Consider the following 72,089-nt stretch of genomic DNA (forward strand, 5'->3'; position numbering starts at 1 on the left):
AGAGTAAACTTCCCACGAGACTCTGGTATTTCTCGATGGTGGCCTTAACTTTCTCCTCCTTTTGCTCTGTCGTGACGTAGCCAGGGTCCATCGGAAACGGAGATGGTTTGGCTTGCTCCATCCCGAACTTCGTTAATATCCTCTCGATGTAACTTTCTTGGCTCAACAGGAAACTTCCGTCTTTCTGCCGCTCAACACGGATGCCAAGATAATTGCTGAAATCGCCCAGACACGAAATGTTGAATTTCTTCTCCAAGCGCTTCCGTACTCGCTCGTACTCCTTGCTGCCGTTGGTGACGATCAGCATGTCATCTACGTAGAGTAGAATGCAGGGATTGAAAATTAGTCTCATTTGAGCGAGCTTCATAGCTCATTTTTTCCATAGCTCCGCTTACAAAGCAATCGACGAAGCTCCTATCGTTTTTGTCTCCGGAGCTTCGTATTGCTAAGCTCTTATTTGGAAGAAACCTTAGCTCTTTTTTTGTCTTGTGAGCCCGTTAGCTCATGCCTCCAGAGGAGCTTGAGCTTGTTGGCTCAACCGATTCAAATTCGTTGAGCTTGTTTTCACTGCTGCTGTTTGAGAAGTAACTAAAAAAGGGCTTGTCGCATTAATTTTTAAAATCAATGTTGGACGGTTTTAGTAACTAGTAAAGTTACCAGTACTAGAGGATAATTAAAATCAATGTTAGAGAGTTCTAGTAACTAGTAAAAGTCACCAGCACTAGTAACTATGAAATAGTAAAATTTACAATTTTTTCGGGAAAAACCCCAAATGAAATTGCTTTTTGGGAGGATTATTAAAATCGATGTTAGAGAGTTCTAGTTACTAGTTAAAGTTACCAGCACTAGTAACTATGAAATAGTAAAATTTACTATTTTTCGGGAAAAACCCCAAATGAAATTGCTTTTTGCGAGGATTATTAAAATCAATGTTAGAGAGTTCTAGTTACTAGTTAAAGTTACCAGCACTAGTAACTATGAAATAGTAAAATTAACTTTTTTTCGGGAAAAACGCCAAATGAAAGGGCTTTTTGGGAGGATTATTAAAATCAATGTTAGAGAGTTCAAGTTACTAGTTAAAGTTACCAGCACTAGTAACTATGAAATAGTAAAATTTACTATTTTTCGGGAAAAACCCCAAATGAAATTGCTTTTTGCGAGGATTATTAAAATCAATGTTAGAGAGTTCTAGTTACTAGTTAAAGTTACCAGCACTAGTAACTATGAAATAGTAAAATTTACTATTTTTCGGGAAAAACGCCAAATGAAAGGGCTTTTTGGGAGGATTATTAAAATCAATGTTAGAGAGTTCTAGTTACTAGTTAAAGTTACCAGCACTAGTAACTATGAAATAGTAAAATTTACTATTTTTCGGGAAAAACCCCAAATGAAATTGCTTTTTGCGAGGATTATTAAAATCAATGTTAGAGAGTTCTAGTTACTTGTTAAAGTTACCAGCACTAGTAACTATGAAATAGTAAAATTTACTATTTTTCGGGAAAAACCCCAAATGAAATTGCTTTTTGCGAGGATTATTAAAATCAATGTTAGAGAGTTCTAGTTACTAGTTAAAGTTACCAGCACTAGTAACTATGAAATAGTAAAATTTACTATTTTTCGGGAAAAACGCCAAATGAAAGGGCTTTTTGGGAGGATTATTAAAATCAATGTTAGAGAGTTCTAGTTACTAGTTAAAGTTACCAGCACTAGTAACTATGAAATAGTAAAATTTACAATTTTTCGGGAAAAACCCCAAATGAAATGGCTTTTTGCGAGGATTATTAAAATCAATGTTAGAGAGTTCTAGTTACAAGTTAAAGTTACCAGCACTAGTAACTATGAAATAGTAAAATTTACAATTTTTCGGGAAAACGCGAAATGAAAGGGCTTTTTGCGAGGATTATACAAATCAATGTTAATGTGTAAAAAAATTTTAAGTATTACTATTCCATAGTTACTTGTGCCGTTAACTTTAACTAGTTACTAAAACTCTCTGATATTGATTTTAATAATCCTCACAACAAGCCCTTTCATGTGGCGTTTTTCCCAAAAATTTGTAAATTTTACTTTTTTATAGTTACTTGTGCTGGTAACTTTTACTAGTAACTAGAACTCTCTAACATTGATTCTAATAATCCTCGCAACAAGCCCTTTCATTTGGCGTTTTTCCGAAAATTTCGAAATTTTACTATTTCATAGTTACTAGTGCTGGTAACTTTAACTAGTAACTAGAACTCTCTAACATTGATTTTAATAATCCTCCCAAAAAGCCCTTTCATTTGGCGTTTTTCCCGAAAAATAGTAAATTTTACTATTTCATAGTTACTAGTGCTGGTAACTTTAACTAGTAACTAGAACTCTCTAACATTGATTTTAATAATCCTCGCAAAAAGCAATTTCATTTGGGGTTTTTCCCGAAAAATAGTAAATTTTACTATTTCATAGTTACTAGTGCTGGTAACTTTAACTAGTAACTAGAACTCTCTAACATTGATTTTAATAATCCTCCCAAAAAGCCCTTTCATTTGGCATTTTTCCCGAAAAATAGTAAATTTTACTATTTCATAGTTACTAGTGCTGGTAACTTTTACTAGTAACTAGAACTCTCTTACATTGATTTTAACAATCCTCCCAAAAGCCCTTTCATTTGGCGTTTTTCCCGAAAAATAGTAAATTTTACTATTTCATAGTTACTAGTGCTGGTAACTTTTACTAGTAACTAGAACTCTCTTACATTGATTTTAACAATCCTCGCAACAAGCCCTTTCATTTGGCGTTTTTCCCGAAAAATAGTAAATTTTACTATTTCATAGTTACTAGTGCTGGTAACTTTAACTAGTAACTAGAACTCTCTAACATTGATTTTAATAATCCTCCCAAAAAGCCCTTTCATTTGGCGTTTTTCCCGAAAAATAGTAAATTTTACTATTTCATAGTTACTAGTGCTGGTAACTTTAACTAGTAACTAGAACTCTCTAACATTGATTTTAATAATCCTCGCAAAAAGCAATTTCATTTGGGGTTTTTCCCGAAAAATAGTAAATTTTACTATTTCATAGTTACTAGTGCTGGTAACTTTAACTAGTAACTAGAACTCTCTAACATTGATTTTAATAATCCTCGCAAAAAGCAATTTCATTTGGGGTTTTTTCCCGAAAAATAGTAAATTTTACTATTTCATAGTTACTAGTGCTGGTAACTTTTACTAGTAACTAGAACTCTCTAACATTGATTTTAATAATCCTCCCAAAAAGCAATTTCATTTGGCGTTTTTCCCGAAAAATAGTAAATTTTACTATTTCATAGTTACTAGTGCTGGTAACTTTAACTAGTAACTAGAACTCTCTAACATTGATTTTAATAATCCTCCCAAAAAGCAATTTCATTTGGCGTTTTTCCCGAAAAATAGTAAATTTTACTATTTCATAGTTACTAGTGCTGGTAACTTTAACTAGTAACTAGAACTCTCTAACATCGATTTTAATAATCCTCGCAACAAGCCCTTTCATTTGGCGTTTTTCCCGAAAAATAGTAAATTTTACTATTTCATAGTTACTAGTGCTGGAAACTTTAACTAGTAACTAGAACTCTCTAACATTGATTTTAATAATCCTCGCAAAAAGCAATTTCATTTGGGGTTTTTCCCGAAAAATAGTAAATTTTACTATTTCATAGTTACTAGTGCTGGTAACTTTTACTAGTAACTAGAACTCTCTAACATTGATTTTAATAATCCTCCCAAAAAGCAATTTCATTTGGCGTTTTTCCCGAAAAATAGTAAATTTTACTATTTCATAGTTACTAGTGCTGGTAACTTTAACTAGTAACTAGAACTCTCTAACATCGATTTTAATAATCCTCGCAACAAGCCCTTTCATTTGGCGTTTTTCCCGAAAAATAGTAAATTTTACTATTTCATAGTTACTAGTGCTGGAAACTTTAACTAGTAACTAGAACTCTCTAACATTGATTTTAATAATCCTCGCAAAAAGCAATTTCATTTGGGGTTTTTCCCGAAAAATAGTAAATTTTACTATTTCATAGTTACTAGTGCTGGTAACTTTTACTAGTAACTAGAACTCTCTAACATTGATTTTAATAATCCTCCCAAAAAGCAATTTCATTTGGCGTTTTTCCCGAAAAATAGTAAATTTTACTATTTCATAGTTACTAGTGCTGGTAACTTTAACTAGTAACTAGAACTCTCTAACATTGATTTTAATAATCCTCGCAACAAGCCCTTTCATTTGGCGGGTTTCCGAAAATTTCGAAATTTTACTATTTCATAGTTACTAGTGGTGGTAACTTTTACCAGTTACAAAAAATCTTTAACATGCAATTTATTAATCCCAACAAGCCCTTCCACAGTCTCTGGTGCATAAGAAAGCCGTTGGCTCACACAGCACCACAATAGCACACATCACTAAGCTCAAGTGTTACAATTTTGCTGAGCCAGCAAGCTCAAGAAATTTCGGCTCCTTGAGCTAACAAACTCAAAGCAAAATGCAAAACCTTGTCTCCTAGAGCCAGAAGAGGTATGAGCTTAATTTGAGCATTTATTGTTGGGCTAGAATTGGCTCCAGCTTTCTTCGCTCTCGAGCTTCAGGAGCCTTGATGCTCAGCCGCTTGAGCAAGAGCATTTCAATCCCTGGTAGAATGAATGATAACCTATCGTCTTTCTTCACAAAAAGGCAGCTGTCCGCTTCCGTAACTTCATATCCCAGCTGCTTCAAAACGTCGGTGATGGTCTGGTTCCATACCCTTCCTGCTTGCTTCAAGCCATATAAACTCCTCCTCAAATGGCACACTTCCGTGGGATTTCCGGAATCGTACCCAGGCGGTTGATGCATGTAGATGGTCTTCGAGATCTCTCCATACAAATATGTCGTCTTGATATCAACGTGCTTCACTTGCATCTTTCGACGTGCTGCTACCGACAGGAGTGCCCGAAACGTGGTGTGCTTCGCAACCGGGGCGTGAACCTCGTCGTAGTCAGTACCAAATTTCTGGCTGCATCCCTGGGCAACTAGCCGGGCTTTGTATCTTGCAACATTCACGCGCTCGTCCAGCTTCTTCTTGAAAATCCACCGGCAGTCAACCGGCTTCCGGTTTGAGGAGACTAACTATGTCCCAGGTGGAGTTTTCTTGGAGGGCAGCATACTCTTCATCCATAGCATTTTTCCAGTGATCCCGTTCGGGACTCGCTAGCGCTTCTGCTAGAGTCCTCGGTTCGAACGTTTGCTGGCTTACCAGGCTGCTGGCTTCGGGAAATCGGGGTGACGGTACCCCTTTGTTCGATCGGCTTGACACACGTATCGGCGTGCTCGTTGATGGTGGTCCACTCAGTGCGTTGAGGGGACATTCATCGGCATCGTGATCTTCGGTGAGTGTGGTGCCGTCGTCCGATTCAGTGAACGTATCTTGATCTTTGCTGTCTTCGGAATCTGACTCGAATCCTTCCTCGCGTCCGCTGGCTCACTGAGAACGTCCTCTGCAACGATAGGAAATGGATTAGTTTGAAAATTGTCGGTCGAAGAGAAGCGATATTCAACGATACTTCCATTGCCTTCTTCTTCTTCTTGGATACTGGCATGAAATGAGCATCTCTGCTGTTGATGACGTGCCCGGAGCTCCTGTCCAAGAATCTGTACGCTTTTGTTGGGTCAAACAACCAACGAAAGTCATCTTCTGCGCTGCTGCATCAAACTTCGTTCGATTCTGCTTCGGTATCCGCACGTACGCATCCGCACCAAAAACCTGTACGTGGCTCAGGTCTGGCTTTTCTCCCCACCACGCTTCATAGGGAGTGACATCCATCGACCTAGTCGGTAGTCGGTTCTGCAGATAGTTGGACGTGTTCACAGCCTCCGCCCAGTACTACGTCGGGAGCCCTGCGTCCATCAGCATGCGCCGCGCCATTTCGTCCAGGGAAGTATTTTTACGTTCTGCTGTTCCGTTCTGCTGTGGGGTGTGTGTCGTTGAGAACTGCAGTCTGATTCCTTCTTACTTGAAGAACCTTTCCAACGACCTGTTCTTGAACTCGCCACCGTTGTCGGAGGCCTGCCCTCAGCTTCTCCTCAGCATCGGATTTCTCCCGCAAAAATTACACGTTTGTGTAGCGGGAAAAGTCGTCGGTGACTGTCAGGTAGCACCGACATCCTCCTGGCGTAACATTTTACATGGGTCCACATACGTCCACGTGAATCAGGTCCAGCGACATTTTCGATCGCTTCTTCATTTTCTTCGGGAACGAAAGTCGTGCAAGTTTACCCTCTAGCCAGTACTCGCACACGGACCGTATGCCACAATCGGTTATCTTGATGCCGGTATCTAGCTTCTTCTTGAACAGCTCCTGGACGGCGTCGTTGTCTCGATGGCACATCTTTCTGTGCCACGCGTGCTGGCAATCCTGCGTGTGCGTTTTCTCTTCTACCTTCATGGCGTTGTGGGCGTTCTTGATGCAATACAACTCACCGGCCACAACCGCCACAGCTGCAACTTGCGTCCCTTTCATGATCCTGCAGTTCTTGGTGTCGAAAATCACCTCACCGCCATAAACAACCAGCTTGCGCACCGAGATCAGGTTGGTCTCCAGATTCGGAACGAACAAAGTATCCGAAAGCGTGATTGTGCGATTTTTGCTTTCCAGATCGCAGCAACCCACTTTGCACGTCCCTTTGCCCTTCGCAGCTGTCATCGTCCCGTCGGCCAGCGTGACGTTTTCGTTGATGTATTCAACCAGGTCTAGAAAGAAATCTCGTTCGGCGCACATGTGGGATGTCGCCCCGGAGTCGACGACCCAGCTTCCGGCGTGTTCAGTCCGCTTCGTCGTGAAAGCACAATTTCCATTCGTCGCTTCACGCACGGCTTTCGCTCTGGGTGGATTTTTCCGGTTTTTCTGGTCGCTTCTGGGATCCTTTTCTTGGCCGCTTGCCAGCCTTCAGAACGGATTCCGGATCGTAGCTTCCTTGCTTCGTCACCTCATCGATCAGCTTGGTTTTCACGAGCTCTAACGTAAGTTCGTTGTCCGCCCGGCTCTCCAACGCGGTCGCCAGGGCGTTGAACGATTTCGGAAGGCTACTCAGCTCCAGCGCAATCTGCAGTTTCTCGTCGAGCTTCAACCCGGCCACGGATAGGCGGTCGAAATCTTCTTCAATCTCGTTCACGTGCTTCTCTATGTCATCGCCTTTACAGAATCGCTTGGAGATCAAATTCTTCGAATACGAGACCTTGGATGTCAGCGTCGGCCACTCGAAGTGGTCCTTCAGCTTGTGACGTGCTTCACGAGCCGTGGTGGTCTGCTTGATGAGGCCATGCTGGTTGCTCTCCATCATCAGCCCGATCGTCGCTAGTGCTCGTTGGTCCCCGGACTTCCAGGCTTCGATTTCGGCTTCGTTTCCCGGGACACGTTCCGTCGCAGCCCGTGCTTTTGGTATCGTCCCGGTGACATACTTCCAGAGGTCCTCCAGGATTAGCAGCAGCTCGGTGCTGAACTTCCAGCTGCTGTAATTCGATTTATTCAGCTTCGGAACTTGAATTTTCTCCATTTCAACTAGCTTGAGAATTTTTTTTCTTACGTTGTTGACTGGTTACTAGGCAACATAAGCTCCTGAGCCCATAACCTCTTGGGGGTAGGAGAGGAAAGAAAGTAGAACTTGCTCGGTTGGTGGTCTAACAATAACTGATTATATATTTCAAACTAATTTTACATTATCATAAAATCATGGCATGCTACACATCGCACTTGCTATCTTCATGCTTCAAAACATTACTGATTTTATTGATAACGATGACAAGACACATCTGACTTAAACGATGAATACTATCAAGTTTTCAAAACTCGGATTTTCATTCTTTCAAAAATGTAGGTGCTCCGCCAAAATTTTTGGTTTTAAAAAGTGCTCCGCCGAGCAAATGAACTGAAAACCCCTGGTTTATAAATTCTAAACCCTTTCCTTCCCTGTTTTTGAATAATAATAATAATATTAATTAAAAACCTCTTAACTTCGGGAAGTCGTTCGGTTCTGACACCTATTTAAAATCTTAAAATAAAAGCTGTAGTTGCTTAAATTGGACTAGTCGACTGTACAGATTTTCTTCATTGAAATCACATCGCAAATTCTGTCTAAGGCTCGAACTTCGTATTGAAACATTTTCAACTGATTTGATCAAAATTTCATCACCTACTGAAGTAAATATCCTGAATTCAGCATATAATTTTCCAAATGGCCATTCTCAAGTTATCATAAAAAATCATTGAGTGATTCTCTTAACATGAATATTTGTATGTTTTTAATCTTATCCTTATCCAGATTCATTTTATTGAGATTTTCAAGTCTTGGGTTGTTTCTCCAGTTACGTTAAGTTCAGTTTCATAGTTTTAATGCATTTATATAACTCAGGATTTTTGTTTAAGGTACTAAACTCATTTGGATTCCTTATCCGACCTTTTTCAATGATAACTGATTCTGTGTTTAAAACATTTAATCTCTATTATGAATCTTTTTTCATCGATCATTTTTGCACTTGTATAGGTATCTTTGGCTTTGAGGGCATCTAATCAAACTTTTGTCATATTTAGAATAACAATTTGATAACAATTTTTTATCTGATGGGAATCATATTCATGAACATCTTATGAAAACGTTTTTTTTTTGTTTTTCAAAGATATAAAATTGAAGTTCACATTTGGTGCAATTTCTGTTTTGGCTCTGATCGTAACGTTGAATTTGTTTTTTTAATTTTATTTATATTTTGTTTCTCAAAACTTGATTTGAAACTATGACTTATATTTGAGACACTGAATTGTGGTTCTGAATATAACCTGATCTTGATTTTTGGAACTCTTGTATCTGTATTAAATTCCATAGAATTTAAATTATTTTGTTTATTTTTTGAATTTTGTATTCTTTGTTTCAAATCTTCATGATACTTCCCCATTGTCATTAGGTAAATATTTTTGCATGAAGCATAAACCAGACAATCAATGATGAAATGAAAATCATTTAAAATGTTTTTCCGGTCATTTTTCTAAATCAGAGAATTTTAGTTGGCACTGAGGGTATTTTAAAAATGAAAATTGAGTTTTGCATTTTGCAGCTCAAATCAGAGCTTTATTTTTTTAGAATTTTCTAAACACTTCAGCAATATTTGCACGTGATTTATTAACAATTACTATTTGAAGGTACCTGAAACTAGACTATATGGCTATTTGAAGACAGTATACTGAACTAATCTTCAGTTCTTTTACACGTTTAAAATGTTTAGGGCCCCCCGGGAAAATTGCTCGCGATGACTTAATCCGGCCCTTAGTTAAATATATCATTTTAGACTGCTTGAAATACAACATCCATAGAACGGAATCAACGGTACAACGTTAAAAACAGTGTTGAGAAACGATAAAGAAAGTAAAGAAAAAGTGTTCAAATTCATTAAAAAGTGTGGGATCAGTGAAATTTGACATGTATGATATTTGAAATAAATTTTTCAGAGGGTGAAAGCAGCTGGTTAATCCCTTAACAAATAAAGCGTACGAAAAAATTCAATTCAAATTCAAATTTAAGTTGAGGTTAAAGTTGCAATCAAAACAAATGCAGGAATTTCAAGTTTTATAATTAAAAATTTAAACGTTTATTTTTATGTGATGAAAAATTCAAAATGTAATGAAGATTTAAATTTTGAATTGGGAATATTATTGTCATCAGATCAAATAGAAAATCCGAAACTTTTGTTAAATAGTTCTCCTGAATGTGATAATATTTATATTTGAGGCCCTTGAAGCCAAAATGGTATAAATGCATAAAAGCTATAGCTTTGTAGTTTCACACACTTCATACATAACACACATCAAAGTTGTCGCGTGTGCCCATTTTTAATTTATTTTTCTAAAATATTATTTTACTTTTGATAGTAAAAGATATAAAAATTCTATCAATCTGGAGAAATCATCATATGTGGTTTGAAATGTGAAGAAACGTTTTGAAATATTTACTCAAATCTCAATATTTAACCGATAATATTGGCAGTTATACCCTTTTGACTTTGAGGGACTCATTTGAAAACTTATAATCAGAATTCAAAATTTTAGCTCAAGATAAGTTAACCATCGTTTAATGGATTTGAATGAATTATAAAAAAAAAAATTATTTAAAAAAAAATTGGTAATTGTTCAAAAAATATATTTACACCAACTGTGTTGATAAAGGAAAGTAAAAGCAATTTCAAGTTTGTAAGTGGTATCATTGAGAAAATCCGTCATACTGGTAAGAGTTTTTACGGCATCGATAAAGGTAAAAATGTGTACATCGATTGTTCGATTTTTAAATTTTCTATGAGAATCAAAAACTTTAAATTACTATCTCAAGATGTGAGAAACTATGTTTTAATCATTTTTTTACCATTAAATGATAACTATGTATATTACACTTTATTATAATAAAAATCGAATATTTAAGTGTTGTGGTATACAAATGTTGCATCTAACCCTGCTAGCGCATGTTGCCCCGTTTGACGGTAGTTCACAGGTTTAACTCCACTGACATACTATTGGCAAGTGATCGGTGAACGCTTTGAACGTACTCCTTCGTTCAGTTCTAAAACGTCAAGCTGAAAACAGGAAATGATAGCACTATAATTGCTATCACACTCAGAGGTTGTTTACTAAACGGCCTTCTCTTTTTGTATCCTCAAGTAGTAAACCATCATGATTTTTGCTTCTTTTCTAGCTCATTGCTCAGATCCATCGTCGAGCATCTCTCCACAGCTCCGTGATAAGTGACCGATAAAAATTAACCCACAACCAAGTAGTGTGACCCAAAAGGACGCCTCCAAGCTGCGGGTGGCTTTGTGTCCATAAAAATTAGCCCAAAACTCTTTTCGATCCGAGTGATCTTCGAGCTAATTACATTGACGGTTGCAGCAAACTGAAGGCTTTTGTGGCTGGAGTTGATTTTAATTTTTAGTGAAGTGAACCAAATCTTGCATGCGTGGAACATTAAAATTAACTCTGGCGGTGACACACGAGTCTTGATCGTCGGTTTGCGATTGGTCTAGTTTTGCAACAAAAATTGTGAGTGTGTCTTCTGTATGTGCCGTACCGAATCTACTTTCGGTTGAAACATTCATAAATCCAACGATCGTGTTGGAAACCTTGGTAGAGTGAAGAGATTGTCAAGAAGAGGAAGAACTCCAGCACACGGAGTTTTCTAGAACGTGATCGTCATCCACTAGAACTCGGTAAGTTTTCCTCGGTGTGTGTAATTTGTCCATTTTCTTATTATTGCATTTGAAAGAAGTGCATATTTCAACCTTCTAGTAGTTGTAGAACGATCGAAACCTACACAACTTCATGATGTCCTCAAACGATCAGCAGATCTGAATGCACTTTCCACAACTCAAAAGCTACGAGTTTGTTTTGCCGAAGTTCGTCGACCTCTTCGCATAGGTCAACGAACTCGGCCGAGTTGTTTTGGATGTGCTAAAAATATCGCGCCGTTTTTTTTCGCCCGCACGGTTCGTCGACCTCATCGTCTACAGATACCCAGAGCTTCTGATGAAGATCTTGGCGCCCAGAGTTTTGGTCGACTCAAGGCTTTATAGCAAGCAATTCTGTCCCTTTCGGATTACCGCACAGGAAGAAGTGCTTCAGTATTAGCTGGACAGTGCTTGCGAATTGTGCATGAATAGTTACTAGAAGATTAGAAGTTTGCTCTCTTGACCAGACTTGAAAAAAAGTTGGTTGAAAAGTAACAATAAGAAAACTCTTTCGTTTTCTAGTTGAAGAAAATATTTGTTCTTGGAAGTGATATAGATTTCCAAAAGTGAAACCGAAAAGGATACATCTAAAAATATTCTGAAATTTTAAAAGGTTCGTACAAACGTACAGCATCAGAAATGATTGTGTGGTTTTACTTGTGGTCAGTCCTTTGCAGCAAAAAAAGCTCCGAGGAATGTAGGGAAGAATTCAGCGTTCTATTGGTTTGAAGGATCAACTTCCGCCTCACCATATAATCTAAAAACAGATAATTGAAAAGAACATATGAGATAGAAATTAAAATTTCCAAACTTTAACATATCAAATACGGTGCATGATTTTTGATAACCTGGATTAAAAAGTGAATCTCGGAAAAAAACTTTGAAGGACGTAAGGTTCCTAGTTAATGATTTCATATATTAAAAGATATTTTACCAGGTTTGTGGCGTCGGTATCTTACCTAGTTTACTATGCAATCATGAATAAACACGTGTTTTTGAAGCTTTCTTTGATGTAAAACAAAGGAAAATTACATGATTTTTGGGTCACTGTTCGTGAATTTACGAATAAAAAAGTTTGTTTGCTTCAAATCAACTCTTTATTGAACTGTAATATTTAACCTATCCTGAAGGCTGTGTGAAAGTTATTAAAATAAAGTTTAATTTTTTAGATCAAAGCATACCATTTTTGCATAGCATGGTTCTTGTTCATTTTTATAAATTAAAATTTTAATATTAATGATTTTCTTGAAATGCAAACGTAAAGACGTCGTCTACATTTAATGAACGATCACTGATTATTATCCAAAAAAGAGTTTGAAAATGAAAAAAGGATTCATAAACAGCCTTACTGAAATTCTAGAACTGTTTTTTCTGTTCGGATTTCAATTTTCAAACGATTTTTCTTTATTCTTGATCTGAAATTTGACCATGAACTGTTATTATAAACTTTTAACTTGAAAAAACAGAACAGAAGGCAGAACAGAAGGCAACTGATTGCCAACTGAGCTATATCACAAGCCCCATAATTCGGATTATAAATTCTGAGAAGTTTTTTGATACTTATTATGTATACTCTATTTTCAAGTGGTTTTAAGAACACAAATAGAAACTGAATTTTATACAGTACTCGTTCGTTAATCTGACGCTGTTGGAACCGAAGAGTGCGTCCGAATACAAAAATCGTTCAATTACCGAGGATTCCTAGACAGAAACATTAGATAACAAATTCATGAAAACAACTGTATTGCTTGATAACATAGCCGAGCACAAAAATCCATCGAATACAAAGATCTACCATTGAAATAATTTAACCTTCCTTTGCGGTTAGGGTCTGTATGACCCGAACTGTACCTTGATGCGATATCTCAGAAACGGTGAAAACTAGATACATGAATTTTTTCGACTTTTCCTTAAATGAGAAATTGCTAATTTTTTATTTTTCAATAGGGTTACCAGAGTCATCCAACAAAAAAGGGCAATAAGCCGGTTTTCGCCATGTATACCCGGATTATGGTTTTGGATATAAATCCAATTATACTTGTCCGATTTTTATAAATTGTATCTTTTTGAAATTTTCAAATGTCTGCAAAAATTTTCTAAAAATTTGGGTTATGTTTTTGTGGTCTTCGGAAATCAAACTTAGAGTAAAAAAAAAAAAGGTCTTAAAAATTGTTGTTCTGCAACAAACATAACTCGTGTTGCTGAAGTCGCATTGAAAAATTGTTGATTGATATGATTTCAGATAGATTAAGAGCACATACAGACCTCATTTTGGCAACATGCCCGTACATTTTGTGTTGCCAAAATCAAATGTTGCCAAAATCCAACGGTTTTTTTCTCATCTTGTTTTTTAGGTAATTTTTATAAAATAATTATGATTTTTATAAAAACGTTGTTTTCAGTAAATTTTCGACCATTTGTAGTAATTATTAAATTTTTTTTATCATGTTTTTGATGCAATTTGCATATTTCTTGTTTTGTTAATAATATTTGTATTTTTTCTGTCATATTTTCTGTTTTTGTCATTCTTCATCATTTTTCAGATGTTTTTTGTCATATTCAGTCATTTATTTGAATTAAGTTTTTAATTTTTTGAATTTTTCATCTTTTCGTCATTCTTGAGTACTTTATAAAATTTTTAAAAATCTTTGGTTTTTATTGTTCAATTTTATCACCATTTCAGAGCATAAAAACGTATTTATGATGTTTTTCTGAATAAAATTGGTCCTGTTATAACGAAAACTAAAAGGTTATGCTGTTTCTAAAAACCGTTCGATTTTGGCACATGTGCCAAAATCGGATGTTGTCAAAATCGAATGATGCCAAATCGAATGTTGCCAAAACGAACGGGGTCTGTATTTGAACAAGCAATGTGCTTGGTTTTACAGACCACAGCTGATTATCTGAAAAGTCATTGGAAAGTTTTTGAATTAATAACTGCTCTTTCCTGTTTAATTACATTCATTTCTAATCGGAAATGAAAAATTTATTTTGAGGACACTGATAGGGAGACCAATTTGGGTACTATATCAAAGAATTTAAAAATATTGAGGACCAAATATGAGGTTAATCGATTTTTGCATAACGCTTTTCGATGTACTGCGCATAACAACTCTAAAACTTGATATTTATTTTTTTTTAAACTTAACAATATGAAATCTGCATATTTGATCCATTTTATGTTAAAACTAGCTGATCCCATACGAACTCCGTTTCGCTTTTAACTTGGAATATGTCACGAACAGTTTGTATGAAAGTCAATAGCCAAATATTTTCCAGATGCACTTCCGAATTAATTGTAAAGTAATAATTGCAAAAATATTTGACGAACACCTCTTCTGTTGTCTGCTACTTCATTTGAAATCAGAAATTGATTGTCCGTGCCGAAAAAAAACCGTGTAAATATTTCGAGTCAACGTAATTATTGACAAAAAGTTAAACTCCTTTTGGTGGCCTCTTATACAATCTTTGATATCTGAAGTCGATTGTCCGTCTCTGAAAACTACCGTTTGCAAATTTTCATCCCAATCCGATGCATAATAACGACGATATTAAAAAAATATTGATAGGTTAATATGGACGACCCCATTGCCGGCTCCTTATGCTGAATTCAATACCTGAAATCGATTGATCGGATAAGTGAATTCAATTGTTTGTCCCAAATAACTCCTTTGTGCCTATTTTCAACCCAATCCGATGTATAAAAACGGCAAGATGACTAAGATATTGAAAATTTTATATAGAGGACCCCTTTAGCCGGCCCCTTAGTTTGAATTTGATACCTCATTTTTTTACAAACATAATTTCTTGGGAAGCTTGAATAGATGTGGCCTAATAGTTTTATCTTCCTAAGATTAAACTGCTTTTTTTATCTTTTCCATCCCTTATTTAATGAAAATATCTGTTGAAGATTATTCCACTTTTTAATATGGATGATTTTGTTGAGCATGTTGGAAACTCACTTTGCATGTTTTCAATTGCATGTGTGTATTTTTTTCGCTTTTCAATTTCGCACTGTTTTATTATTAGTTTTTCTTAAATTTTGGAAGTTCTACTAATAGTTTTTTGAAGATATCGAAAACAAATCATCTCGAAAACACCATTTTTATATTATGAAAAAGGTTTTTTATGAGTTTTTTTTTTTCATGGGCACAAACATCCCATTAATAGATGGTAGAATCGACCACATTGGTCATCAATGGTCACTCAAACGTTAGAAATTGGTCAGTGAAATCGAATTGTATAAAAAAACTCAAAACCTCAAATTTTATTATCTTATCAATTTTCTAATCCCCCATTAATATTCCAATTGAAGCGTTAAAATCGCAGCCTTGAACTTATAAACTTTGAATCTAAAAAATTTTTCTTTCTCTTTGAGGAATTCCAAAAATATAAAAATTGTTGACCTTTAAAGCCCCCCAGCAGCTTTAAAGAGCACTTTGAAAGCCACTACTATTCTAGTTAATATATTCCTAACAGGCTAGTTGTATTTTTCAATCAAAATGTAGGCTTATAATTGTTTCCAAATATCTCGTACCGGTAGCATGTGCTTTTAACAGTAGAAGGTACAAAAACACCCGCCAAAATTTTCACTTTCGAATTTTTAATGCTCAGCAAGCTTCGATTTGCTACCCAGTACATGTGAGCTCTGGATGGTCGTTTCTAATAGCCTGCCTTTAGTGATGGTGAAAATAATCCCGCCAACGAAACGAACCGAAACGAAAGTCGGTTCAAAAAATGGGTGCCATGACTATTGGTTCGGGGGAATAAAACCGTTGTTGTATGGACGACCGCCTTCAAAAGGGGTCATCCGAAAATCTAAAAACATTTTTCATCATTCCTGGTTCTAATGAGCACCCATGCCAAATTTCAGCTCTCTAGCTCTTAAGGCAGCTGAGCCTATTAAAGACAAACATACAAACAAACAAACGGAAATTACTTTTTATATATATAGATAATGCACGGCGTGCTTCCCAAATCTCTCATTTTGTGATTTTCTAAATAAACTCTATAAAACATGAATTATATAAATTTTTCGTTCATTTTGATGTTTTTACAAATCAATTCTAGCGTAGCGAGTTAATACCGCGTATTATAACAACTTTTCACCTTTCAATCATTATTATTGATGAATGTTGGTTAATCGCCGCGATGTATTGTTGTTGAATTTTATCGACGTTTTTCGACGAGCTTTACAAATTAAAAACTTGTTTTTACCAGTTGTCCAGACGTTTCGAGCTTCTTTGGCGTTCGCTTCTCTTCAGTGGACACTGAAATATATTTAAAATTACAATTTAATGATATAATTACATTGATTTCTTACTTACAAATTACTGGCTTTCGTTCATACTAATTTGTTCTGGCTCAGTTTGTTTTGTTTTTCGTTTACATTTGTGTGTCAGTGTCTGTGTTAATTTGGAAATGACGGGGTCGTATGCTGGATTAAAATTACATGAATCTCGTTGTCTGTTTACATATGCATTTTTTTATATAAAAAAAATAATTTTTAGCTACAATATTTATAAAAGGGAATATTTGAGAATGGTAACAAATAAAGCATAAATAATCTCATTCGATCAACGGAATATGAATTCAATGAACATTAAAGCACGAAAATTTTAAACGTGCTTTTTGGTTTGAAATAACTTAAAAATATAAGATGTTCAAAATTAAAAATCTCGAGTTAAACAAAAAACGCATCTCCGGTTTTTTCTGTATCTAATACTCGTATTATAACCTCGTTTATGCAGCAAAAAGCAGATTTTTTCGTTTGCCCCAATTCTAGATAAAGCAGCTCAAAAATTGATAATTTTTAACACGATAATGCTCCTAGCTTCAAAAGACAATAAGATAGCCATGCACAGTCTTCGAGAAAAAGATGCGTTTTGTTGTGTTGAGAAAGTGTTTAGAACACATCAAACTTGTAGAGCATCTATTAAAAGAGTTATTAGCAAAAAACCGTTTTTTTAGACACGCCCTACTTTTTAAATCTTGAAAAAATCATAGAGCGATACCGTTTCATTGTACGACTTTGGTATGTTCAGTAAAGTTTCTTCAAATGATACAATCTATAGGTTTATAGAACATTTCTAAACTCTATCTATTCACCGAAAGAAATTAGTATCACGAATTTCCACGGTATTGACACGTCCTAATAACTCACCTTTTTAAAAGAAAGCGCTTGTTATATGAAGTAACTTTGTAGAACAAATGATGTGTCTAAAATGCACCGATTTTGTGTTATTAATTTTGTCTCGCTAAATGTTTGGTCTGGACCACTGTGCATTGTTGTCTTCTCTTAGTTTTATATAAAAAAATAATTAAATTTAAAATAATTTTAAAACAGTTATTAATTTGTAAAACTCGCCGAAAAACGTCGATAAAATTCAACAACAATCATTATTATTGAAATTTTCATTGGTGTACAAATACTAAACCCTTTTCCCTCCCTATTTTTGAAAGTAAAATCTTTAAAAAAAACTGTAGTTGCTTAAATTGGGCCTTTCGGCAGTACAGGGTTTCTTTATTGAATTTCCATCTCAAATTCTTCGATCATTTTTGCACTAATACCCCACGGTGTGTTTATAGAAGATGTTTAAAAGAAAAAATACAGTAACTCTATTTTTTTCAGAAATTGAAAATTTAGCCTTTCCAGAATCATTTCCAGGTAAAATTAAAATATTTGGCCGGTGAGTCCCCATACGTTTTATTTTTTTGAAGATTTTTAGTCCATATTTAGACATTTTTATCTATGAAATTATTCCAGTGCAATGAAATAGCAACTTTTTTCGATGAAAATTTTTTTTTTATTCAAGTTTTGAAATTCTGAAACAATAAAAAATTTCAATGCCTGGGGATAAGTGAATTGGATTTTCTGCAAAACATATTTTTATATGAACATTTTATTTAAAATTGTATTATTTGGAACATCCTTGTTAAAATTGGTGTTATTCAAATGTAACTAGACATATGTGTAAATCTTAGTGACTAATTCTGGGTAAAAGAAAATTATGATACATAAATAAGAACAGTCCTACAGCTTTTGATTTGTTTCCAACAAAATATATGAAAATCTTTTCTTTTTTCAAAATTCCTTTTTGAAATATTTCTACAATATTTGCAGGCTCTGATGTATATGGATACGCACTCTAGAAAACAAAAATAAAATTTATAATTATACCACTCGTTTGTGGCATTTTTGAATTTTGTTTACCTAAGATTAAATTTAAACATATCTAAGCAGAATAAAAATAAAATACAGTTAAAAGTTAAAGTATTTGCACTGAAATCCGTTTATCTTCCGCTACATAACATAAATTATATATTTCTTTTTCTCATATTGAAGAAGAATAAATTTTCTATCAAGCAATTGAATTTTATTTTTGCTTAAGAATTCAAGTACTGTTGACATTTTCGATTTCATGATCAAGAAAACGGTGAAAAACGAATTTTTCCATGATTGGTATAAAATTTTAGAAGTTATGATTGTGTAGAAGTTATGTTATGACATTAATGCTTCATTAAGGTTCTATTCAATAATAAAGAAGAACTTCAGTGTTCAGTTGAATAATTAATATAAGTAAGGGATGAGCAAAATATGATGAACCTTACGCGCTGCAGGCTATCGATCATTTGCAATCCACTTCTGCCAAAAGTACTGTTTATTTTTGTAAATTAAAGATCGATAGAAAGATTAAATCCATTATTTTGGGATTTTTTTTTAAATTTATCACAGTTTTAGACTAGATTTTCCCATCAAATAATTTTTTTTTCAAAAAACTATCCAATTCAATTTAAAAAAAAAAGAATTCAAGAGATTATTAAAAAGTATATAGTCGGTTGGAAACCGCAGAAGCTAAGATTATTGACCCTTACCATTGAATAAAATGGAAGAATCACAGAGTACAGCAGGGTAGCAAAAATTCGACTAGAAAATAATATAAATAAAAAAGTTAAAGGAAACTCCATGCTTATAATTATCATTGTATCAAAAAACAGTAACAAGCTAAATTTAAGCTAGACTGAACTGCTGCAGCGATTTGCATTGAGTCTGAAGTGAAAATGGAATTTTGAGACATTTAACTCAGGAGAAGTTTAAAAACTGATATCTCATCAAAAATCGCATCGTTTACTTTTAAATATTCATTATCTTATTATATTTTTCAAAACTTAAATTATGGCAAACGTTTCTACTCTAGATCGCATCACGATAAGCGTTATCATAAAAAAGTTATTGCGGTTCCTAGCCTTTACGGATTTTCTTAATGATTGAGTTTTTTTTAATAGAATTCCTTGCAGTGCTGCCACAATCAGAAAATATAAAGATGGATTGATAATGGATTCAAATGGATTCATATTATTCTGGATAACTCTTATAATTTCAGATAATTTAACCCTCTCAGATTGCTGACAGGATTTGCCAGCCAATTTTTAAATTTTAGGAATAGAAGATACTTCTTAAGCATTTTTTAAGTTAAACGGCTCTGTAACTAGTTTAAAAAAAATTGGAAATTTTTCTAAGTTTTTGATGACAGTATTGAGTTCAATTTAAAAGTATTGAAAGTTAAAACTAAGATAATAAGCACCTCTGAAATTATAAAACAACTAAATTATATTTATTTTTTTAAAGAATTTAAAAAGAAAATTTTCAAAAAACTATTTTGTATGGGGGGTCACCGACAAAATATTTTAGTTTTTGGTGAAAATGAACCGGAAAAAGCTCTACTTTCTGCCCATGCAAAAATTAGCGTCACTGTATTTTTTTTCTTTAAGTCTTTCTACGAAATACACCGTGACCCCCTTGAGGGCGTCAGATGAAACTTTCGTCACATTTAGAATATTTTTTTTTAAATTTTTTATCTGAAGAGAATCATATTCAAAAACATCTCATGAACAGATTTATTTGTGTTTCAAAGACATAGAATTGAAATTCACATTTCGTGCAATTTCTGCTTTTGCTTTGATTGTAACTTTGTAGCTCTTTTTTTTTTTAAATTTTATTCATAATTTGTTTCTCAAAACTTGATTTGAAATTGTGATTTAGATTTGAGACACTAAACTTCGGTTCTGAATATGACGCGAATTAAAATTTTGAATTCTTAAACTCTTATATCTGTGGCTCTATGGAATGTGGAATTATATGTTTATTTTTTTTTTAAAATATGTTTTCTATGTTTCAAATCTTCATGATACTTCCTAATTAGGTAAATATTTCTCGAATAAGCACAAACCAAACGATCAAAGATGATATGAAAATCATTTTAAATATCTAACCGGACATTTTTTAAAATAGAGAATTTTAGTTGGTGATAAGGGCTTAAAAAAATGAGAATTATTTTGGCTTTTCTCGTTAAATCAGAGTTTTCATTTCTAAAAAATTTCTAAACTCTTCCGAAATGTTTGCACGTGATTGATTACGAATTTTTATTTGAAGATACCATAAACTATTTTCTACGCAAAAAACATGGCTATTCGAAAATAGTATACTGAACTCATCTCTCGGTTTTTTACACGTTGAAAAGGTTTTTTATTTTCTGGGTAGCAAAAAAAAAATCGAATTATAGGGGCCCCCCGAGAAAAATTGCCCTGGGCCCCCCGATGGCTTAATACGGCCCTGCTCAGTAGTCAAAATTACTCGCGGTCTTCGAAAAGGTTGATCATTGAAATGAAAAAAAAAATTAAAAATCGTTGTCATGTTCTATAGTTTTTCTATAAAACGCACAAATTTTTTGAATGATTTTTGTTCTTATTCAATATATCTTAAAGTGATAATTTTGAAAATCACCCTTAATTATAGATTAAAAACAGAAGAGAATAGATGTTATATGAATTTAATTATCGAAATATGTGAACTCTTTTTGGGGGCCTATCATTCACCATCAAAAAGACAAACATTTAATCTTTGCTTACTGTTGAGAAAAAAAGACTATTGATACTCCCTTCCTACTTACCTAGTATACATGATAACTACATGATTATATCCGTCACAAAAGCTTGCTTGTAGAAGTAAAAGGTCTTAATAAATCATTTTGAAAAAAAAAATCAGGTATACCAAGGCCACAGTAAACAGAGTGTAGAGTAACGCACTTATTTTGGACAACCTTGTATAGCTTTCTTATAAAGCAACTAATTATGAAAAAAAATACGTGCATTGCATTAGATGATACATTTGTTAAAAATTTCATGATTAGTTTCTTTATAAGAGAGTTAGACAAGGTGGTCCAAAAAATGTCCGTTACCCTAAATGATTTGGCAAACAAAACAGTATTAGCGGTATACTATAGTACGATAAAGGTTTAAAAAAAATTAAACTCAGTTAGCCCATGAAAACTGGCTCGTCAACAATCGATTTTGAATTTATAAAAAAAATCTGTATAAATCTGTATTTATGTTTAAAAATCTGTATAGAAATCAGTATCTGTATCTTTTTATACAAATACCCACCTATACAATAAGGGAACTGAAATATTTGAATGAATGATTAGAAAAAATACGGCGAATTTAAGTTAACCACTTTTTGATCCGAATACCTTTTATTTATATCTTGCATCCAAGCCTCAACTTCAATGGCTTCATCGAAAAATGTAAATGTATACCGTCAACAGGGGCATCAAAAGCTTTGATGATGATGGGGCATCAAATTGACGAAGTCTGAAAAATTATTGGTTTCACCAGTTATTTTTAATTTTACAAAAACAAGCAAATTTCACTCTACTTAGTTTTTAATGAAAAATCAAATAAAACGTTTGAATTTTTTTTTTCAAAATTTGTGATGTCATACAGCACCAATTATTGCAATTAATTGCACCAATATTGTTAAAATTAACTTTTTAATTTTTTTTTTGTCAAATATGTTTTTAAAGAAAAAAGATAATGATGTTGCATATATTTAGGAATAAAATGGAAATGTTAATGAGATTTAAAACGATGAATCTTTAATTTGCATTTTGATTTATTTAAGCCCAGACTGATAATTGAATTACAAAAATATTTATATAAAAAATTGAGATAATCCGAAAAATATTTTTACACCAACAGTGTTGGTTTAGGATAATAAAATCAGTATTTAGTTTGTAGGTGATATCATTAAGCCAATCGGTCGTACTGGGTAAAGTTTATTCTAGCATCGAAAAATGTTAAAATTTGTACAACTATTGCTTGATTTTTAAATTTTCTATGAGAATCAACAACTTAAACAAACTATCTTAAGATGTAAGAAACTATATCATTATCATTTTGTTATCATTGAATGAGGCCCTTGAAGCCAAAGGGGCAGGCCCGTCCGAAGGACCCGTCCATGGGGGGCGGGGGGGGGGTTTGAAATTCAATTTTAAGGGGGGGGGGGTAGGGTCTAACACTTTCAAAAAATCGATTTTTTAATTTTTTTCATTTTCTTATTGTAAAACATTTCAAGAATGTTGTGTCAAATTTTCAAGTCAATTGAAGCAAAACTGTAGAAATTATAGGCCTTTATCTCCTCCTATCTAATACTGCAAGAAAGCAAGAGCAGAAACTTCAAACGCGTTTTTCTCGAAAGCACATTTTTAAAGTCCGTGGACATCGTCATTTGAAAACTACTTCACCGATTCTTTTCAAATTTGGAACATATTTTCTACATATAAAATACCGAACCCCAACGATTTTCTTTTTTTTTTTACTTTGGGGAGATTTTACAGATAAAAAATGGCACATTTTTTCGTGAAAAATCGTAGTTTTTGCTTCAAACAGCCACAAAAATTTCATTAAAAATTTATTAAGTTAAATAAAAATGTCCAGAAAAACATCTATTAAAAATATTTTGCTGTGATTTTTTGACTTCAGATGATTCTGTGCTGAGATACAGTGTCCACCGCAAATCCTGTTTTCTAAAAGGCATCCTCGAAAATGCTCCGTCATCGGCTTATTTTTCAATATTTTTCTACGAAAAAATCTCTAAACGTTCTTTTAACAATGCTTTGTATAATGCAAAAAATTTGAATACATTTGTTCGACCGATAGCTATAGAAAAAAATCGTGAAAATAGTGTTTTTTTTACCCGTTAGACCCTAAGCCCCCCCCCCCCCCCCTTAACTTAAAATAACAACAATACCAAAAATACACAATGAATATGCAAATGGATTTCTTACATCATTTTCTTACTCATAATTATCACAAAAACTCAATAATAATAAATTTTACTGATGAATAAATCTTCCAAAAAAACACATTGAAAGTTTCATATCAATGATATTTTCGGTAAGTTATTGGTAGTATTTTCAAAATGATGTTTCTGAATCTGAACTAAAAATTTGCTTCAAAATAAATTGTAAGCAGTCTAGTTTTAAAATTGGGAATGAATATTCTCAAGACACAGATTTAAAAAAATGAATTCTAAATTAAATGACAGATTAGGTTAAAAATTTATCATGATGGAAAATAATATTTGTAATTCATTATTCATCTTAATGTCACCAGCAGTGCCGATCTTTTATCTCAGCCCTATGCTTCGGTCAATCGGCGCTGTTTAAAGGGTTTATACAAAAGGTTAATTAAATTGCAAATAGAAATTTACAATAAGACATTAGTATCGAATCGTGATCGTCATATAGTGTCGTAAAATGAAATGTCTTAAGCCCAGAGTAATTTAAGACTAAATTCCGGTGGAGGCGTGCCAAATTTCTGATTTATTTGTTAACACTTATTTTTAAACACGTTTTAAGATCAAGTAATTTCCCGATGCCACGGTGAAAATTTTACTTGGAAAAAAACTTCATAGAGGGGGGGGGGGTGAATTTCATGATTTAAATAAAGCTTATTTGAGCTGTATTTTTCTTTTTTCAAATTGATTTTACAGGTCCAATTTTCGAAATATACTCGTCACTTATATTTTGAAACGTTGTAGACATGCATGAGAATATAGAACGATGCAGATCTAATAATGGTTTCAACCATGTTATTTACGAGATAACATCTATTACACCTTGTAGCAAAAAAGTGCAATTTATTCTCACAATTTACTTCACGCGGACAATGGCCGATCATGTTGCAATTTTTTTTATTAAATGCCTATCCACATTGTTTCTTCCATTCGTTACAGGTCTCAGCAAACGATCCCGGTGATTCAGGTTTCCAATACCCAACAGCGCAGTCCGTCATCCATTGACCAGTGCCAATCTAGAGGATAGCACATAGAACAGCATCCATCCTACCCTTCATCGGCTGCAAGCGGGAAATTCCCATCAACGCATTGTCACCTTCCCGGAAGCGAGGGATCATTAGAACAGGCATAAAAAAACATCCATTGTCCATTCGACAGAACGGGGTTGAAGGAAAAAAACCGTTGAGGAAAAAATAAAAAATTGCATCCGTGGTTTTCCGAACGACAGAACACCCAGAGGAACAGGTGACGAGGACGTCGACAGCAACATAACAACGAACGAAAAACAAAAAAAAATGATGACATCTTGTCCACCGTTCAACAAGCACATCTTCATCAATGGCGGACCACCGAGTGAGACGACCGGAAGTGAGATCTCGTCCGTGGAGAGCGATTGGGGGGACTTGAGGCTGATAGCGGCCCAGCTGGGCGTGGCCAACACGGACGATTTGCATGTCGAACGCTTCAAAGTGGATCGTCAAAAGCTGGAAGACATGATAAAAAGTAAGTAGGATAGTGTGTAGTGGAAAGATTTATCTTGTTTATTGGATGCATTGAAGGTGTCATAGATGCGAACGCTTATCATTGATAACGTTAAATAAGAAATACCTAAGTCGATACGATTGCGATACCTGCAGTTGAAACCAAGTACCTAATGGCTTGAATATTTGTGCTAAAAATATTTCTCTGCATCAAACAATAGAAACTTTTCTGAATTATGTTCTCATGAATAATACTAAAAACAGGAGAGCCCCTTCAATGATGTAGGATGCAACTTATAGCTTAGCGTTTGTAACACATTTTGATTTTTTTTAAAGAGATGTGACCGTAGATTTTTTTTTACAATCCTGTTTCTTTTTCATCTACAGTCCCGGGGATAAAAAAGGAAAGAGAAGTGTACAGCGCAGCAACTAAAACATTTAAACTTATTAAGCTTTGGTATGTTACTATCATTGCACAGTGGTTTTGGACGGAACTGTATCGTGGAAAAATTAATAACGAAGATACTAGAAGAACTAGACTACTGATATCTTCAGCAAAACTGCTCATCAAAAGAGAGAAAATTCTTACATTTCTTGTGAGAGTTCTTCACCAATATTAGAGCCTAAATTCTGGTATTTACGATACAACCCCAACTTTTAAAAAATCACATCTCGCTAACGAAACGTCGTATGTTTATGATGTCCTCGGCAATGTTGCTTCAACAACTGTTGGCTACAACTTTGTTGAGGACAGTTTGGCTCTATCAGTTCACTGGAAAAAGTGTTTCTTGTGTAAAACATGCAAAAAGGACAAGACCTGACATTTGATTTATGATGAATTATCAAAGCGCATGGTTTGATAAGCATTTTTGCTCAAAATATTATTTCTCTATATCTGAAAATATCTTTGTATTTATTTTGTAACGATAAAACTCCGCCTTGGATCACTGTGTATTGGTTTGAACCGTGCCAATCGAAAAAAGATATTTCATTAGCAGTTTGCTTAAGGCAATATTATTATACATTTTTTTGTACCCATTTAAGAATTCCTACTTTTGACACATTTATATTTACACAGTTTATATTATCAGTAAGTAAGTAAGTAAATCATAAAACTATTGATTTGATTTAAAATTCCTACCCCTGCTCAAAATCAAGACCCCCTGCATTCATCATAGCACCACAAAGACAGAAAATGAGACCTCGTCCTGGATGTCTGGAAAGGCTCTTTCGCCAAACTTAAAGTCATTTTCTCTTTTTGAAAAAGATTTAAATTGAAGAATGAGCGCAGGATCGAGCTGTTTAATCAGAGCAATTGATTTTTAGTGTGGCTGAGAGCCAGTTTATTTTAAGGCTAAGTGTTGATAATGTTTATTGCTTGTTTTCGAATTTCCGTCAAAAATCAGTATTTCTGCCAAAACTTTTTTATTGAAAATCATTTATTTCAAAAGTTTTGAGTAATTTTTTTTTTTGAAATTTTTTTAACTCATGTTAGCTCAAAAATGTTGTTGGGAAATGTGTAAGGAAATCTTCACAAATCTAAAAAAAACCATGGATTTAGTGATAGTGCGTTGGATAGGGGAAAATATCTTCTATAATTCACTTTGGGATTTGCTTCGGCAAAAATTCGAAAACTGAACTTTATCGAATCGCTTTTTTTTATTTTTACTACTTTATAACTTAATATTTGACTTAGGAATCCCCAGTTTTTGAACTCATTATCTTGGATACTAAATGACATCAGACTTTAGAAAAATGAATTTATAAATTTCAAGTACACTATATGGAAGCTTAAATTAAAATCTTTCATTTGAACCGTTTGAAACTTTGATAATAATGAGTAAATAAGCTTGTCAAAAAAGCCTCCCATTATTATATATATGCTCATTATTATTTTCACTTTAAGAACTTGCTTTAGGTCCTTAAAATACAATGAAAGGGTTTCCAGGCACCTGAAAGCACCGTTTTAGAGTTAAAGTCAAATGAAGCTGAAAATACCATGCAAAAGGGAAATTTTCATACATGAATGAGTATAAATTCAAAATTTTAATTGCTGGTTTGCCAAAAAAAAAACTCTTTTTTCATGTTTAATCAATCGTTTTACATATTTTTCTCATGAGTTTCATAAAATGTTTTGATAATATTCATCATTAAATCATTAATTTGTGCAATAAACGGCCATTAAAAGAAATAAAAAGTAGGGTCGCAAATTGAACCTATCATCCTACTTTACAAGTTGTTTTAAAACAATTTGTGTAAGAATTTATCGAAAATATGGTTAAATATTAATTTTAATTTTCAAATTTTTCAAAATTTATAAAAGAGTCCAAAACACCAAATAATACTTTTTTTCCACCTCAATGTATGGAGCTGCCCCATAGTGCAGTGGTCTATAAACCCTAATGTGTCCCAGATTTTCTTTATCCGTACTAGTTTTTGGAGAAAAAAAAATTACACTCCTGACTAAAATCGCAATATCACAGGCAATATCTCTTTTGTTTCTCAAGTGATTGGTACGTACGTAAACGTAAACGATAATTGAAAAAAAATTTGGTTTTAAGAGTCATGTTTGTACACGGGAAAAAATGAATGGGTTTTTCAAATACTGGATCATGATAATTTTACTGTGACCACGATCTAGTATTTTCTACTACGATTTATTATTTTCTACCCGAAATCTTAGCACTACTACGGCATAGTTTTATTACTATGTGAACTTTTACTTTTCATAAAAAATTCCTCGTGTCTAAATAACCATGTGCATGATATATGGCGAAATTGTGACTTCAACTCAAGATCCTTTTTTCATCATTTAAATAATTTCTCAAACGAAAAAATTATGATAATAATAATTATTCCAATATCTCAATCGTTAGAGTAATATATGAACTTTTTAATGCCACATTTTCAAAGCAACAGTAAACTCTTTTTTTTTAATTTGTGGGTTAGGTTGTTATGGGTATTCGTATGATATTCGAACTTCATTAAAATGGAAGATGTTTTTTTGTTGTTCCTATACATTCTGAGCTGCAAGTCTTCATTCAAAAGCTTATAAATATTTACTTTTATTTGTTCAAATCTCGACAATGCTAATAAAAAAGTAATTACAGTCTCCATAAAGGCCTGAACATTTCATTTGATGTAAATAAAATATTTCATACTCAAATCATAATGCTGCATTTGCTGGGAACTCCTTATTTTCAATAAATAAAAAAACGTGATGTATTGAATGCTGTGGGTAGATATTCAAGATTTTCCAGATTTTTTCGGGCATACACGGTTTTTCGAAGTAAATTGAACAAGTAAACAAACTACGGACTGGTGACCATAATATTGAAAGAAACAAGTCTGTATTTTTCTGGGTTCATGCGTAGAAAAAAAAATCAATTCGGGCTAAATTTTTTGAGCAAGCTTCATTTAAACTTGTTTTTATTTGGAAGTTTGGAAAACAATTTTAACATTGCTGACGTGTTTCGATAAAATTAGTGAAATATGCAGTTTTATTCCTCATTTCACTTTTAATTTTCTTTTTCGAATAATCACTGATTTTTTCATGAATTTTTTAGCATATGAATATGAAATAATACGCTGTCAAAAATACAAAAGACTTCAATCTGCAAATTTTGTTCAGAAAAAGTTTCTCCCCGTAATGAGTTTTTTTTTCGAAATCGTTACTTTTTTTCAAATATTTTCTAAAAAAAAACCTTCTTTCAGTTGACGATTTCATTTAGTCAAATGATTGTTTAAAATTTCATCTTAAAGCTCAGCAACGTATTAAGACAGTCGCATTTTTATTTAATTTGTTTTGCATCTTTACTTTTTACAGTTGACTTATCTTTTTAATTTTTTACTTTCATGGATTTATCAACTTGAAAATGAACATCGCGTTTTTGACAAATTTGACGGATCGATTTTGGATCCCCTGTCCCTATCGATGACATCCTTGTCCCAACAGCGTCGAATTATCGAGCAATTTTTCTAATAAAATTACTTCATAAAGTAAAAAAAAATATTGTCAAAAAATAACCCTGGAAAAGTGAATGTTGGTGGGTAAAAAAATATTTTTATAATTTTATCGTAACCTCTTAACTTTTGTAGACAGTTAAAAGATTCATAAATGGATTTGATTTTGCACAACTTTGTAGCTAAGTTGTGTAAAATTTATTCCATCAGTAAAATTGAACTCAAGAGCTCAAATTGTTTATTTTTATTATGTACGTCTTATGAGAACAAAGTTATTTTTTAAAATGCAACATGTGTGTTCCAAAGTTTATAAGGATACACATATGAACATTAGGGAGTCCCAAAATTGCATATTGTCTGGCAATCTGCGAGCTCAACCTCCAAATGATAGATTTGGGTGTGGAGTACAAACATTTGTGTGGGATCAACTAAAAAATCATGTTTAGAGGTTCTGCAAATGTGATCTTTGAAAGAAGTGAACTTTTCAAAGATTCAATTTAAAAAAAAATCTGGGTCCTAAAATTTTTACAAAACTTATATATCCTATATTTTTAAACCTTGTTTCATTTTAAAACTACACGTAAAAAATAAAATTAACAAAATTGGTATCAAGATTTAAAATGAGCAAGCTAATTATTTTCAAAAAAAAATTTTAATTCAGCTAACCAAAACATGTTCCCAGCGTAAAAAATTTTTTTAGCCCATGTCATCATAAGGTGCGGATTTTTGTGCACTTAAACTTTGCTGAACAAAGTATGTTGTTTGTATAACCGTATAAAATGTTTTTCACGATTTAATCTTTATTATCCTTATATCTCAATTTGGGCTATTTTTATTTACATTATCAAAATCGATTTTAACAATACATACTTGAAAATTGAAATATTTGCAAAAAAATAGATGATTTGAGGAAATCATCATAAGGCCAATTGTGTTCTGAATTAGTTTTGAAACCTGGTTTTCATTAATTATTATTTTATAATCAATTGATGGCTTACTAATGTTGGCTTTACATTATTTTAATCAAGACAAACATTTTTCTTCAAGACGGCAACAAGAATGGACTTGAATAAAAAAAGTTGTTGAGGTCTAAACATTGTATTTAAGCCTAAAATTGTCATTCATACGCAATAAATGAAATGTATTCATAGCGTGTTAGATGACAACTTGCGGCAAAATGCAAACTTTGTATTTTTAATATTTTTTTATTCTTGCAGTACATTTCATGTGAACAAATCACCAAACCAAACTCATACCTCAAAAATGTATGGGATGTAAAACTAAATGTATTTTTTAAATTTAGCGATTTTGACTGCTTATTTCGAAGATGCTAAATTGTTGTATGGAAATAAAAAATCGCAAAAAAACTGCTTTAGAAAGCCAATGAATTAGTTGATGGATATAACTTTGTCAAATTTCTTCATGTAATTATTGACATTTTTTGCAAGCAAAGCTTGCCATTCTTTATTTCTTTTCTATGGATTTAGATTTTTTTAAAATGTTCAATACTATTTCCATGAAAAACTTTGCTTCTTATCATTTTAGCAAGAAATGACGCTTAAGAATAGGCAAAACCAATAATTAAACACAAATTTCATAACAGGATTTTTCCGAGACACTTTAACTTTATGGGCAAATATTTTCATCTACAGGTAAAATTTTTGATTTTTATAAACCAGAACCGTTAGTTTATTATCCGAGGAATTGATTTTGGTCAATAATAATCGCTTTTTCGATCTTCAATAATAATTACACCAGATCCAACTTCTGATGTTTCAAAATTTTCTCATGGCGCTCAGTGCGGTCTGGTCGAATATTATAATATGCAAAAATTTCTTTTTCAATCAAATTTCCATACAAAATTGAATCACGTTGTACTAATTCAGGAATCAACCAAATCATCTCAAATTTTATACTGATGATTGGTGGCATCCAAAACATATGGGAGCTAAAAGTCAATTTTTGCAGCGGTCTAATATACATACCAATGTATGAAAGTATTTATCCATAAATCGCAGTTGTTTTTTACAAGTTAATAAAATATGCAATTTTTTTCCAATTATTGGCATTGTGCCGCCATGCCAAGCGAAGCCACTCAGATAACATTAAATTTTTGAAAGGTCGAAACAGTTTGTCAAAAGCTTTCTTTCTATTTCATTTGGCATGGCCTTCTTCGAAAATGTTTCCACTTTTCCTCGTTTTCCTACACATTCAGTGACATTGTTTGTTTATATTTTCAGTTGAAACGTATTCAGAAGGAATGAATAGCGCAGAGGAATTCTTCACGACTGTAAGTAGCTCACAGCGTAAACAGATGCTCGTGCAATTTTCAAAGCTAATCTGTAAACTCCTCTCTCATATTCGGTTTACAGATCATGAAGGAAACAAACACCTACGTAAGCTGGCCCTGTCGCCTCAAGATCGGAGCAAAAACGAAGAAAGATCCACATATCCGAATTGTGGGCAAAATGCCGGATGTGATGAAAGCCAAGGACCGGGTAATGGCCCGTTTAGACTCTCGGGTAAGTGATTGCGTGGATGTTTGCTCGGAACAAACAGATTAAATCTATGGGCGCGAACGCTTTTTCTAACAATGCAATGCTGCTTTCTCGGTACCTTTTCCAGGGAAGCCGCGTCATAATGAAAATGGATGTGTCCTACACGGACCACTCATTCATAATTGGTCGCGGGGGCAACAACATCAAGCGGATCATGGAGGAAACGACGACCCACATCCACTTTCCCGATTCGAACCGATCGAATCCAACGGAAAAGAGTAACCAGGTGTCGCTGTGCGGCAGTTTGGAGGGTGTCGAGAAGGCTCGGGCATTGGTACGCATTTCGACGCCGCTGCTCATCTCGTTCGAGCTGCCCATTCTGGCTCCCGGAAAAACGCCGCCAGACAACGAAACGGCCTACGTCAAGGAGGTGGAGAAAGAATTCAATGTGCAGGTACTGTAACGTTTCATGGCTCATAGATTCATTCCCATTTCGGGAGCAATTGAAAAACAACTTTTGGAAGGCAAAGTGGTTGGTTTACTAGTAAAAACAGTTATCTTGACTTGGTAACATGCTTCATGAAAAGAATTGAACAATCAAGTTGCTATCTTCAGCGGAAACTCGAATTCAAGTTTTTTTATTTAACTGTTAAAATTAGTCTGTTCCTATTGATTCGCAAAGATGGGCTGGCTTATTAGACTGAGTCGATTTGGGGTCATTTTGAATTTCTCAAACCCTGGGGTCTAAAAAGCTTAGTTTTTGTCCAAAACTCATCCTTGATTTTTTGCAGAATTCTTAGGTAACGATAACATGAGTAAATTTGTACTTTTAGGTTTGTATGGGAAAATTGTAAATTTTGTAGTGGAGGGTGGGGTAACGCGGGCCACTCTTATTACCCCAGCTGTGTGTTGAGGTAAAAATCCTAATCCAACTGTCATCGTCAACGCTTTGCGTAAGCATGTTTTTCTATATGTTGTTGACTTATGTACGCATCATATGCTTCTTTTATTAAACTAGCCTAGAAAAATGTACTTGCATAATTAAAAAACCACCCACAAAATTGCATCTTTGGGAGACCTAAAGTACTTAACAAAATTATGCTTATACGCTTATGATCTTAGTTTGTCATGTTCTTTCACGAGGAAAAGAAATTTGTGTTGAAACATCAATAATGGCTTTTTTTTTAATCCGGATTTAGCTCTGCATCCGTCCGAATAAAAAACGACTTTCGGTTTCCGAGTTATTCCACACGTAGGTGTGCGTGAGAATGAACGCAATGTTTACATGCAGCTGTCTATTTGTTCTTCCTTCTGGGTTTTTTTACTCGGTTCTTCACATCCGGATTGCCTTTTTTCGTGTCCGGATTACACTGGACAGCAGATAGTACGATTTTTCTTGACTGAGAGGTTCAAAATCGCGACAATAATCATTTTTCCGTTCATTATTTCAACTGTTTTGCTTTCAGCCACAAACAGCTGTTTAATGTTTTGAAAACAACGTTGAGAGTATTCGTGAACTTCTCGCAAAACTGACTTTCTTCTCAGGGTGACTCCGTCCGTTTTTCGAGCGAAACTAGGTTGCCTCTAGAGCAGGGGTGAGCAACCTTTTGAACCAACGGGCCAATTTAAATTTGAAAACATGTCGGCGGGCCGCACTTAAGATATTTTTTTTTGTGATAATTATCAGAACTTCACATCATTTTTTAAAGCTACAAATTTTTGGCAAAACCAAATCTGAAAAAGAAAAGATAAGACAAATTCACGAGTTCAAAAACAGTAATTCAACACGGCTTTTTATATACCCGATATTTAAAAGGTACCTCGCTTAATCTCTGTCATTTTTAAATTTTCTCAATTTTTTAATAGTACTTCTTGGCGTATATTCGTTTTTACAACATTCTTGTTTAAACCGATGATACTATTCGTCATCACTTCCATTTAAAAATCTTTTGGAGCTACCACAGTGATAACTAAGAGTGTGATAAATATATTTTTAAAGAAATCAAAGTCTTCTTAGCGTTGTATGTTAAATCACTTTTTTTGACTTTCTGTGATTTTTTTTCTACCCATTAAAACTTGTCCTCATAGCCTAGTTTTTTTTTCCTACAATCGTTAAAAAACTCGTTTGTTTAAATTGAAGTTCTGTATTGGATCATTGCATTCAGATGTTGAGCAAGGTTGTCGAAATCACAGAAAAATGTTCAATTTCACTTAATCTAAGCATCTATCTTCAAAACTACTGATTTAAGAATTTTTATCATTTTTAAACTTATTTTGATATCATTGCGATAGGATTTCAAAAGCTTTATTTTGACTCTGGTAATGTGGATTGCGAATTATAAGTGAAATAACTCAATTTATCGATGTTTGTGATAAATTTTCAATCAAATTTCTGAAAAAAGCATCACAGATAATCGTCAAATTATTTCGGGTGGAATCACAAAATTTCAGATATCAATTTTTTTATCAAGAAACAATAATTTTTGTGGGTTGATTCATGCTGATAAACAATATAAAATCGTTCACCCAGGCTTTATTATTTAAGTTTTGTAATTTTTGTCAATATTCAGATATTAAAATAAATCAAAAGTTTTGGGTTTATTTTTTTTCCAGAATTTGAATGCTAACAGAACAAGCCGTTTAGCCAAAAAAGGTAGAATAATTAAAAAAATCTGCTGAGCATATTTATTATCATTCAACTTTATATTTTTGCTTGAAATAAAAATAGGTAATAACTTCACTAAACCGGCTTTGAAACTCATTCGATCATGTGTAGGTTCCGATTTTTGGCTGTTCTTCCGACTCACTTAAATGGATTTAGGAGTTTAAAAAGTATGCTGAATAAAAAAAAACACTCCAATATTACGTTATGCCAATAAACAACATTGCATTTAAACCTGGAACAGAACGTAATAAACGCTTAAAATGCCAGAAAAAAGTTAACAATCTGAACTTTTCCTTCATTGTTGAAAAAAGTTAAGGCATAAAAATTAAAAAAAAAGCTTCGCGGGTCGCACACAAGGGTCACGCGGGCCACATGCGGCCCGCGGGCCGCGGTTTGCTCACCCCTGCTCTAGAGCAATAAATGTGCACGATGACAGCAGTTAGAGTGAACCTAGGTTGCCCCTGGTTTGCTTCCAGGAGAAAAAATACGGTATTAGTCACACAAACGCAACCAATTTGCAAATCATAGCTTGTGGGGAATCGTGGATCACCGATATTTTGGTGTTTTTATACACATTCAGAACTTAAAATACGTGATTACTATCTGTAAAGTTTTCTTATGCCAAATTAAGAGTTATGAATAGTGTATTGTCCATTTTTTCTAATGCGATAAAGACGAACATAAATCCTTTATATGGAATTTTGTCGAAATGTTCACGAGCCAGGTTCTAGGAACTATTCGATCGTACACAACTCTCATTTTTATTTCCTCATCTGAAACTGCTTTAAAATAACTAAATGAACTACGAAATTTCAGTTTTGTGTCAACTTAAAAACTTTGCACGTTATCTAGTCAATTTGGATTTGGTGGCCCACGTTTCCCCATAGTTTTTCATTATCAAAAAAATACTTTTTTTAAAACAGTCTGAACTCGGGAAATTCATGTATTAAAAAATAATAAAAAATCTCTTATGATACTTTAAAAATGTTAAAAACCTTTCCATTTATTTCTTTTTCTTTTTATTTTTTACAATAAAGGTGCTATGAAACAAAGAAAAAAAAGTTGCCCATGATACCCCACTTTTCCCTACTGAAAAATAAACATTATTTTTAGTTCTTCTGTAGAATTGAGTCTGCTGATGGTTTTTGTTCTTATTTATAAATTCTCAAAAGGAGATTTTCCGCTGAACAACTTTGTCGAAGGCTGTAACTTCGTAATCAATTAGGCAGAAAAATTAATAACTGTTTAACAGGGGTATGCCTTTTGGCATTGAAGAACAATAAATTAATTTGACATCGCTGCTGGATGCCTAGCGAAGTATTGCTAGTAGTGATGCAATACCTTGCTAGGCACCCAAAAGTGATGTCAATTGAATTTATTGCTTTTCAATGCCAAAACGCATGCTCCCATTCAACACCTGATAACTTTGTTGTCTAATTAGATACGAAGCTACGGCACAGAGAACAGACGTACAAGCTCGAACAAAAAATCTTCAAAAAAGTGTGTAAAATTTCAAATGCTGACATCCAAAAAATACGTTGAAAATTGACTGGAAACAGTGCCATCTATTGCGCCGTTCAAAAGTTAGCAATCAAATTTTCAACAGCTCAGTTTTCGAAAAGGCGTAATCGTATATGATCGACATTAATAATTTAACTAATGTCGGTCTAAAATAGACGGGTTCCATTCATTGCTAAATGAATGCAATAAGAGTTACTTGTGATTATGTAGAATTTCATTTCCTTTATTTTATATGGTTTTACTTTTTCACTTTTTCAATGAGAGAAACAAAAAAGAAGTTTTATTTTCAAATTAACGTAACTATTCCGGTTATTTTTCTTCATCCATCATCAGATGTCTCCCAGAGTAACCCGAAACGCTAGCTTCATTTAAAATAAAAGAAAGTTGTTCAATTCATTGAAAATAGTCAATAAGTAAAACCGTATAAAAAGCACCGGTGATCATTCCTTTATTTTTTCACTACTGAGTCAGACTAACAGTTCATCAATAAGCTTTTGCACTTCTTGAACGTCAAAGAACGAATCGAATATATTCAGTCAATAAGGAACATTCTTGACGATCAGCCTTACCCATCAGAACTGATTCTAGAAATCTCAAAGCGCGTTACTTTCAAGTATCACTTTTGCATTTCATTGTCCAAAATTAAGCACAGTTTGAACGAAATAGCAATTAACTTTTAATATATCTTTTCGTTATGCAAACGAACAAAAGTGTTACAAAACTTTTACAGTAATTTTTTTTGAAACATGCCAAACAGTTCATACGACCTGTTCAAAACTGACCAAAATTTGGTTTTTTTTCTCAGTTTGGTTTTGACAGTTCTTTTTGGTGTTTTTGGAGACATCTGGTGGCCCAACCAAAAAACAAAAATTGGTTCTTAACGATCGTTGGAAATTTTACACAAGTTTCATGGGCTAGCTTGTATGTCTGTTCTCTTTGGCTACGGTCATCGACAAAGTTGTTCAGGGGGGTTGCTTAAAAGAATTTATAAATTTCCATAAAAACCATTAGCAGACTCGATTTCACAGAAGAAACAAAAATGATCTTGCTTTTTCAGTACAAAATATCTAGTTATCCCATACAAACTCATGTAATCGTTACTTTAAAATTCAGCAAAAATCCTTAATGAGTTTTGGACCACAACAAAAGAACCCAAGGTTCGAGAAATTCAAAAATGACCCTAAATCGGCTTAGTTGACTGGCTTATTGTTACCAATAACCCAATTGCGATAATTCAGGTCCTAGGAATTATTACAACAACCTAGAACACATTCCATCAAACGATTTTCGGTTATGCTGAAAATGATGGTCACATTATAAAAATATATCCTGTAGAATCCAAAGGTACGCGAAACAAACCTACTCACTGGATCGGAAGTTATTTGGTAAACAGCTACGCAGCTTTAATGTAACAAGGTTCGCAACCAACTGCCCTCGTAAATATTGAATCGTCTCCGAAGTTGCTTGAGAAAAACCTCTCTCCCTGATTGTCTCTTTGTATGGAAGGGATGCCAGTAGCAAACCATAATCCATATTTAACACAACTCTACATATCCCAAAACAGAAAGAGCTGATTTTCTCACTAACTCGATTTTACATATGGGACTGTTATGGAAGTAGGAGCAGAAGATTAAGTCTGTGTGAATTGAAAGAATTCAAGTGATTGAAAAAAAATACCTCAAGTTTGAATTTTTCGTTAAAGCACATAAGCAGCGTCCAAATCACATAGCCACTAAACGAATTGTTTTCTTCATTTTGATAAAAATAACCCCCAAAAATTTGGTTTGGGGTGCCGAAAATAACACTAGATTCGAGGATTTTGTTAAGTCTCTCGAACAATGTGAATACAACCGAAAAAATAAGGGCAGTTTTTCATTTTATATCCGGGCTGGACCGGACTTGTTTTAATTTTTTTTTTATAGAAAACCGGGCAAGCTCGGATAAATCTGGACAATGTGATATGCGTATGCAAAGATGGTTATTAAATTTGCGACATTCTTGAATTCCACCTTAAGCACCGAATCTTGTATCATTTATATAAAAACACTAACAAAACATGAATTTAGACATATGCATTCAATTGGAAAAGAGATACAGCGTCACCTAAATGTATCCGGTTTTAGCGTCCAATAACTCCGCTAATTTTAAGCCGATTTTGTAAGATGAACACAATTTCGAAACGCCATATAATGATATTTTAGCTATGAGCCTATACACATAAAAAAACGCGCAGATTTTGAAGCGCTTTACATTGAAAACGATCGTTCAATGCTGAAAACTTTAAAAAAAGTGCAGAAGTGTGAAAAAAAAATCGGATTTGGGTTGGCTTGATCGTTCTTGGAATTTTAAGATACCAGATATTTTTCCTAATTAATATTAAAATACTTATGTTTACGTCAGCGAACCGAAGAACATTGACGAACTGAAAAAGCTTAAATAGTCGCTAAAGTAATGAATGCGTATATCTGAAAACCCATTCGTTTGATCGAAATATTTTCTATGAAGAAAATGAAAGTAATTTTATGTTAATTCATGATAAAATTTGTCAAAAATTCAGACATGATATTTATCAGTTTATTTTTCTACTTATACTTCGTCTAATCTGTATTTTAGGTGGCTGCATTCTTTTCTTTTATTTTCTGATACTTTTTGATACAAAACTTCTCTTTAAAAATACAAAAGGCAATTTAGTGGAGACTGATGTTTCGAAATCAACAAAACTTAATTATTTTTGAGTCACTTAAAAGGATTTTTAATGGAATTTCTGCTGGCAAAATCTGACAAAAACTAAACAAAACCATCATGATATTGAACTTAAAGTATAATCGGTTAGTATAGATCGTAAGTTGCGAAGGGTGCATATACGATTACTCATTTAGGCTTTTAAAAACAGCGAATATCATAGTTTTAGTTTTAAAAATTGCTGTTTTCTTTTTCACAGGAGCAGAATCTTGGCAAATCATTATATTAAAAAAAAACAAAAGGAAAATTGATACCACAATATGCTAGGGACCTTGCCACTAATAGACATGTTATAGGATTCAAACGCTGGAATTTGTATGAAATGGGATTTTTCTTAAGTTTTGTCGTTCATCAGAAAACATCTTTCTCATAGCCTCAGTAAAACAGTTTCCGAGCTCTGGAGCTAGCATAAACTTGTTTTTTGAGGTTAGGTTTGAATAACTTACAACTAAGCAACATTGTCAGCTTATTGGAGCAAAAATTGTTAGACATTTCAGCGATCTACAATAATTTTTTTTTTATTATAAAAAATAAAAAAATTCTGATATGAGATTTGACTTCAAGTCATCAAGACTCTTAATTGTAGTTGCCGATCATGTGCTTCTTTCCGATGCTTGATTGAATTTTTGTGGACATTTCTGACAGTGTTTGTTGCATCGTGAATCTCTTAGAAACGCATTATTTTACTAGTTAAGGAGCTATTAGTAAAAGAAAGTGTCCCATTTCTAAAAGAACTAAGCTTAATAACGCCCGAAAACTGGAAAATGGTTGCCATGGATCGAGTGATTTTTAGGAATTATGTTCATCCATTAAGTCGTGAGACGGAATACTATAAAAAAAATAACGCCCAAAATGCTGACCAATGTTATACAGAATGCCTGTAAATAAGCTGAATTGCCTATCAAATGGGGATGGTCATTTTATCGGTGGTGTTTTTTTTTAAATCTGGTTTGGAAAAAAACGCATAAAATACCCAAAAATTTTTTTGAAAATCGGTTGAAAAATAGAGAAGTAATCAACGTTGAAATCGAATACATTCAGATGGCACACCCTGTAGTTTATTGAGTTGCTCTAAAATTTTATTATCAAGGCTCTTCGTATTTCAGAGTATCCCATGACTTTCCAAGAAAACCCAGAAAAATTCTTTGAAAGACTTAAATGATAAAAATTTCCAACGGCCATACATAATTAAGGATATGAGACCCTCAAAGCCAAAGGGTATAAGTGACAAAATGGTCGATTTTGAGATAATGATGCCAAACGATTCTTCATATTTCAAACTATATTTGGTGATTTTTTCAGATTTTTTGAATTTTATTTACATACTATTACGTTAGAGAGCAAAACACAAATTTTCAAAAAAAAATATGGAAAATGACCAAACACAACAAATTTAAAGCGTGTTTTCTCGAAATAAGCTTTTATGGACTTATACCCCTTTGGCTCCAAGGGCCTCATATATCCTTGTACCGATAATATCGGGTTTAGGAGGATGTAATACCGTAATTCGGTATTGGGAAAATATTCCGCTTTTACAAGTTTTCGGTTTCGGTATTTCCGGTATTGGATAAATTTGTATGTTGAATTCTACTTCAGTTTTCCAGAAAACCATTTTGTTATAATAGTTTTTTGAATTGCCGAACCTCAATCCGTTCGGCCTTAATGTGTCTAATTTTGTTTAAAGCAAAATTCATGTTTATCTGATATTATAATTATTTTGAAAGTGCTTGAAACTGATATCTTTTATACGAGCTTTAATCTTCCAAAAATGTATATCTTTTAAAATGTTATGGAATAAAACAAAGGCTATGGTTGCCATATTTTAGAATCAGTTCTTCCACAAATAAACGCTTTATCAAATCTGTTTCTAGATTTTCATTTCTTTTTTTAGGTGTAGAAAATCAGAAAGTTTTCCAATTCAAACTGTTATTTTAGAATAGAGGCATTTTATATACATGATGAGGGCATAAAAATACACTCTTTTTTTCACTTTGAATTAATTACTAAACCATTATCAAAGCTGAAATAACCTTTATTTTGTATGTTCATCGACAGGATGGCAACGTCAAACTGATACACTTTGTTTAGTGCGTTAAATTCAGAAAATTTGTTATTTTTATTCGAAATCAATTTCAATATTCATCAGTTGCAAAATTACAAACAAATAACTTGAGTTCAAATTTCTCATCTTTTTTTAAAAAGAAAAATCATGGTTGATAATCTTTTTTTTTCTTTCAGGTCATATTTTCAACACGCCCAAAATTACATTCCTCACTTGTCCTTGTGAAAGGATCCGAAAAGGAAGAACTCAAAGTAAAGGAAGCAACCCGTCGCCTGATGGACCTGATGTGTGAGAACATTGCAGTAAGTTTGTAAAATTTTCCTCGAACATTCTCTCTAGTTTTAATCAGTTCGAATTGGACTTCGATTATTATTGGCAAATTTACCACCATTATTTTTATTTATTTTTTCCCCAGAGCCAGATTCCGGTACAGATGCAGCTGGAAATATCAACCCAACATCATCCGATTGTTCTGGGCCGAGCCTCAACCAATCTACGGGAAATCATGAGCAGAACTGGGACACAGGTGATTTTTGCAATTTTAAACACACATAAATGTGTTATCTAAACACATGCCAATTAAAAATAGGTAAGCTTATATTTTTTCCTGTTTCCCCATTTCAGATTATGTTCCCAGATGCAAACGATGTCAATATCAAGCCAATCAAGCGCTCTCAAGTCACAATTACCGGCACAATAAATGGAGTCTACCTTGCAAGACAGCAATTAATAGTAAGTATCGTCCAATCTCGATGGAAAATTTCTGGATTTTCTGTTTCCCTACCGTAGTCGGATCAAAAGATGTAATCGCAATTTATTTTCAATTATAACAGGGCAGCCTTCCAATTGCATTGATATTCGATTATCCGGAGAATACGGTCGACTCGGAAGAAATTACCAAGCTCATGTATGCCCATGATGTGTTCATATCGGTCCGGCAGAAGTCGCGCCAGAGCACTTTGTGTATCGTAATTAAAGGAATTGAAAAGTTTATTGCCAATATCTATGAAGCTCGCTATCACCTGCTAAAATGCACCGGACCCCGAGTGGTGGTGGACATTCCCCGTTCCTATCTGGGGCCCAACGAGCAGGCCAAGAATTCCCAAAACGTATCCCAACTGTTGGCTGGACCAACGCCACAGCCATATTCGCCTCTTTCACCGATCAATCCGATGCCATTCGGAAATAATGCATGGCCTTCGCCGACTCCCCCGGCGGAATTTGCTCTCAATCAAATGCGGAATCAACTTCAGAATTTGCAGCTAGGTTGCACTAAAATCAATCAACCTTTGTCGCTGCCTCCAGGGTTGGTCAATTTCAGTCCCAACGGTAAACCGATTCTTCCATCGTTGAATGTTTCCCAGAATCATCTGCAAGTTCCTGGCAGCTCTCATCATCACGTTTCACTCAGTGGTCGCAGTTCAACCGGAAGCAACGGTAGCAGCGTTCCCAGTATCGTTTGCCAAAACACAAGCCATAGCAGCGCAGGAGGTGACCATTCTAGTGGATACCACAGCTTGAACAGCTCTCTGGATCAGCAACTTCAATCGGCTAACACTTCGATTCCGGGATCTTCCGGATCGGCATCGAACTCGATGATCCAAAGCTCACCGGAACACGGTGTAAATATGGCCCTGCTGAATCGTTGTCGGCACATGAGCTACAGTGACAGTCCCCAGTACCAGGCGGATTATGCGGACCAACGGACGCCGATGCCCTACGAGCAGAAGGTAAGTGGTAGAGTTCTAGTTATGTTCTCTTGTTTTTAAAAAAATGATTAACCTGAGGTTAAAAAAGTTTGTTATGGTTCATCCTTGGGGGATTGAGATTAAGTGAGAAGATATGTTAATGTTCACACAAGTTGTGCAGCCAATGTATGACATTGTGGTACAGTTTAGCCAATTTTGGGGGAAAATTAGTATTGAAATGAGAGAAACCACGCAGTGCTCAAAAAGATATAAAGAATGCGAATTAGAGTGCCCCAAATGACCTGACATTTGAAAAAGCTTAGCACTGCAGGCTTAAATTGATCTTAGGCCTAGTACAAGATGTCATGCCAAATTTGGGCCAGATCGGATCACGGGAAGGGGTCGCTCAGGGGTTTGTATGGGAATTTGAGACATTTTGTTCGGGAGGAACATAAAAGTCCAGTTTTTTATTAATTACTTCCTTTTCCTTCGGCCGATTTCTTTCGAAAACGGTTTTTCTTAAAGTTCAAACTATGACAAATATTTTATCCAAAGACTGCTTTTCAATAAAATGTAGGATAAAAAAGTTATTAGACTTCAAAAATAGGGTACCTTTATTCAAAATGTTCGAAGCAGAGTCTCTCATTAATAGTGGTGAATATCACCCTGCAAGAAGTTACCCCATTTTTGAAGTCTAATAACTTTTTTATCATAAGTTAAATTGAAGTGCCGTCTTTGGATGAAATATTTGTCATAGTTTAGGCTTAAAAAAACCATTTTTGGAAAAAAAAAAACCGCCCGAAGGGGACCATATAGAGTTTGCCACGTGGTTGCGCAAAGATAATATTCCCCCCTCGTGTTTCATCTTGGATAACTTTTAAACGCGTGTACCAATCCTGACCTGTAAAAGTCAGCTTCTACCGTGAATCAAAAAAAAAATTTAAATTCCATTCAATCGTGGGCCAGTGATCGAATTTTTCATCGTGGACTACTCATTAGCTTCAGCACAAAATAGTTTGATTTTGGTCACTTTTTTCCATTCTTTTGCGAAATTTTCGATAGAATGTGTAGGCTTCATATGTTTTGTCAAACACAATTTGATAAAGACCCAAAAAATTTCAATCAACTTCGCTCGAGCGAATTCATCTCCTTCGGTACAATCTGGACTTTGAAGGATTGGTATCAAGCCATCGTGAGCCATCCTTTGAGTAGTAAACTGATGCCATATCTGGCCAGAACAATACTGGATGATCATGCTTGCGGATCATAGGCAGTTGACGACGCAAATACTTTTCATGTTTTATTTTAAAAAAATTATACCGTACGAACTTGAAAAATTTTGATAGTGCAGTAAATAGTTCCTAATTTCAAAATTTTCTAACAGATTTCTGAAAAATCTCTCACATCCAAAATAGGTTCATAGAATATGAAATCATCTCAAAATAACTATGAAAATAACCTAAATTAAAAATAAATTGATTTGACGACGCTCTTATGCTGATTTTATTTAATTCATCATATAACTATTAACATGTCAATATAGAAAATTAATGTGAGAAGAGAATTTTTTTTACAATTCCGCGAATTTTGATCAAAATTTTGAAATTTAGGTGTGTGGGCATTTTTTCTTTAATTATAATTTATTCCATCAGTGGTTGTTTTACACGAGACACAGAAACTTCATGTTTCATTTATCTTATTTTGTTATTTTTTTGATGTTTTTCATATTTCAAATTTTAACTTTTTCTTCGGTTTCAATTGGTTCTCATGATTTTTTTTACCAACAAAAATGTTCCATGATCTGGTCAATAATCAGAAGAACATTTGAGAATTGAGAAACCGTTTTTATGGTTTTTTAGTTATTTCTTATTTAAAAAAAAAATCAATCCTTAAATTTATACTGGTAGTGCTTCAAAGTATGAAATGATTGTTTGATTGTTTTTTTTTTAGAAAACTGAACCTAGAGATCCAATTAAATATCAATTTAGTTCGTGATTCGGCAGGTTATTTGCTTAAGAGCCAAATTTGAAGAAAAGTGGTTCAACTCTTCGAACTCGTGCTCCAAAAATGGCAGCAAAAGCAGCCCAAATCGCAATATTTTGTAGTTCAGAGATATGGGAATCCATTCAACTTTAAATATGTGTGGAGTTATGTGGATTTTTTAATCACTATTTGAAGTTTGATAACCTAAAATATTTATCGTGTTTTTCAACTAGATTTCATACATATTTTTACTTTCAGAACATTTTTTTAATGAATAAGGTTTAAAATATGCCTGACAAAAAGGGCCTTTAGTAAAACTTTTTTCCTAGTACTTTTGTAATTCATTTTAGCTGTTAATTGTCTTAAGAACATTCATTAGTTGGACAATTACCCATAAAGTGAAAGTTTCAAAAATTAGCATGCTACGACAAAAATAAAAACACTAATTTCTATGTTTGATGATTTGGCGTCAAAATTTTTTGTATATCATCAGAATATGAAACTTTGCTGAAATAATTATTTTTCTATCTCTATTCAGTGTAGAGTTTTAAAGTTTTTTGTTGAAAACAAACTTTAAAATTGTTTTTTACTCCTAACTATAGTTCGCATTTAATGAATATAAATAGAAAATCATGCCATTTGCACTAGATGTGAAGAATCTACGGTCTTTCCTCCCGAAGTTATTGCAATTTAAAATTTTATTTTTCCTTAGCTTTTCAAACTTCTACGGTAAAATGAAGCTAGTGGATCTCTAAATTAAACACCAGATTTTGAAGCATAATTTGAGTACAGTTATTTTCGATTCTATCACGTTTAAAAAAAAAATTACATGCTAATGGCGAAACAATGAGTTTGCCAAAGTTTTATAAATGATGAGGTAATGATTTAAACAAGTAGTGGGCATGGTAATTATGCATCAGATTTGATCTTAAATGCATTCAGAAAACTTAACCTCATAAGAAATAGAATTGACTTACTTTATAGTGCTCTCCTGCAAAGCAGTTTCACGATTTTACCTCAAAGCCAAAGCATGTAGAATATTGATTTGAAAATGTTCATATGAGAGTACACAATTGATTGAGACGAATACTTTTTACGTAAACTGAAAATACATTTTTCTCTTATTTCGCTCAAATAAATAAACTAAATTGTAGCGTAAAGTTCACCAGAAAAATACCTTATAATTCGTCTTTTTAATTACACACAAAAACATAACTCATCAAAACTATTCAAAAATCTGCTATCAGATAAGCTCTTTGGAGCCAGAGATGTCAATTTTTAAAGGTTAAATTGGAAATTAACTGCCTCATTTAATGATGCATAGACGCAGTTTTTTGCCAAAATTTTATAGCCAAAAATGAGCGTCCTATACAAAATTGCAAAATTTTATACACATTTTATCCTTTTTTTTAACATTATTGTCCATTTTGCAGATGCCTCCTATTCACCGTTTAATAAAACATAAATATATTTTTTTTCCCGAATTGATAATGCTGTAATTTTAATATGTTTATATTTTTATCGTCACAGTTTCGACCAAATGAATGGTATAAATAATGAAACAATATTGAGGAGGACATGCACAACTTGGAACCTCAAAAGCGTATTTTTCTCGAAATTAAAATTTTAAAACAATTATTCTTTTCGACTTAAAAGGCCTCGCATAATCTTTTATGATAATTCTTACATTTCTATATTGAGAAAAAAAACCAAGTTCAAGTAAAAAATAAAACTCATATACCATACCATACCAAGAAACATAAAAACACGAAGTAGAAACGCGGTTCTTGTTTTTTTATTCATTTTTAAAGACTGGAAACAAGTTAAGTATGATTTTGAACACTTTTGAAAAAAAAAAAACAGGGATTTAGTAGAAAAAAGAATTGTGATAAAATCGAGCATCAATATGGCAAGTATTTAAAAACTCGAGCAGTGATTAAATTGAAAAACTTCAGAAGTACAGAATCTGTACAACAAATTTAGGAATAAATTATTTGTCTTATTCGTCACGCCTGTTTTTGAGTACGGTTGTCATAAATTTGATGAATTGTTAGTTTTTGACGAGGAAAGCGAGGTTTGCTCGCGTATTATATTTTTTTGTCTTTTTATTTGCTGCCAGACGTGCTGAGAACAGTAGCGTCCATTACCAGGGGGTTCATACGAGCTTTTTGGTGTGGGGGAGTGTGGTGGGCCGCTACATTAAAAAAAAGAGATTGAACCATGCTTTAAATGCACATAACTTATCAATTTTCAGCTGAAACCAAATAGCACATCAAAAGGTATTGACATTTTTTCAGCTTTACAAGTAAAATATAAAAAAAAAATAATGAAAAAAACTTTTTCATTTGAGGCCCTTGGAGCTAAAGGGGTATGAGTGCATTCGAGGAAACACGCTTTTAACTTGTTGTGTTTCACCATTTGCCATAAATATCCCATAATCCCATAAGGCGGCATCCATAAATTACGTAACGCAAAAATGCACTTTTTTGACCCCCTCCCCCCCGTATGTCACAAATCGTAACGCTTTGACGTACCCCCTATGAAAATTACGTAACGCTGATAATAACCCCCCCCCCCCCCATCTTCTCATGTTTTTAAATACTAATTTTCGAAAATCAAAAAAAGATTTTAACGTATATTTTTTAAACGTTCTTCAAAACAGAATAAATATCTATCCAAATCGCTTCTTAGTTCTCATTGATGATAACTCTCTGATAAAATAAATTGATTGTATTTTTACGAGTTGCTCTCTGCTTGTTCACTGATGATCTATCTTGCTTACTTCATTTAGTTCATGGAGCATGGAGTAATATTCATCGGAATAACCAAAATTGCATTTTTCAAATCAATTGCCAAAAAACTCAAATTTCCGTCTTGAGGTTGAATTGAGTTCTTGGGAGTGAATGTACCAAAAATTCGGTTTTCCAACGGTTATTTCACGAATATTCAATACACATTATGATTTAAGGAGTATATCTCAGAATCTTTAAAGAGGAAAGATTACATACCAGTTTCAATCATGTTAAAGCTTACAAATTTAAAAGTTTTGGTTTGCTCACCATTCTGCAAAAATTGCATGACATCAAAATAGCTGCGATAAGTAAACTGACATTTTTAAGGAAAAATCGTTACGTAACGATGAGCATACCTCTTCCCCCTCCTCTATGTCACAATTCGTAACGCTCGAGCTTACTCCCCTCCCCCTCGGTGCGTTACGTAATTTATGGATGCCCCCTAAATCAAAAAGAATTTGATCTAGCGAGTGTTAAAGTATGTGAATAAACTTCTAAAAATCCAAAAAAAAAACATCAGATATAGTTTAAAATATGAAGAATCGTTTGACATCACTAACTCAAAATCGACCATTTTGTCACTTATATCCCTTTGGCTCTCAGGGCCTTATTTATAGTCGTCAAAAAGATTAAAAAAAATACCAATTTTACCTAAAAATATTCTTCGAAAAAACCATTTTATAACTTTTATAGAGTTACAACTTTCATCTGTAGCCCCATTTTTCACTAGCCCCATTTTACCCTAGAAGTTCGAAAAAAAAAACAGAAAAACTTCAAACCTAGTGCAAAATGTGCATTTTGAGTGTCTCAACAAATGCTTTGAACATGTTTATTTCAAACTAAGCAAGTTTAAATATAAAAACGATTTTAAAGTTTTTTTTTAAACTCAAAGCTTTTAAAATCTGCACTGAATAAAGATAGAACACCCATTATTTCAGCAAAGTTTAATTTACCCGATCAGGAGGGAAAAACTAAATTATATCAAGATGAGATATTTTGATACTAATTTTTTTCCTATCTAAATGAGTTATTATTCAGTACTCGTAGGATGTTAAAATATCTCAAATTATATCAAAAAATCTATACGATCATAGCTAAATTATATCAATTTTAGATATGCTCCTTTCAAGATTCTATCTGGTTCAGATAGCATAGTTTGATATTGGGCAGAACAAAACCTATCAAAATTATAACTTATCTAGATATGAGTGCTTCGAGAAAAATTACTAGTGGAATGTCAATAAACCATATTTTTTGCTAAAACCATGTTCCATTTTTGGTTTCCCAAAAATTGGATCCAATTTTAAGGATCTGTTGAGCGAAACTCATTGATGTACGGTTTGGGCCTTTGACTTCGATGTCCGTGTTTCAGAAAAAGTTGTACTTATATCAAAATAAGATATAATCATTTTATTTTGGGACAACCCGAAAAAAATCTTTATCATTGAAAATTATCTCAACCCCATTCAAGTCTGTCAATCAGAATAAGATATAATTCAGATTAGAAAAAATTAAAATCTAAATTTTTCAGTACTTAATTATAACTGAATCAGATGTAAATATCTTGGTGAGATACATTTGAGTTATTATTTTGATATGCTCTCCTGATCGGGTATTGATGATATAGATATACAACTTAGTAGAAAAATTGTGACCGTATCTCATCAAAAATAAAAGTTCGTGTTTTTATTTTCCTCGTAGCAGACTGTGTCTAATTTTTGATACTTTAACGTTAAGGGAAACAGTCGAACTAGTAAATGATCTGAGGGCATCTAACGCTAGGAAGAAAAACAAAAGCACTTAGAAAAAAGTTCCACTTAAGGCCCTTCTGGACCACTATGCATTGCTTTTAACCGAATTTTCAGTACTGTATGACTTGGTGCATTTCAATGAACTGTCCAATGAGAGAAGCAACACATATTTTAGCAGGGAACATAGCAACATAGACTTGCGCATTCTTGCGATCTTTTTTCATGATGTGCGTTTAAGATGTCTAATAACGTATAATCCGTGTAATCTCCTAACTTTAACCAGAAATTATCTAAAACTATCATCTGACAGTGTACCTATACGTAACAAATGACATAATCATAGAGAAATAATGCTTCAAAGATGTTTGCCGGGTCCGTATTACTCGTTATTTCAAAACCTTGGGGGCTTAAATCGTTTTTCAGCCTGCCATAAAGCCCCACGCCATTTTTCGGCACATTTGGTTATCTCAATGGAGTCGCTCAATGAATCTCTAGTTTGCATGGAAGTTTGACAGCATTTGTTCTAGAAAAATAGAAAAAATCACTTTTTGGCTGTTACTTGATGCATAGATTGCTACAAATATGGTTTTCCTAATCTCATGTCCTTTGAAGATCGCCAGATGACATGGTGAGCGATAATCTCCAAGTAGTTCCAAAATGAGTGTGACAAAATAAAGCTATTCGATGTTGGTGTAGTATATCCATACTAGTAGTAGTACTAGTAGTATATGAGATTGACATACCTCACTTCTACCCATAACTTTTTATAGTAACTCGTATCATCTGGTGGTCTTCAAAGGAACTGTTTGAAGTGAAATCTAGATGATGAAGAACTGACCTTTTAGAGTTACCCAAATGTCCTGAAATTTGGGATAGAGCCTTCTGACAGGCCTGGAAACTATTTCAGCCCCTCATGTTTTGAATCCGGATTACAAGCCTATTTGTTTTTGGATCACCTTATTGTAGTCATCCTACTTAAATGCTGACGTTCTTCAGCCTTTTACCTATTGTACTTTTAGAATAATCCTGAAAGTTCACCACAACAATGGAATAAAAACACGATTGACATCCATTCAGTATATTTTTTCAGAAATTTGTTCCAGTGTTCAGAAAATAATCAATGAAGTTTCACTTTTTTGTAACAGAGCTCCCTGAACGATACGTTCGTGTTCAACTTTGACCCGCGCGTTGTCGCCGGCTACAAGGCGATGCACATGCCCCCGCAGCATGGCGAGTTGCGCACCCCGACGCCCTCCTGGCAGGGGCTGGGTCTCAGCCAGACATCTCCGGCACCGCTGGAAGCATGCGATCTGAGCTGGGCCAACAGCAGCGCCAGCAGCAACACCAGCGGCGGAAGTTGCGGGGGAGGCGGTGGCGGCGGCGGAGGAATCAATGCCGGCGGAAGTGGGGCGGCCGGAAGTGACTCGCGCCTCAACATGACTACCACGATGATCGAGGTTACTCCGATGCGTCAGAGGGAACAACTGTCGCAGTACAATGACGTCACTTCGATTCTGACCAGCCTGGGATTGGAGCATTATATAAGTATGGAATATCGATAAATTCCTTGAATGGACTGAATTTTGAAAAAAAATCTTCTATTTTGACAGAAAATTTCATCAATGGCGAAATTGACATGACCGTGTTCCAGACGCTCACCGATCAGGACCTTTTGAATTTGGACATCAAACCACTCGGTGCCCGTCGGAAAATACTGATGGCCATCCACGATTTGTACACCCGCCATCATGGCAATCCGTTTGCTAATATGTCTCCGGCTTCGTCATCCTCGTCGATGTCTCGCTTTTCTGGCTCGGCCGCTCCGGGAGCAGAAAGACGTACTTCCAGCGGACAGTAGTAAGAGGGCATTGAGACATAGTTGAATGGTGGGTTTGGAACACATGGATAACACTTTCAAACAAAAATTTAACCTTTGTTTTTGTGTTCTTTCAGTTTTTGTGCGGTTTTAAAGGGAAAAAAATGAAACTGTGAACGATGGAAAATCAGAAAATAACAGCCTTCGAGGAAATTAAAAACCCAATAAGAAGTTGGATTCAAATTTATCCTCGAAGGAATCGGCATGATATGATAATGATGAAAGGTTGCATAACGGGGTAAACGGACAAAATTGCTCCTTCAGTGCCTTAAGTCGACTTGAATTGGCAGCTTGTGTATGAAGGAAGTCCAACAAATTAAAAACATTTTTAATTAAATGCAACATCTCTTCAGCCAGCTGCACCAGATATAAGCCGCTCTAATTGCCTGCAGTAGCTATGCAGAGGCCATTTTTTCATCATCCACTGCGCCACCCATTCAAACACCACTGGCAAAGAAATTCTGCATCATCTAGCATCTGCATCAATATGCAGGCTTCATGTAACCGAGACCACCCACGAAACCCCTTGCATTGATGGCCATCAGCTTCCTTGACATATTCACAACATTCAATTAGCACCCTTCATTAGAAGAAGAAAAAACTCCCACTGACACACTCACACAAACACGAATAAACACTTTGCATGCGTTCCACATAGTTCCCATTCACCCATCATCATCTTTACTTTTCTTTTATATCAAACCATTCCACGAGAGCCAGGAAGCGGAACATGACATCGTTTGACCGCGTCTTAATTAATTTTCAACGGTTTTCACAATTACATCAGCCTGCATTCCGACAATTTTCTTCGCTGCATCGACTACCCTGGTATCAAGAAAAAAAAACCCACCAAGATCATTTAAATATAAATTTAATTTCTTCGGCCGGAAGTAGTGGCTCCAGAGAGCGATAAAAAGGGCAGGAGCCAGGTTTGCAACTGCAGGTTAAGTCATTCTTTTTCCAGGATCCAAACATCGCTCACTCTATACGTCTATCTATAGCTATTGTAGGATTGCCCAGGTGGCAGAAGAAAACAAAGTTTAGCTAGAAAGAATTTTTCCCCGCCCGTTGTCGGTAATGTTAAAAACTTTATTGTGTCAACGAACGACATCGAGACAAGTATTTAGGGACAAGATGTACACCCACAAACTCTCTCCATTCCCAACCCGCATCAGCCCACTAATTGTAAGCACTCGAGAAATATTTTAAATTATATTGCATGTTCAATTATATTATTCAGTATTGGAAACGAAACAAAAACGCCTGTGTATTATTTATAAATTCAAATCATTATTCGCATGTTAGGTTTGCATGATTTTCATTTCACATCTCTTAAGTGTTCATGTCAGATGAGTCTATCAAGCTTTGAATAAACTCTGGAAAGGAGATGATTAACAACCATTTATTTCACAGACAAACAATCTAAATAACTGATATTAATTTGCATTTAATTGAATCACATTAATTTACCTAAATAAAATCACCAGACACAAACAACAATAAATGTTTCAGTAAACTCAATTGTTTTCAATTTCAAAATTATCACGTATCTCCAAATTTTTAACTTGTTTTGAATGGAATGTATCTTATTCATGAATGTTCTAGAAATTGAAAGTTGGTCTCCACAGCCATCGTCAAACAAATCTGTTCTTATTACCTAAACAAAATTTTGAATTAAATTTTGAACTCAGAACAAATAACAATTTAAGCTAAAATTCCAATCTACATGAGCAGTTGAACGAACCCTTTCCCGTACAGCACTTATATCGGCACCGAAATATTCTCTCAAGGTACTTTTTCTAACACTAGTGATATCAAAATATCTTCATTAAATATTAAAAAAAATTCTCAATAAAGAGAGTTTTTGTACTTTTTTAATGTTTAATGCTGACTTTCTCGTAAATTTACGGTACAATTGTAATTTTCGATTATTGATTTTTTTAAATTTGATCTATACGCTTCAATAACCAAAGATCGTTTAGATGCAATGAAGGGAAATCGAAAATTTACTGCATCAGTAGATCGCTAGCTTTAATTAACTAGAAAAATTATAGATACAGCTTTTCATCACATAAACTAATAACAATATACTAGAAATATGTTGAATTCAAAAGGTTCGAAACTGCGTGAATAACAATCTCAGATATATTGGCTGTGATCTGAGGAAAATTGAAAATTGGAGGACACTTTAAACTTCAATGTTTATATAGTTAATTTTTCGACATAATTCTTGAACTCGATATAAGGTACACCGGGATAACTGTGGACGGTTTTTCCTATAGTTTAGCATTAAAAATCAGCAGTGGATCAATTTTGAAAAAAATACGCTCAATGTTACGCTCAAGAACATGTTGTTTGGAAATGAGATAAGCTTGATGAACGCAAGGGAGAAAAGTTATCATATAAATTGGTCTGAACTGCTGGAGTCTTCACTTACTCCGCTTAAAGGGGTAAGTGAGGATGGTACATTTTCCCTTTTATATCTCAGGAAATTTTCAACAAATTTGTGTTTTCTTGGTTGAATTCGTTACGTCATTGCTTAAACCTTCCATTAAGTTGAAAATGTTCATGATACTAGTAGTAAGGCATCTTTCAATGATTGTTGCAAGTAATTTATGTTGCAACTCACGAGATCCGGTTTTTTTTCGAAAAAGCATACTTATTCCTGAACAAACAAGTACTTTACCCAGCATCTCATGATCCTCATGTTAAATATAGCCAAATTCTGTTTTTTGTTAATAAACTCTTTTTTCTTCATTTTTAACCACCGTTTCTTTTCTTAACTGGTTGTTACTAATGTAAGCATTGTTTAAATGAATTTTTTTTTATTCCCGGGATTTCCCAATCGGGATTACCGGGATTAGACACCCTAGACAGAACGAATTCTACATTGCCAATAATTTGAACTCCGTGATTGCTCGAGACCATCAATTTCCTCCAGAGGTCGAAAGAATGGTGTCTGGAATTGGCAGCACACTCACTACAAACCGGCGCTCTCTCTTTAAACATCAATAACGGAGCCGGCCTAGTCCTAGTAGCAAATTTATAGATTTGAAAAAATGCGAAAGGGGTAAATTAACAATATTTCGCTTCAGGACCGGGTTTTCCTCAGCATCCTAGCATAAGAGTTTTTAGGTTGGAAGTTATTGTGAAAGGATATATTTGGCAATACTTTTGGCAAGTGTCTTGACAATTTTGTTATGCCCGTTATTTTGTTTTCTGTTGGAAAAAAAAATTCCACATTTTTCTGGGGAAATACACTTTTAATATGGCAAATATTCGTATCATTAACTTTCTTAAATTTGATGCAGATCGCATATTCTTGAAATGCGTTAAAACATGAGTTTATTGGAAATCAGTCTATCAGGTAGGATTGGATTGAGGGAGAAATTTAAGAAAATGACAAAACAGTGCTGTCAGAAATGTGTTCGGAATTTTATAAATAAAAGTTCTTACATTTTCTTCAACTTCTCTGTTGATCTAACCATTTCTGAAAAACGAATTTCCAATAAAGAAATACTAGGACTATATATTAGAATAATGTGGCAAGAATTTTTCAGCAGTTTCCGGGCTGGAAAAATCCGGGCAAATTTATATAAAAACCTGACAAAACCCAGGCATTTAATTTGAAAATTAACGACCTAAAATCCGATCAATGAATTTATATCATTTAAGTTATCCTTTTATAAACTGTTCCAGAAATTATAAGCGTACCTAATGTTAACGAAAATTTTGAATCAAATATTTTTTTTTTGAATTCTTCTGACTGCCTCCTTTTGTTTACACACTTATGTACGTGATAGCATAAAAACAAACATTTGATTAAGGATAACATTTTAAAATACGTGGTCTTACTCCGGAGAAGGGAAAAAGTGTCGTGCACAAGTGGTCTACTGTGAGTGGAATCTCATTGAGAAAATTGGCCAAAGAAGAGGATGTGAGCTTTGAGCGGTACGGACAACTATTAAAAGAGGCACTCTTTCATGTTCACCTGTACGTTCATTGTGTCCTGGGTCACCAAAAGTGCACTCCGCTTCCCGCACGTGGAGATGGCTTGCCAAACCAGGAATTTATTCGCAAATTTGGACATCTTCTGAGTGCAGACATGCTCCGGAACGCTGAGCTTATCCTTGGCCGTGAAAAACAGATTGCCGGAGATTTGTTTGAAGTCGGCCTTGACATATGTTTCGTCGTCCATGATGCAGCATTCAACTTTCGTCAGCATGTTGAGGTACAACTTCCTGGCATTAGTTCTGGCGGACTTGTTCTGCTTCTCGTCGCGTTTAAAGGGTGATGCGGTCAAAATTTGGTCAAGAGAAAACGCGTGTAAATCGGTGAAATCGTTTATTAAAAAATCAAATTAAATTTCTTTTCAAGTTTATTAAGTATAAAATTCAGGAAAAATATTCAGTTAGGCTTCCGCTTTTCCAAATCAGGATTGCTGGGCCTTACGCTTAACCCCTGTCATCCGATTTTGTACATCCACCTTGTCCACCTTCTCCGCCGCAGAAAGCTAGTTTGCCTTGAACTGCTGCTCGTCCTTAGCAGTTTTTTTGGTTTCTTTAGTTAGGTTCCGCTTGACAATAGCCCAGTATTTCTCAATTGGGTGGAGTTCTGGCGTGTACTTGGGAACCATCTGCACGTTGTTGGTGGCGTAACACTCCATGGCCTTTTTACCGTAATGTCAAGATGCTAAATCTGGCCAAAACAGTACGGAACAACCGTGTTTCTTCAGGAAAGGCAGCAGACGTCTATTCAAACACTCTTTCTCGTAAATTTCCTGGTTGACAATCCCGGAAGCTATGGAAATGCTGCTTTTTAAGCCACAGGTACAGATGGCTTGCCAAACCAGATATTTCTTCGTGAACTTTGACAGTTTCATGTGCTTGAAAATATCTGCTACCTTTCCCCTTTCCTTTTGCCGTATAAAACTCCTGTCCTGGGTCTAACGGGTTAAAAAAACACCATTTTCACGATTTTTTTCTAGAGCTATCGTTCAAACAAACACAGCAAAAAAAAGTAATGCTATATTACATCAAATACCTGCTTATAACTTGAGTCGCAAATAGCACCTAATTTTACATTGTTTTGATGTACCTGGCTGGTTGGAGTCAAAGACTATGTTTCGTACCGCTGATCCATTTGGGCAAATTTTCCTAAAAAAATAAATATAATGAAATTTGGTTTTGAAGCTGTGGGTTTGCTTATATTTTAAATTAATTTTGGTAGTACTTACAAGCCAAACAAATACAGCTGAGGTCCGTAATACGTTTCTTAATTTTTGAAATGAAATCAAATTTGAACGTAAACAAAGGAAAACATTGACTACTTGATGCGATATCACATAGAAGGTTGTGATATTACACTTCACGCCGTATTCGAGTTGTGTACATCATTTAGATGTATTATTGCAACAGAAAACTGTAATCCCCAGAAATTACATCGTCCATCGTTACATTTTTTTTTTGCTGTGAATGTATTCAAATTTCTCTAATTTCTACAGTTTTGCTTCAATTGACTTGAAAACTGAACACAATATTCTTGAAATGTTTTACAACAAGAAAATAAGAAAATAAAAAAATCGATTTTTTGAAAGTGTTAGACCCTACCTCCCCCTTAAGATAATGTTAAATACTCCATCAAACCCGGGATCTTTCATGTTAATGGTAGCCCTCAGCGCTGAGCTCACTTGTTCGGCAGAGATTTGGTCTTCTCGGGGTACTGTGCAAGGGGAGTTATCAAGGGTGTGGACGCATTGGGCAACCTGACTTTCAAATGGACTGGCCATGTTCGAGCCAAGCAAATGCGATGAGGCGATGTGGTTTCCTATCGCATCTGCCTTCTCGACAGGTGAAATGAGCAGACCGTCACTAACTTTAAAAGGAGGAACTGGTTTAGGGTGTGATTGAAGTACCGTAAACTGGGGGAACTTTGATCACTTTTTTCATTCATTTTTGAATGTTTAGGAAGGGGTTAGTTTTTTGTAATACCTAAAAGCTTTAAAACTCTACCCGAGGTGAGGAGTATTAAACATGATCATTGATTGCAGTAAATTCAAACGAGATTGGTGGTTATAATTAAATGTTTGTTACAAAACCGGATTTCGAGTTTCGGGGTAACTTTGATAACAATGGTTTTACGTATCTCAACATTTTCAAATTTATTGTTTTGGTGCCATTAAGCACAGATGGCTCAAAACATCGATAACAGTAATTTTTTTTTGGACTCAATTGAATTTTTCAACGTTTTCTTGCAAAAATAAATATACTCAAAAGATGGACAATGTTGCTGCATACATTTAGGGGCAAAAATTATAAACATTTTTCAATATTTTTTGGCCTCAAAAGCAAATAAAATTTTACCTTCATGCAATTCCCTAAGTCCTCGTACTGTTCCCATGTTCTTTTTTTCTTCAAACTTAACCATTTGATAGGGTTTTTAGCCATTTTTTCTAAACGAGCTTTTTCATGGAAAATGACTGTTTTTTTCAATATCCAAAAATTATCATCAAATGACCATAAAAATAATACTTAAACATAACCTAGACCAAGAAAAAAGTTGAACTTTCACATTAAACAATCCATTTGCTCCTAAACGCTTAAATTTGATCAGGAGAGATGTTTGTTTGTGAGCCTTCAAAAAATCAGATATTTAAAGATTTTAAAATTATATTTTACCTGATATAAAAAATCTCCCAATAAAAACCAAACTTTGCTTATTTGAAACTCAATTTACAGGCTTTCAAACGTAGTAAACAGTTTTCAGATATTTTAACTTCATACTAAGTTAATAATGATTATGTGCCAAAATTTCATGTTGATCAAAGTTACCCCGCTGGCCAAGGTTATTATGACATTGAGCATATTGTTTGGTCGTGTGAGGTCCACCTTGTCTCCAGAATGAATTTATTAGACTCCCTTCGGGCCCGAGGAAAACAACCTAACGTTCCAGTGAGAGACGTGCTAGCTGTGCTAGACTTGGACTACATGTTCGAAATTTACTTTTTTCTAAAAGCTATTGATCTCCGTCTATAATTCTCTTTATTTTCGTATTTCCCTTTCTATCTTCCTTTCTTCTATAAAAAAGTGCTAGATTTATGTAATCAATTGTAAAAAACAAAAACGAGTGTGGCTCCTTAAAGCTTAAACGTATGAGCCGTTTCAAATAAACTAGTTAGAAAAAAAAAGTTACCCCGCTGATCAAAGTTCCCCCAGTTTACGGTACTTTGGCTACTTTCCAGAATGGTCTGGAACGTTCGTCCAAATTTTGGATAACAAGTTCAAAATTTTTGTTTCGGGGTGAGTCCAATTTGGAAGAGATCAACTTATTTAGCTCGAACACTTCTATCTTACTATTCACATCTCCGGTCCTCTGAAACTGGCGTCTACGAACATTGCGAAGTCTAATAAGGAGCTGGGTGTGGGAGTCAATAGCAATAAACCTACCCCTCACAGGAACACGTCGGATTCACGTCTCGTCGGCTACGGCAATCGCTCTGTGTAGATTCTCTAGAGCCCGATTGATGTCCGCCTCGTCCTCGAGCGGCGGGTCCTCTTCGATGTTTTCGTCGACCATTCGTGAGAAACGAACCCAGTCGACCCGATGGTAGTCCTTGCGGAGTTGTGGTGGACGCCGAACTGCATTGGAGCCAATACTTGTCACCATAGGGTAGTGGTCAGAACTAAGCTCGTTTTGCACCTCCGGCTTGGAGATCGTGGTGTTAGACAGGAACAAATCCCAAGTCAAAGGGTTTCCAGCCCGGGAAACAAACGTTGGTTCTTCCGGAAATTCCACTGTGTAGAGCCCATGCTGCGAGTGGTCGAATAATAGCCGACCATTTCGGTTTTAATGATAGTTTCGCCATGCTCATGGCGGGCGTTGAAATAACCACCGATTAAAAATCGGCTGCTGGAACGTGTGATGGCAGTGAGGTCCCTGGAGAAGTGTGCTGCCAACCCGTAGCTGGCGAAGCACTGCCGTGGGCAGTACACTGCCATGAATCGGACGTTTCCAGTCGTCGTCTGAACCTCTACACTTATGACTTCGATGATGGTGGTGCTAATATGCGGAAAGATGTTGAAGATTAATCCTTTTCGTACTACGATGACCACACCGCTCCCCATGGAGCTGGTGCAGTCAAGTCGTACGATGATGTGATCCGGCAGCCAGAAACTGTCGCCGGGCTTCAGGTGGGTTTCAGAAAGGAGACCCACGTCGATGTTGTGCTTGCCGAGGAAGTCAGCGAGCTCGATGTTTTTTGCTCTAATAGAGCAAGCGTTCCAGGTGAGAACAGTAATGGGTTTAGGATCCATACTGTATGATAAACTTCCCGAGCACCTGAATTTGTTCAGGTTTGTTGCGGTACCGACGAAGAGCGACCGTCACCTGCTCAAAGATGTTGAGAAGTTCTTCCGAGGAGAACTTGTCCGATTCGTCAGTTGATGCTGTTGGGCGCTAACCAGGGGGAGATGGCGAACCTTGACCGGGCGGTGGTACCGGACGATGATGGATAGACTGCAGGCTGGGACCGAGGTATGTGTTGAAGTGGTTGTCGGTAAACGACGCAGACTTGCTTTGGTTTCGCCCTGGCTGGTGCGACGTTGATGCTTCTTTTCGGATCTTTTTGTAGGCTTCGCGTTTTGGGCAGCTACGGTCGTTGCCCTGATGATCAGCTCCACAATTGGCACATTTTGCTACAACATCTCTTGCGTCATTTGCAGGACAGTTTTTGGTACCATGACCAAAATGGAGGCAACGCTGGCACTGGGTAACATCCTTGCGACCACCACGGTATTTTTCCCAACGGATTCGGTCGGAAAGAAGGGTTCTGATAGCTTTAAGAGAGTTTAAGGTAACAGATCCCTTCGGAAAATGTGCAAGGAAAAGGCAATTGGAGTATTGCTTCACCTGTTCGTCTTTTCTCTTTATCCGGTAGATGGCCGTAGGTCCTAGCTTGTACCGGTTCTTGAGCTCTTCTTCGAGAAGTTTGGTGTCATAGCCTGGAAGTCCCCGGATGACAGCTTTGAACGGCTTGTCACCAGGGATGTCGTGTGTATAAAACTCCGCCTTAGAGTTTTTCAGGAATTTCGTGATTGCGTCGTAGCCTGCTCTGGAGCGGGCGTGGATCTTGGTACCCACACCGCGCAATTCGTGTTCGGCTACTACGCCCACTGATGCGAGACCACTGATCAGTTCCTGCAGTGGTACGTTTTTTGTAACCAAAGGTGGCAGTTTCACTTTTACCGGCGGCCCGCCAGAATTAATGTTTTCCATGGAACCACCGAAATCGCCAATTTCGCTTGCGTTTGATGTGCCATGTTTCTATTTCTTCCCGCTGTTCTTTGAAGCTGGATCAGTTTTTGCAGGACTTGAGCCCGCCTTCTTCCTTTTCCTCGTCATCATCCAAGCGACGCGTCAGCCGCTCACAGAAAGCACTTTCGTTCGAAACTTCACTCAGAGCGAAAAATAAAAACGTCCGTTCTAAAGCGCTGCCAGAACTAGAATCTGACCAGATTTGCACAAGTGGCGTTCTATTTATAGGTAAAATATACCGCGCTACATAAAGATATTTTTCCACGAAGTAGTCGGGTTTTCTCCATTCTCGCATTTTAAAATCATGCACGTCATTCATTAACACGTGTTGAAAAGCATCAGAATTTCGTATTTTCCATTTTCTCTAATTCATCCTACACCAAACATAAACTCTAGTCACTTAGCCATCAAGTCATCAAACTAAGACTCCGTATGTACAAGTCATCAAGCAACAAGTCAAAAATTCACCAAATCATAAGATCACCAAATCACCAAGTAACCAGTCCATGAAATCCATACCATCAAACCACCAGAACGAAAATGAATCAAGTACCTTATCAAAACATCAAGTCAACGTATCACTTTTTCCCCAAGTCAAAAAGATATCGGGTCATCTCATCTATTAGAGCAAATTCACTGGTGTTGGGAAAAAATGATAGAAATTTTGACATTTTGAAAATTTTACCATGCAAAAATGTTTTCAGGATCTTGGGGCGTTGTATTTTTTACAACACTGTTTCCATTTCAGCCGTATCTGATAGAAATATTGCTATTTTTGCATCACAGCATGCGAAAATACAACACGTGTTGTAAAAAAACTAGAAGGCCACAGATCTTGAAAATGTTTTTGCATGTCAAAATTTTCAAAATGTGCCGTAAGTATCGAAATTTCTACCACTTTTTCCCAACACCAGTGAACTTGCTCTAAGCAAGTAACAAATGAATCGAGTCACCAAATCACCAAGGCAACAAATTTTCAAATAACTATATATCTAGTAAATAGTAACCAGTAACTATGTATTTCAATTATTGTTTTGAAAGTTCTTTAAAGCTGAAATGTCTTGTAAAGAAAATGTTTGTCTAACATTAATATCAACAATTTGAAATAAATGTGAAGAAAAATATATCGAACACTTCACTGTCATCAAACCAGTCCAACCTCTCCGGAAAATATCCTTAACAAAATGGCCTCCGGTCGTTCATCATGATCGGTTGTATGCCGAGATAATCAATACCGTCCTACAAAACTAAACTATTTCGGTTGATTTTCAACCCGGCTGGTGTCCACATGGTGTTGTTGCTGCTTTTGAATTTCTCCCAAAGCAAAGGCAGGAAAATGGCCATCCCAAATCTGCTGATGCTATTTGTGTGATGATTTTCGTTGCGTTCATTCGACTCGCCGCTGCACCAAACTGCTTTACATTCAGGGAACAAGTGAGACCGAAATGTTTAGAAGAATTTCATGAATGATGATGTGCATCATTAGTATTTTGAAAGGGGTGCATTTTCGTGCAAGCACACTTGACTATTGGCTTAGGTTATACAGTTTTTTTTTGTAGAGCTTCCTCTCGATTGAAATCAAGATATGAATCTGAAAGGATATTGCTCATGAGCGGATCCTGTGACAAAGTGGTCACTTGAAAATTGTAATAAAGCTCGAGAATGTATGTGAACAGCTAAGTTCATACTAGAGATACTCTTTTTGAAATTCAACGTTTAATATCAAGAACCCCTACCATGATTTAATTAAATACTAGCAAAAAATTTGGATGTAGGGTAGGTGTACCCTCCTCCGTCGTATCCCTCTGATTCGTCGCAATTCATGAATGCATGTTTAAGAGCCAAAAAATCACTTTCCACTTTAATTGACTACTTCACATGATAAACTTACGCCTGTGAATTTATTTTCTATAACAAATTTGTCACTTTTAAAACTATTTTTTGAGATATTTGATTTTGAAATCTCGAAGTGAAATTAATTATTGGTACACTCCACCATATTGAAAGACGAACTTAGTGATCCCCCCAACGTGTTTCTTTGTTTTAACGCTTTCTGTCAATGCATATAACAATCAAAATCATCAAATTCAACAGAAAAGTATTGAAATAAAATTAGAAAAATGATTTCAAACTAATCTGAACTATACAAATTTGTCAATAATCGATTGAAATCGAATCACTCGGGCCCCATAATTCGTCGTAATTTTGCGACAGGAATAGGATACCGTTTTGCAAGAATTGGAACTAGACCGGTTCATTTTTTACTATTTTTGCTGAACACAGTCGGACGCATAGAGAATGAACATAATGAATTTTCAATTTTCAAGTTTATTTTGAAGCTAGGAGGAACTCGATGCGCTGGGAGATAAGTGCAAAAAGTCTATTTATATTTATAAATTCCTTGAATGTATTCAGAATTGCTTAAAATGCATGGTTTCAAATGAACAAAGAGTTGATGGATTTTTTAGCTTAGTGGTTGGTGTTTTACAAATTATTTACTAACAGTATCGTGCATAATTAAATAGACGTTTTGGTACACGCAAGAATATCTCCAACTTTCACATTTCTAACGTTCAACTCCAATGACATAGTTTCTTCAAAATTATTTCATATTTTAAGATTTAATTATTTTTTATTCTATTTTCTGATGACACTAAACCTTTCTCAAGTGTTTGAAACATGAGATACATAAATTATTTGAAAATAAGACTTTTAAAACTTCTTGCATTCAAACTGTATTATCCCACATACGACCAAACGCTTTGCTCTACAGAATGGTCACTGAGAGATCCTTGAAAACTAAAACTAAAACTTCCCCAGTAATCTTTTTTTGAAATACTTCTATGCAACATACATAGTTCAAGGGATAGCACGATCTTTACAGTTTTCCTGAAACAGGTTAGAAACCACGTAAAGGACCATCTTAATTCTGGAAAGCGGCTTTATCAATACTGTGGAAACAATACTGTTGTGAATATAATGAGATTTTTTTAAGGAAATGAATAAAATGTGTAAGAAATGCCTCTTACAGGGTTTGATCCTTATTCTTTTTCAAGTACTCTGGCCAAATTTGAGCTCATTTGAGTAAATTTCCAGCGTGCGCTAGAAGTTCAAGAGAGAAACGTAAATTTTTCTTGAAAATTTTCGTAGATGTGCTCTAGAAAGCTATTGTTTATATAAAATGATGGTTTGGTGAATAAGGACCAAACCCTTGAAATGGCATTGTGTTAAGCGAAAAATGCTGAAAAGTGAACTAGTCTAGTACTCAACTAAAAAAATGTGAAAATTCGATGAGATATGAGGACCCATATCCAGTATACAGATAAAATGCTGTATATGAGTGAAAACGCATGGAGTTCCAACCGTTACATCAAGATAAATGGAAATAAATAATTTAATTTAAAAAAAAAACAACAGGAAACAAGGCGAAATTAAATATAACAAAACAAAACATGAAGAACAATAAAAGAATAGCATTTAAAAAAGAGCTCACGAAGCAAAATAAAATAACACGACTGAACTGGGAAACAAATCTTAAATGAGAAAAATTAGGAATAGGAAAACAAAAGAAAATAAGATAAAATTGAATTATAAAAATGTGTTAAAACAAGTTGAATTAAACAAGAATTAGAAGAAGACTAATTTTTTTTCTTGATTTTCTATAAATGTATTAGAATTTTGTCAAAACTACAAGACTTTGTTATTTTTTCATATTTTCTAGATGAATATTGCTTTGTTTTCTACATATTCATGTTTTTTTGTCATGTGTGATCTTGTTTTGTTTTTTTATGATTATAATCTGAAGTGTCCATTTCCCAGCCATTTGTGCGTCCCGGAAATCTAGAAATTTCATCATCTTTTTCCCAGGAACTTCAGGGAAAAATTTGAAAAGAATATTTGAACCCTCTACTGTTTACGAAAATAAACATACACTGCCGGCCAAAAGTTTGGGATCACCCGCTAAAAAACATGCAAATTTTGATCGTTAATATCTCAGCCGTCTTAGGACATATTGCAAATCTTCTGAACTCATTTGAAAGATAATGAGCAATAGCTATTTCGGAGTTATTTTGCTCAGAAATAATGTTTTAGTTTTGCACCTAAAACTTATCATCTCGCGATAGGGTGGACCAAATTTCAAAATTTGAGTTGCATTAGAATCCTTATTCTATACTTCTCAAAACACAATCAAAAAATTTTGTGCAAAAATTTAAGAATGTACTATTAATTAATAAAATAGACACTTAAGTTATCGTCCAAAAGTTTGGGATCACCCCTAGTATGGTGTATCGACCAAAAGTTTGGGATCATTTTTTCAAAAACATGCAAATTTATCTCATTCATATCTTTCTCATCTAACATCGTATTGCAGATCTGAAGGGTGCATTTGATAGCTTAGGAATTGCTGTTTTTTCATAAATTCATTAAAAAATTATATTTTAAATCCATAACCATAAAAAATTCACAATCATAAGTGTGAATTTTCAAAAAACAATTAATTTCAAGTAAATTGTTTATGGCTATCACTTTAAAATATAATTTTTGTATGAATTTATGGAAAAATAACAATTCCTAAGCTTTCAAATGCACCCTTCAGATTTGCAATACGATGTTGAATGAGAAAGATATGAATGAGATAAATTTGCATGTTTTTGGCCAATACACCATACTGAGGGGTGATCCCAAACTTTTGGACGATAACTTAAGTGTCTATTTTATTAATTAAAAGTACATTCTTAAATTTTTGCACAAAATTTTTTGATTGTATTTTTAGAAGTATAGAATAAGGATTCTAATGTAACTCAAATTTTGAAATTTGGTCCACCCTATCGCGAGATGATCGGCTTTGAATATTGAGTGCGTTTTTTTGAAAATGCTCTAACTTTAGGTTAAGTTTTAGATGCAAAACTAAAACATTATTTATGGGCAAAATAACTCCAAAATAGCTATTGCTCATTATCTTTCAAATGAGATCAGAAGATTTGCAATATGTCCTAAGACGGCTGAGATATGAACGATCAAAATTTGCATGTTTTTAGGCGGGTGATCCCAAACTTTTGGCTGGCAGTGTACATATGTATGTTTGCCAGGGTGGCAGTTAAATGAGTTCTATAGAATTTCGCAAATTGGCCCAAAGAACTGACCTGTGCAAAATTCCAGCTCATTCTGACTTTATTTAGGGGTATCTCAAAGCTCTCAAAATTTCGATTTTTTTTTATCATTAAAAACTACCAAATTTCAAAATTCGATCATGAACTATTCGAACAATATTAATAAATTGAGGGTAATACAGCCAAAACTCCAGTTTCCAATCCGTGCGGTAGCTAAAATAGGCTTCGTTGGATTCCTCGAAAAAAAAATCAAACTTGATACATCCCATTTTGTTCTAAAATTTTAAGTCCGAAAATGCTTTTTTTCGGAAATAATTGATAAATGTTGGGGAGTCTAGGGTAAAAACAGCCATAACTACTTTTTCCCGGATGACTCAAACAACTTTTATTGGATTTCTCTGAAAAATCACACGAGATACTTCCCATTTTCATCGAAAATTTCAAATTAAAACATGTGTTTTCTAAACAATTTAAAAAATGTAAGGGAATTGAGGAAAAAAAACTGACATAACTTCATTTTAAAAGCACGCGGCGCGGCGGTGGCTCAAACAGCCCTCATTGAATTTCTCGGAAAAAAAACATACGAGATAGGTCTTGCTATGTTTAAATTTTCAAGTTTTAATTATAAAATTAATTGTTTAATTATTTATAAAACGGATTGTTTACAAAATATAGGGAAACTAGGGGTCAAGAAGGAACTTTAACTCCGTTCGTAAGCCTGTGCTGCGTCTGAAACTACGTCCAATCGATTTTCCGGACATTTTTACTAAAAGAAAGATTTTTTTTCTTACATTTGTTCCGTGTAGGAGGGAAGATATTGAATTTCTACGCGGTTTATACACTTTTTTTTCCCCATTGTTGAAAAATCTCCGTTTGGGGATTCTCGAGAATATCAGGAACTCTGATATGGTTTTGCCAGCTTCATAATGTTTTGTTATGAATCATCGTGCTTTAAACTTTTTATTTTATCCCCTTGTTTGACCATTTTATCTTGATTTGTCTTTTTTTTTTAAGTTTTCACTTGATAAATCTTGTTTATCATGTTTTGCATTGTTCGGTCCTGTTCATCATTTCATTTGGTTTGTTTCTGATTTTGTCATGTTTGTGTTTTTTTAATGCTTCTGTTCTTGTTTGATCTTGTTCTATCGCGTTTAAATTTCGTATACCTATTTCTGTCATACCATAAAAGCCAGAAGTCTAGGGATCAAACCCCACAATCCTAAACTTTGGCTTAGGAAATTTTGTCTTTTGACGTAAAATGAACACAAATTGAACGAAATGAAAAATGTAACAGAAAAAATGGAAAACGGAATTTATTAACTATACTGGGTATTAAAAATTTAAGAGACGAACCATCAAAAGGCTAACATCTATTATATAAAATTCTCTTGTAACGGTGTTTGTAGTACTACTCCTCCGAAATGACCCAAACGATTCAAATGAAATTATTTTTAGAATATTCTGTTGGCATGCGAATCGGTTTATATCGAATAAAAATAACAGAAAGTCGCATCAATTGTCCATAACAATTAAATTTGTAGTTTTTTGAATGAAATTAAAGTCATGACATCCATTTTTAGAGATTTTCTTTACTTCGGGGGCCAGGCGATTTGTTTTTCGTCTCCATGGTCGTCCAAGGCGTCGCAAGCAAACGTCGCGATAGCATAGTAACCATGGCATAGCATACTGATTAGTTGAAATATTTGGGCGCGCATTTCTAAACCAAGCATAATTTCAATGCATGTGGTAGCGATATGAAGCCTAAATGTGTTTTTTTCTTCTTGATTCCTAGATCAGTTGTACAGCACATAGTAAAGAATGACGACCAGATTGATGTTTTGCCGATGTCTTAAAAATATGAATTTAGTACTGATGCATTTACAATTATGGTATGACTCTATGTGGACATTTGAAAAAAATAAAGTGGGAAGATTTACATACAATTTTATAATCCAATACCCCTAGAAACATTTTTCGAACATGTACAAATGTGCTAAACTGAAGATTTTTCGGGTGCCTCTAAATTTACAGAACAACAACAAAATCCATTGAAGATGAACAGACACATGAACTGAACAAGAGTCTGTCCTTTAAAAAGGATCATATAGGATTGATGTTTATTTTAAGGCCTAATGCAAAGAACTTTTTTAATTTTTGCAAGCATAAGTGAAAGTTATCAATAAAATAGAAAGAATTTTCAGATAAAAGATACACTAGAGCAAGTACAAACGTCCAACATTTACAGAAAATGTATTCATTATTTCTTCATCTATAAATCGTTGAGCTCAAATAAACAATCTGACTAAATAAACTCAACTATGTTTTAAAATCATTCACCGATAAACTGTTTACAGGTTCACTGTTTGTTTACACAGTGTAACCGGTTGGTTACAAATCGTTTGATTTTTGTTTTCATTTTTGTAGTATTGTATATTTAGCTCTAGAAAATTCATGTTCCTTGTCGAGTCTCACAACAAGATAGCACCACAGTAGGCTACACTTTACTGCTGGCTGCTGTCAATTCACAGAGGAGGAAAAGGAGGAAAGAAAAAGAGAACATGGAAGGCGAAAAGAAAGCTTGCTTCAGGAAAATTCGCTCTCTTCTGTACCAGGCGTCCGTGTGTGAAGTCAAGTTCCTGTTAAGTGTTTGTGAACGTCTACGGAATTCACCCGGATACCGGATTGTCTTCGTCACGGCTCGGCCCGCAGACCCCTTGTGGTCTCGCGCCTAACACGTAAAGGACCAGCATCTTCGTCCTCGGGTTCTGTGGATCCCTAACTCTAAAGGAGGACTTCCCTTCTCGGCCTGTCCGAATACGGGGCACTCTCGTGGGCAGGCCGATTAAAAGCCAAAGAAGGAAGACGCCTGCAACGACCGAGTCCAGCAACGCCCGCTGGCGCCGACGGTTTCGGCACCCCGTTGATACGCCCTTAAATGGACGGCCCTCCTGCTTCCGGAACTGGATTTCCGGAACCACGACGTCGCGACAGAGCAGCAACAGCAGCACAATCACGGTTAGTTAAACAATTACACGCCACACAAGACACAGAACATTGTTTTATACACACAGACAACACGCCACAAGAAAACGTTAATAAAAACGCAAAGTAACATGAAATTTCCCGATTTTCTGTATTTTATCCGTAAGTCCTTGGTTACCCAGTAGCCAGCCGGCCCTGAGGTTCCGTACTCTTCAAGTACCTTGCCTTGGCTGGTCTAGCCGCTGCTCATCTATTCGTAACAACAGAATTCAAGTAGGTTCGTACTTATTTAACATGAAAGTTTTTTTGTGATTGATATTCCAGAAGCATTGTTTTTTTGATAGCATGATTTTTTTGATAAGTTTTTATTTTGACCGAAAGTGTCGAAAATTATATTAACTCCTGTTATTTCACACGGCGAAACAAGTGGCAACGCGCCTTTTAGTCATGAAACATATACCTTTAAAGAATTATTTCTCCAAAATGATCAGAAAGGGTATTCCGAATGTTAAATCTGAAGCGGATATTCAAAATTATTAAATGTCTTTGTAAATGAAAGTCTTATGGTAAAACAGTGATCAGTGAGATTGAAGTACCAAGCGTTATTTTGTTCTGTAGAAAAACTGCAGATATATCAATGAAAGTTGATGAAAAAGACAAACAGGAAAAAGTATTAAATTCATTTTAAAGTCTTTATTTATTTTATTTATTTATGTTAATGCCTTTGATAATCACCATACAGACATATCTTAAACTTAACACAACTTATGTTCTAAGACTACGAATAATATTTTTAAAGTCATCTTTGGACTGGTTAAAATTAAAAACGTTTGACACTTCGTTAAAAACACGACAACAATTATACAAGGGGTGGTTTTGTGCAAAAACGGTGCGACTGAGTGGTATCCACAAAAAATTCTGTTGTCGAAGTCTTCTCGTTGGTGCGTGAATGTTGATGTTTTGTAGCAGTTGTGGGCAATCTATGTTATTCATTAACAGGTCAAAGACAAACATTCTTTGAATGTATGTCCGCCTGCAACGAAGGGTTTCGAGGGATAATAAAGTGCATCGTTCTACGTACGGTGGTAGTCTAACGGCATCATTCCATGGCAGTCGTCGGAGTGCATATCTTAAAAACTTCTTTTGAACCCTTTCAATCCTTTCGATTTGTACATCCTGATAAGGTGTCCAGACTATCACGGCATATTCCAATACACTACGAACCAGGGCACAGAAAATCGCTTTGAGGCAGTAAATATCTTCAAAATCAACGGTGTTTCTCCGGATGAAACCAAAGATGGAAAAAGCTTTTGCGGTGGTGGCGGCTATGTGTTCCGTAAAAGTCAGTTTGTGATCAAACACTACGCCTAAATCTTTTATGGAAGTCACTCTCTCCATTTCTTCTGTGTCCATGGTGTAAGCAAAGCGGATGTGCTCTCTTGATCTATGGAAAGTTATACATTTACACTTATTCGAGTTAGCTATCATCCCATGTGACCTGCACCAGTCCGAGAGTATCAAGATGTCAGCTTGAAGTGCTGCACAGTCAACAAGTGATCCAATAATTCGGTATATTTTAAGGTCGTCTGCGTACATTAACTTCGAAGATTTGAGTATCCAAGCAAGGTCGTTCACGAAGAGTATAAAAATGAGTGGGCCTAAGTGGCTTCCCTGAGGGACGCCGGACGGAACGTCGAATGGCTGAGATCTGATTCCTCGTAAGTTCACAAATGCTTGGCGTTTCGTCAGGTAAGAGTACAGCCACGATGTGGACCACGACGGGAAACCAAAGCGTGCGATTTTTTTAATTGCGAGCTCGTGCGGTACTTTGTCGAATGCTTTAGAAAAGTCGACGTAAATAGCGTCAACTTGTTGTTTTTTGCTCATAGCCGAATGCAGTGTATTAGAATAGCACAACATGTTGGAAACAGTCGATCTTTTCTGCACAAACCCGTGTTGATATTCTGATATTATCGGTTTAGCGGCGTTGTACAGTCTTCCATACACTGACGCATCTGAAAAAGAGCAATGTGTTTTCACTTGCATCAGTAAATGGGACAAATGTACCTTTACTTAGATATTTCTATTTGAAAGAAAATGAAAGTTGAACTGTGGTGATAGCCGAAAGACACTTATATGTTTTTAAAGGTTTCGAGGAATATTTACATGAAAACGTCCAGAAAAAACGAATGAACTCATGGAAATTGTAGCCTTAACAGATTAGCTCTTTTCGATCTATTTAATTTTTTAAAACCTCAATGCTTCAGTTAGAATCTAAAAAAAACAATGGTTTAAACTGAAAGATGTGTCCATTAGGATAAAAATGCAAATAAAACTGCTGTAATTCGGTTGAATATGAAAAAAACTTTAACATATTTTTTCCTCCTTTCAAAACCGATCGTTTTTTTTTTTTTTTTTGATTAATTGGATAAATATTCAAAGGAGTTTAATTAGCATTGTTTGCTGAATAAAATAATAAAACGGTGAATTTTTTTTTTTTTGACATGGTTTTGATAAAAATATGGATATCATTGAATTACCACTGCTTCCAAGGATGAAAAAAGTGAACAAAAAGCTGCTTGAAAATGGTTTGTAAAAAATCTTCTCTAATGTTTTTTTTAATTCTTCAGTTCTAAAAAATATACCATCAGAAGAAACTCAGGAGCTGAAAGTACTGCGTTAGGCATAATATTGGACAAATACTCCTAAAATGGTCCCGATATTCAAAATTCTTTTTCCATAAAATTTCATATGCAATAAATTCCAATTAATGAAAAACTTCTGATTTCTATTTCAACCTTAATGTGAACTCGAGCAAAGCGGAGTAAATCAACTAAATGGTATTCAATAAATGAAACATACATATTATCAACATAAAGTTGTTTATGGAAGAAGTTACAAAGAGTGGATATTTTAAGCATGCTGCATGAGGCTTGCAAAGTTTGATGGTCACGTTGAGTGCTAAAAAACTCAAATTTTCAACTGAAAGCTGATACCTGACACCATTCGGCAATATTCAAAGCATCCGAATCAAATAAAAGTAGATAAGAAGTTTTCCTGTAAGCTGCATGTAAGATTGATTGAAGGTAATGTTTCGATAATTTGTGTAAAGACCCGTAGAATTGAGTTGAAATTTTTAGGTTTGATTCCGATAGAATTAAGCGTGACAATTCGAGTAAACGGAAGAGAAGGATAGGTAAAAAAACCAGGACATGTAACGAAAGCGAGACGCCAAGTTAAACATGGTAAGACGAAGTTTACCGGGTCTGCTAGCTGACCCGGTGTGCTTTGCTATACCTTCCGAAAATAAATTAAATTTGTTTAAATGTCTAAAATCAAGCTTTATTTCTTAAGCAGCATTTCAAACTAAATGTCAAGCTTATTCAGAAGCAAACGCTTTTAAAAATGGCCGTAACTGGAATCTTGAATATCAGTACAAAGATGATTTCATAATTTTTTCTCAAATTCTAGATTTATTTTCCAAGATCTGAAAAAATTACTCTGTTTTCATAAGCTTCAAAGAGTTTTTAGCTTGCTTGACGGTATGATTATCTGAATACTTTCAGATGTTATCTGAATAACTTTCACTTATGCTTGCAAAAATTAAAAAAGTATCGTCTTAAATTAATTTAAGAGACGAACCATCAAAAGGCTAACATTCTCTATAAAAAAAAAAAACAAAAAAATTGTAAGCTGTAGACTAAAGCTTTATGTTGCATGTTATTTTGTTTAATAATAAAAAATTACACAAATTTTCAATACATTGGAACAAGCTTGGAGGCAACAACATTGTATTCAATCTATATTGCACAAAAATAGTCGTTAAAATATCTTTTGTTATTCGCGACTGACATCTACAATGCCGTCAGTGGGCAGTTATTAAAAACTCATCCGGTACAACTGTATTTGGTATTTTCTCTTAGGCATGAACTCACGGACATTGGCTCAGGAGGCAACTTATTTGTCAACTGAGCTATGGATGGAATGGATGCAATGGAATTTTTATTTAATTTATTCTTTCCTTCGATGTTTTCGAAAAAATTGGAGGGGCAATGACAATAGAGGAATTTGATATTTGTTGCGGCCTTATTTAAAGTTAAACATCAAAAGTTTACATGAAATGAAAATTAAACTTTTTTAAACCACCCACATAATTTCCAAGAGTTTTATAATGTTCAGTAGATCACATCCAGGAGTATGCAACGTTACACGACTACGCTATAAAACCTTTGGCCAGCATCTTTTAGCCAAGTATTAGTGAATCTCGTTTTAA

The 72,089-nt window shown here is 34.6% G+C and overlaps 1 protein-coding gene across 3 annotated transcripts; it reads left to right on the top strand.

The window, feature by feature from the left end:
• The first annotated feature begins 10,757 nt into the window (after window positions 1–10,757).
• Window positions 10,758–51,826, top strand: LOC129746148 (protein bicaudal C). Of its 3 annotated transcripts, XR_008737254.1 has the most exons (13): window positions 10,758–11,235; window positions 24,329–24,892; window positions 31,074–31,123; window positions 31,206–31,355; window positions 31,459–31,785; window positions 40,498–40,623; window positions 40,737–40,847; window positions 40,946–41,053; window positions 41,155–42,051; window positions 49,681–50,080; window positions 50,146–50,421; window positions 50,489–50,706; window positions 50,769–51,826. XR_008737254.1 is itself a non-coding variant. In XM_055739657.1 (12 exons), exons 2-11 carry the CDS (start codon window positions 24,685–24,687, stop codon window positions 50,391–50,393), a joined length of 2,625 nt encoding a protein of 874 aa, XP_055595632.1. In that variant the 5' UTR covers window positions 10,758–11,235; window positions 24,329–24,684; the 3' UTR covers window positions 50,394–50,421; window positions 50,489–51,826. The 3 variants fall into 3 exon arrangements, 2 of the variants coding, with proteins under 2 accessions (XP_055595632.1, XP_055595633.1); XM_055739657.1 differs by having other exon boundaries at window positions 50,489–51,826; XM_055739658.1 differs by lacking the exon at window positions 10,758–11,235 and adding an exon at window positions 11,688–11,866 and having other exon boundaries at window positions 50,489–51,826.
• Window positions 51,827–72,089: the final 20,263 nt, after the last annotated feature.

This window comes from Uranotaenia lowii, chromosome 2 (genome assembly GCF_029784155.1).
Source record: "Uranotaenia lowii strain MFRU-FL chromosome 2, ASM2978415v1, whole genome shotgun sequence".
Classification (NCBI taxonomy): domain Eukaryota; kingdom Metazoa; phylum Arthropoda; class Insecta; order Diptera; family Culicidae; genus Uranotaenia; species Uranotaenia lowii.

Excerpts from the sequence above, each read along its gene's own strand:
- LOC129746148 (XM_055739657.1), top strand. The coding sequence starts at position 24,685 with ATGATGACATCTTGTCCACCGTTCAACAAGCACATCTTCATCAATGGC. Across the intron at positions 40,624-40,736 it reads TGATGTGTGAGAACATTGCA|AGCCAGATTCCGGTACAGAT; the intron begins GTAAGTTTGTAA and ends TTTTTTCCCCAG. Across the intron at positions 42,052-49,680 it reads CGATGCCCTACGAGCAGAAG|AGCTCCCTGAACGATACGTT; the intron begins GTAAGTGGTAGA and ends TTTTTGTAACAG.